The sequence below is a fragment of the Malus domestica genome, chromosome 17, assembly GCF_042453785.1.
Source record: "Malus domestica chromosome 17, GDT2T_hap1".
Classification (NCBI taxonomy): Eukaryota; Viridiplantae; Streptophyta; class Magnoliopsida; order Rosales; family Rosaceae; genus Malus; species Malus domestica.
This window is the reverse complement of record NC_091677.1, coordinates 6,411,196-6,482,156: the sequence shown is the minus strand read 5'-3', so window position 1 is coordinate 6,482,156 and position 70,961 is coordinate 6,411,196. Positions and strand designations below refer to the sequence as shown.

Sequence of the window (70,961 nt, the reverse complement as noted above, 5' to 3'; positions counted from 1 at the left end):
GATTATTCTAATAATTGACAATCTTATTGTTGAATTGAGACAAGATTTTAATATGCTATTGTAGATATTGTTTAAGGACCTTAGGGACTTATAAGTGAAAATCTAGTGATTGGATTTTACAAAGCAAATGAAGTAAGATCATGGACTCTACATTAGAATGACGGTTCGATTCCTCATTAAATGTTGTTGTGGGAGACATATGAGAATTTTTGAGTATGTGAATTATCGAAGAAAATCTAAATGTGGACTTGTGCTTTGTTAGGCGGTGATAGAACGTGATGCCTTGACTATTGTGCTAGAGTACATTGGCACGGACTCCAGGTGAGTGACTTTAATATATGTGATATTGGTAATTACCAGGTTGTCATAATTATGATCTTGTGTGGATATGAATTGGTTTTATGAATATGTTCTATTGAATTGTTATTCCAATACTTCAACATCAATTTATGTTTATGAAATGGGGTGTGGCATGTATATTGGAAATGTGGTTTGATTTGTATGATTGGCATGTTGAGATTAATGTGAGGACTAGTAATGACTGTTAACCATTATGATGGGGATTCGTTACTTTGATATGGTTTCACCTTCCGCTTCGGTGATTGGTTTTAAATTTAGTAATTGTGCCTAATCTTCCTTTGTTGAGTTTTTGTAAATTAAGTAGCATGTGCTTGTCTCATTTCTTTGAGCCGCCGTACATTATGATTGTTGGTCTTCTACGATTCCGTTGAGTGATGGTCCGAAATCGTATCCACTCGGATTCCGTTGAGAGATGGTTCGGAATCCCTTTTATTCTCCAATTCCGTTGAGTGATGTTCCAGAATCGTATCTAACTTGGGTTTCAAATAGTTATTGTTATGTATTGTACTTAGCGATTCCGTTGAGTGAGGGTCCGGAATCGTATCCACTTGGATTCCATTGAGAGATGGTCCGGAATCTCTCATATTTCACGATTCTGTTGAGTGAAGATCCGAAATCTTACTCACCTTGGAATTTATTGAATTTGAATTGAGATGGCTTCAAAAGTGTAGGTTTTGGCCAAACTGTGTCGCTTTAACTCTACTTTTCATTGTGTTGTATGAGAAGATGGTTGTGAGATGTTGTGATTGGTTTCAGACGAACCGTTAGATGTCTGGGTGACTCATTCAGGGTTTACAAAAGTTAGTATTGATTTCTTATGAATGATTTATATTCAAGATATGTAAACTGTGTTTGATGGTTGGCATTAGCATTATTCTCACATACCTGATATTATTGTCACTCTCATAAGCTTCGCAACTTATCCAGGTTATTGTTTTCCTGGTGCACCATTCCGATGGTGTAGACATTGATCGTGTAGGTGACAGGTTTGAGTAGACTCCGAGAAGTTTGTAGGTGAGGGTAGCAGTGCAATTATCAGAGACTTTGAGCGTTAGGTTACCCTTGTTTCACTCTTGTACTTTATCTTTTGGGACTTTCTTTTGAGCACCTCATACTTGTTCTTAGTAAAGAAAAGATTATGCTTCTTTTTGGGATGTACATATTTGTAAATATTTTGTGGAGAACTTAGCCACCTTCACATTATTTTGGGTTATCAGTTAAAGTATTTCATTCCATAACTTATACCGTATTCAACGAACATTATTTTCCTTGTTACGTGTCGATTTTCGACGTATGTTGGGATCGGGACGTGACAAGTAATCCAGATAAATATATCAATGTTAGATATCGTATCAGCTAAATCCTTCTAACTCAATATGCACGGTTGAGTATATAGCTCATAACCAATATCAATCATATCAAATCAAATCCTGCACACAAGTCGGAACCACCTAAAGTGGTCTGTATGACAAGACTAGGTGTAAAATAAATATGCTTTAGTGCTACGATCACGTGAAGGCTGTGCGAATAATCGCGGGTCACCTCCGAGTCGGAACCACCTAAAGTGGTATGTATGACAAGCTTGTGCACCTAACTTAGATCCAAGGTGAGCATATGGTGCGGGAGGTGAACATCACGTGAAGGACTGTGCCCTAACTCTGGGTGGGAGCAGTAACATCAGGGTGCAGGTTTATGAGCTCTCAATACATCACATCATATCTCACATAACTGAAGCAATCTCCTATCTTTACTTTATGAACTTACCTGACACTTACCTATGCGTCCGCAGCACCAATCATAAATGTATGCAACTACTAATGCATAATAAGATAGACAGATACTTTGCATGGCCTTTCAAAATGCATAATCATTTAAATTCATTTTCTGGGAAAAATCTCAAGTATATAGGTATATACGGAAAACCAAAAGCCCACTCACTGATATGTCGAAGGGTCGTAGCCCCCGAGTCTCGATTGATGACGCTCGTCTTTAGGATAGGTCTCACCTATATGCGAAATGACTGAATATACGTTATTTAAAGCACATACACAAAACTAGGAAATAACTTCTCATACATTGCTCAAATGGGGTATTTGAATATACCATCATGACCTACTCAACCTCAGGAACATCTCCATATTTTTAGAAAAAAATTTCATGACCCCACGCGCCCTCACACGCTGGCCAAGGCATGGCCAGACGCACTGCCCACGCGCAGACATGTGCCTGGCACACCAAACGGATTCCCTAATGGCGATAGGGAATATTTCGTCAAAAATCAGAATATGCTGTTAAAGTTACCTGACGGCGTCAGAATATTTTGTCAACTTTGATGGAATATTCTTCTCCTTCTTCCTTGGTTCACCGGAGTCCGGCGCCGGCCACCGCTGCGATTGCCGAAAACTGGGAAAGTTTAAAACTTCAATATCTCGCTCATATTTCCATCAAAACTTATGAAATTTGTACCAAAATGAAGCTTAGGACTAGAAGAACAAAACCTTACCACTTTCAAGCCTTGAAATCCACGGGATTTCACCAGAGAAACCTCGATATTCCGGCCAAACTTGAAACTTGTCAAACTCAACTTCCCGACGTCTAAAACACTTCATTTTTCTTCTCCGAGCTTCACGAAGGCGTTTTAAAGCTTCCTAGCAGCTTAAAATCTCTTAAAAACTTCGAAATCACGAGTACATTAACAGTAACTCAAAATTACGTTCTCGGGTTCTCGGGAAAATGAGATATTCGCGTTCTAAAAATGGTATAGATGTGTTCCTGAGCTCACAAGGAACACAAAGGTGACTTCAAAAACCTCGATCCGTGAAGAAATTGCTTGGTTTGAGGTTTGTCCGTACGTTTTGTACAAAAAATTGAGAAAAACCGAGAGGGAGGAGAGGGAGAGAGGGTCAACGGGATTGGGTGTGTGTGTGGGTGTGTGGTCTAGCTTGTCACCAACCAAAACTAGGAAAAAATTTAGTTCTAGTTGGGTCCAAAATTTTAGGAAAGAAAATAATTGGTCCACAACATAACTTAAACCACACAACACCACAAACGTTGAAGGATAAATTATACATTTCACACCATCAGAGAAAATCTTTCAGGACATTGTACCCGTTAGTTTTTTTATAAAAAAATTCTCAATTTTTTAATCTTAAATGTACCCATTCATATAATTTTTTATTTTTTTAATCTTAAATGTACCATTCTTAAATATACCAATTTGTTATATGTAAATGTACCCTTTTTAAATATAAAATGTACGCAATTTTTCAATATAAAATCCATTCAAATTTTTTTAATCCATTTTTTAAATTACATGGGTACATTCTTTTTCGTTTATTTGAGAATATGTCCATACCAAGTTTAATCGAAGAAATTTACTAATGTTATTAAGCATAATATCTTTCTTTTTTTTTTCCTGTGGTTTTGAAGAATGTACCCATGTTTTGGTACAACAATTTTTTTGTTTTGTTAATTTGATGAATGTATCTATATATATATATATATGTATATACACAATATAATAGAGAGTATAATTTATATTTTATTATTTCTAATCCCACAAATTATGGATTTTATTTAAAATCTCATTAACATAAACAAATACAAATTTCAATTTTTAGTTTTTAATTTAAAAACTATAGTAACTTACATTATTACATTAATGTCAGAGACTTCGATCAAAACTAAAAACAGACAAAATTTCAATCAAAGGATATTGATAGCTAAGGACCACATCTAAAGTGTCATAAAGAAAAATAAACAAGTTAAAAACCAAATCCACCAATTTATCCAATTGGCTATTTCCCTCAAATTTCTCCACCTTCCCACCAACGGCCCCGTGGAGAGTGGAATAGTATCATGATTATAAAGCTTTGTCCTATGTTATATTGATTACTAGCCTTCATGCACGCGGGTATAAAACATTTTTTGAATCATGGCGTGTTACGCGCGACTTACACATTTTAAATGTATTTATATGCGTAAATTGACAAAAAGAAAGTCAAATATTTGAAGTAAATGAATAGTTTTAGATCATGCTACAAGAAACCCCTCATAAATAAATTAAAATAACTAAATCCACATAATAAAATCGGTCCATATTGAATTTATATTAATAATAGAGAAAATAAAATTTAATAAACAACTGATTGAATCACATTATTGCTAGCCCATTGTGAGGCTAAGCTCACCCCTTCCCCCTTAGTGTAGATAATATCGTTTGTTCAAAAAAAAAAAAAATCATTTGACAACAAATTTAATCACATTATTATCTGCGTGCGAAAAACCTTTTTTATATCATGCATTACACGCTTCTTAAGATGTTTTGAACGTGTTTAAAAATAGAGAAAATAATATTTAATGAACAACTAATTGAATCACATGCTAGTCTATTGTGAGGTACTAATTATTAAAAAAAACTGTACAAAAAAATTAATTATTTAAAAAATATTGTTAAAATGACGAAAATACCCCAGCCACATTTGATGTATTATTTTGAATTGCTTTTGAAGTTTTTTGTTTGAGGGGTATTTTTGTCCAATTATTTTGATGCAACTTGTGACACCAAAAATACTGTTCATTTGGCCCTTGGCTTTTTATATAAAGATGTGTTGGGAATCTCTGGTTATATGTGGCATGCATCTATGTAATGCAATTATGTTTTTTTATGTTTTTGTATCATGGAATTGTGTGATATTGTGACACACCTCGACCTAAATCAAGACGTGATGGCCGTCATGTGAGGGTAACGTAACCATGTGCTCAGTGCGGAAGTGATAATGATATGAATATCTAGCTACTTTACACTAGATAAGTATATAAGTACGAGTGAAGGTTTGAAAACATAAATTCATGTAATCAGAGTATAGGTAACCTAAGTGCAGTCCAACAAACTCCTAAGTGCAGTCCAACAAACTAAGTATTAATTATACAGAAAATGAAAGAAAGTTCCTACATTATTTGAAGTCTGTCAGAACTGCCGTAGAGTCCTCATGAGCCACCAACATGAACGTCTAACTAGAATCTGGAGGGGCGTAAAACAGAAAACGTGAGTGGGCAAAAACAAAGCTTTTTAAAACCATTTCACTTTTCAAAAGTAATAACCCCTCACCATAAAACCAGTATAATTTCCCAGAAAATAGTAATACATATGTATATAGAAATCATGCTCGAGAGTAATGAAAACTAAATATATGCCATGTCAAGTATCTCTGCAATGAAATAAGTAAGCCATGTGAAATAAATCAATGAAAAATAATATGCCAACCAGAGTCACCTAACGTGACTTGTACGGCTGAGCCTATAACTTATCAACTAATTTCTGCACACGAGTCGGAACCACCTAATGTGGTCTGTACAACAGGCTAGGTGTAAATAGATACGCTCAAGTGCTATGATCACGTGAAGTCTGTGCAAAGTATCGCAAGTCACCCTACAAGTCGGAACCACCTAATGTGGTCTAAACGACAGGTTGGAACTTGCCTTGGATCCAAGGTGAGCGTGTGGTGCGGGAGGTGAACGATCACGTGAAGGCTAGGCCCTGGCCTCGGACGGAGCACTAACACTAGGGTGCAGGATAATGAGCACTAAATGTACTCACCTGAAGCTTACCTGAGCGTCTGCAACGTCATGCAATAATATGCATACCTATACTAATGCACATACTAAAATGTAATGCAATTGACATGACATTTAAAAATGTAAATCCATTTAAAACAATTTTTGGGAAAAAATGTAAAACATATATACGTATATATAGAAAATCAAAAGCCCACTCCTTGGTATGTAGCAGGGATGTAACCCCCAAGTCTCACCTAGCTGCGCTCGTCCTCCGGATATGTCTCACATATATGTGAAACAACTATTTTAACGTTAATTTTAAGCACATAACCAAAACTATGTAATAACTTCTCATACGTTGCTCAATTGGGATGTTTAAATATACCATCATGGCCTAATGAACACCACGATCATCCCCATATTTTTAGAATAATTTTCCGACGTCCCATGCTCAGGCACGTGCTTAGCATACTTACGGAATCCCTAACGGCGTTAAGGAATATTCCGTTAAATAATAGAATATTCCGTCTAAAAACTAACGGTGTTACCTAACGCCGTTAGTATATTCCGTTAAAGTTGACGGAATATTCCTTGTCTTCTCCAGTGGCTTCGCCAGAATCCGCCGCCGGCCGCCATCTGTATTGTCGGTTTCTGGAAAAACTTCAAACTTCAATATCTCACTCATTTTCAACCAAAATTCACGAATTTTATATGGATTTGAAGCTCTCAGAGAGTAGAACACAACCTTACCTATTTGAAATCCAAAATCTAACAGAAACTAGCTGGAAAAATCTTTGGAAAAACCGGCTAAACCTGGAAACCCATAATCGAGCTTATTCCGACGTCAAACCTTAACCAAAACTAGTCTAAAACACTAGGGGAGTTGCGTGGATACATTTTTGAGTCTCAAAACCAAGTGAAACTTCGGCGATCACGTAGGGGAAACAAGGCACCCCGCCAGAGCTCCTAAGTTCTCAAGTTCCTGTGAACCGTTCTTCGTTCCAAAGGTATTACTAGGATCGTGAGACCACGAGGAACACAATGATGTGAAGTTCGTGTTCGATCTGTGAAGTTTTGGAGGGGTTTGTGAGTTGGGGGTTTCGGGTGTACAAAAAGAGAGTGTTCGAGAAAGAGGTAGAGAGGAATGGTGAAGTTTAGCACATGTGTGTGTGTATATTTGGTCACAGGATTGGGCAAAAATAAGGGAAGCAAGGCCTTGATTGGGCCATGAGATTTAGGGCTAGTAAATGATCCAAGAACCACCGTAAATTTTAATTGGACCCTATAAAGTTGGAGGTTTGGTGATGGGTTCATTTCCTTAGCCCGTTTACACATTCGTTTATTCGTAACATTTTCGTTATGAACCCAACTTGGCCCTAACTCGCTTCAATGCTCTCGTGACGTCGAGTACAATTTAATTACGTCAGCGAAAAAATAATTTAAAATTATCTACGTACATCCATGTCACTAAGCCTCAAGGGCATAATCATCATTTTCACGCATTCGGGGATAAAATATATATTAATTCGGGACGAGTTGTCACATATTGTTTGCCATAGTAAAGCTAGCTAGCTAGGTGGGAAAAGAATCTGAGTTATGATTTAAATTGAACACACAGAATCTGTGAAAGGCTTCTATTTGATGCTTGCTAGCTCAGATTTATGTACAAATTAATCAGATTGCAATTGACTATTCAGCCAGTTAGAACAAGATATAAATGCATACCTTTATAGTAGAGAATCTGATTAAATTAGTTAATGTTTTGAATTTTTTTTTCTTTGGCATGAAATCCAACAATTCCAACAGTTCAGTAGCACCAAAAATAATGAGAAAATAATTTAAAATATTTCTTTTTTTAAGGGAAGACGGAGAATTTTGTTGAAAAAATTGAAAGAACGGAAAAAGAAGAACAAACATATTACAAATTCATATTCTTATTTCATTGGTTAAAATAAAGAGAGAAGACTACATATTGTCAGGACGGCTGCATAATCAAAAATTTCATTGTGCCAAACTTTAACCGTATGTATAAGGACCTAATTCTTAACAAACAAGTGAACAATTGTAAACCTTGATAAATAATGTGACAGTAATCAAAATCATTATCCTACTAAAAGATTAATATATGAATACCAAACAAGTTAGCATAAAAATAAACCAAATGACTAACTTTAATATTTTCCAACATATTTGAATGTGGGATATATATATATATATATATATATATATATATATATATATATATATCTTAAGATAAATTGAAGAAAAATACCACTAGATCAAATATTTTAGCTGGTCAAAATATAATAATTGAGTTAGGCAAATGCATGTAATTACATCAATTCCAATGATGGTTTTTATTTAATTTCCGAGAGCACTGAAAACAGTAAAACCCATTTGGTATGGAAAATTAATGCAACCTCTTACTTGAAAAAATTGAGCGAAAATGTACTCTCCTATCAACTTTTAGCAATACCAACATCGACAGTTACACATATCTACCCATTTCAAAATTGATGACACGATTGAAACAATTAAGTTGTAAGTCTTTGTCATCCAAATTTTAATTATATATTTTGTAATATATATAGTTTCAGAAATTAATTATCATCTAGGATCCCTTAATTAACTTCCCAAAACAGTGCTGAAGTAGCTTGTTCTTGTTAGCCAGTGTTTGTTATAGGCAACACTTTATTTGGTTACTTGTGTATTTCAGTTTCAAACAATTCGGCTACACTTTTAAGTGCTAGCAGACATCAGATTCAAGAAGTGGGGGCAACTAGGGTTTGTTTTCTTTCCAGATTATTATCGTGATACATATATATATATATATATATATATATATATATATAGGTAAGACCACGTCAAATAAATATGCAGAAAAAATAAGTTGCAGACGGGTCCCTTTTGAAGTAGGTTGCTTGCTTCTAATACTGTTTAGTGATGGAGGAGGTACCTGAAAACATGCATAAACAATTACAGTGCCATTGCCAGAAAATAAATGTGGCACTACTAGCTTGCAGTTGTAAACATAAAAACATCCCTGGCGTCATTTTCTTCTTCTGTGACAACGACAAATATTGCATGTATATATTGACATGTCACAAAAATTTTGCATAGAAATTCAGTAATTACTGTATAAGTTCGTTGACACCTAAAGTGTGACAGATCTTCATTTTTACTTCAGTCAGAACAATGGTAATAGTTCTTCAACATGTGTATTAAAATATGTGTCAAAACATGTATTTCTCGATCCTGATCCTATATATATATTTTTATTTACCTGAGAGTTCTACCCATGCAATGAGGTTTTTTGAATTGTTCATTATTCATGTTATAATGATCGTTTATATGATTTAGACTGAAGATTTTCTTGAAGATAAATTGAGTTGATTTGCAACTGACCCACGTATTGGATGGGAGTTGTGCCGTCCTAATTACCCAAGCGCTCAAAGTAGTGCTTAATGTGACATTCCCAATAAATTTTCCAAACAAATGAAAACCACATCACTCAAGTTTCTTTTAACTAGTCTGTATCACAATTTTACTCAGCATAGTTATAAATTCACTTGGTAACTCAGTAGTTAACATTTTCTTTAGCAAAATGAAAATTAAGTGTCACTATATCAAATCGCCATTGGGAACTACCCATTAGATTAATTAAGCTAGGTTTCAAGTAGTATAAATGAGAAAATAGTCTTTCTATTTTGCTTCAATATTAAAAGGAAACATGGAAAGCGTGAAAGATGTTGCCCAAATGACATATCTCACCCCAAAAAATTTGTCGTCTAAACTTAAGATTTAGGAAGTAAATTAATAAGTGTCTTAATCTTGGCCTAGGATTCTCTCCTCTTTTTTTTTTCTTTCTCTTCTCTTTCCTTTCTTTCTATTTGAACGGTCATGATTAAGTTATACCAACATCTTGTGTTGACACCTTTAGAGCAAGTCCACCAGAGGTGGAATAGCCCAACACCCAGTCAAAAAATTGGCCCGGCACACAACCAATTCACTCCAGCCCACAGGATTGACTGGCACCCAGCCCAAGCTGGTCTCTAGGCCAGCCCAAAATTGACAGACCTGGGGACCGGGTCATCTGATGCCATGCTGACGCCAGCGTGGTGTCAGACACTTTTTTTTTCTTTTTTCTTTTATTCGGGGTCAAGGATTCGTGTCTCGTTCCGGAGAGACATCAGGGATGGAATCGCTGAGAGAGAGAGACAAAGAGAGAGCGTTCGAACCCGGAGAGGGATTCGAATCGCTGAGAGAGATCTAGCAGCACCGAAACCCTTGGACCCGCAAAAGCGAACAAAGGGAGAGAGATCTGAGGAGAGCTCAAGCTCTCGGCTTCAATGGTAGGACCTCGCACCATGCACCGATATCGCATGCAAGGCCATGGTTGGGTTCCTTGAGCTCCAGGGATTACAAAAATAATATTTTGTGTTTGATTTGTTGAAGATTTTGAAGAGGAAGAAGAAGGCAAGCTCACGGGAGTGAGCTGGAAAAGAGAGAGGCAGAAAAAATAGATAAGAGAGAGAGAGAGAGAGAGAGAGAGAGAGAGAGAGGACCAGAGAGTGAAAGGAAGAAAGAAGAGAGAGAGAAAAAGAAAGGACCATAGAGTGAAAGGAAGAAAGAAGAAAAAATAAATTAAATGATAAAATATTAATTGTTATGAATAAAATAATATAATATTAGATTGACTGGATGCCAACATATTTTTAGGGATGAAGATGATTTGACCTATTACTGTTCACTGGGATATATTACTGTTCATTTAAGTGGATAAATGCACTGGGTGCTGGCACAAAGTCTGTAAGGGTGGACTTGCTCTTATAGAAAGAGAAAGAAAAAATAAAAAGTGCGAGCGGAGAGAGAAGGACGAAGATTTGGAGGGGACTATTGTTGTGGTGACATCAAATTATTGTTGTTGCAATGGTGGTTTGAAATCTTAAGAATTTTGGTTTAAATCAAATTGAAATGTAAGTCTTTTTTAATTAAATAGGGTTCATTGAAAATGAGTTTTTGGTTGTCAATAAAATTGTTAGTGTCTAATTATGGCATCATGATGTTGTTATTTGATCGGTGGTTCAAGATCGAAAAGAGGAGTGTGTCGTTGAATTTCGTTAGGACGTCGCTGCATTTTTCCCCCCTTTCTAATTAATGAAGGGCAATATGAACATTTCACATATATATTTGACAAAAAAAAAAAAGGAAAACTAATGAAAAGGGTTTGAAAACTTTGAGTTTTAATGATAAGGACAAAATAAAGGGTAAAGTGAATAGTATCATGATTGACTTTTTAGTGTAAAAATGTGGTTTTTCATTAAAGTGAACAGTACCAGGTGCTTTTCGTTAAAGTTCCCTTATTAAACCAATTTTTTTAAAGTGAGGTCAAATGTGCAACTATTATAAATAAAAGAAAAATCATTGCAGCTAAAACCCAAAAACACAATGCCACCGTCAAACCGGAAGGGACCACTCCATCAACTCGCTTATCAACACTATCCTGTTCCATGCCGTACTGGATATCTATCTACTTGTTCATACCGTTGAATAATTACTTGAGAAAAGAAAAAAAAAAACCAGATAAACAATGTATATACTCAAAGCTGATTGCTTCTGTATATTAAAGGGGGAAGGGGAGTTACAGACATTCTACGTCGCCGTATTTTACTTATTTTGTGGCAGTGTTGTTGTTGTTACGTTCACGCGGTTACCCAAATGCCAAGATTTGCTTCTTCTCCTCGCAGCTATGAACATGACTGTGATATGAGATAATATTATTAATAAGTGAAATTAACCAGTTAATGTTTTGCAGCTACGGAACAACAGCAGTAATTAATAAGATAATTACAAAAAAAAAAAATGTAGAGTCTTGCTCCTAGGCCTAAAATCTATATTTTCTTGTCAATTTCTTCACATTATAAACGAAAGTCACATGTTGTTGTTGGCACCATAACCATATTTAATATGATACGATGATTTAAAATAGAAGGCATTGGGCTAGCTTATTTTTTTTATTGTGTTAGGGACCATATGATGATACTGAAAAAAGTTAGGGTTCCACTATAAAATCAATTGGGAAGATCGAGAATAGTCCAACTCTATATAAGCCCTTGCATTGTTTGGTCTCTTACCAATGTAGGACTTTGGTCTCACATTCTCACATGCCCCCTCACGTGTGACTAATTTTCAAGTTTAACATGTAGACAACACAAATTGGTTGATGTGGTTGTTGAGCTTCACATGTATGTCAACCTACTATATGATACCATGAAGAAGTTAGGATTCTGCCATAAAATCAATTGGTAGTATAGGGAGTAGCCCAATTCCTTTTAAGTCTTTGCATGATTTGGTCCTACATTGATATGAAACTTTGTCCTCACGTTCACACAAATACTACCTTTTTATTTTATTTATTTAATCGGCATATGCTTTATTCAAATGCAAAATTAGTTTTTGTGTTTGTTTAGGAGAGCAAAATTTTAGTTGTTACAAATGAGGAGAGCGCAAATGAGGAAATAAAACGATTATTCATGCAATTCTAATATGTGATTGCTAAAAGAGATGGAATATTTGTACATTTTGAGTCAATAATTTTAGAAGTTGTAAATGGTTTTGGATATGAATCAAAGGTGAGATATTTTTTAAGGAAAATAAGAAAGAATGCAAGGTGAGATTAGAGAAATTAGTTCACCGAGTTGGTGAAATTTCAAATGTATCTTTGATGTTTTCCAGACGTCTTTGATCGCAATTGGAGTTTATCTAATATTTTTTCTTTCTAAAAAAAATTGGTGACACTCAATAGATATAGAAAGAGAAGAATCTGAAACATAAACCAACTCTTTTGACTAACTTTATAAATCATAGAAAAGAAAACGCAAATCCAAACTCCTAGGTAGATATTGGCCACTAATGAAGTTTCTTAAGGCTGGTTTGGTATTGCTGTGCTTTGAAAAAAAGCTGCTGTGAGAATAAGCGGCTGTGCTGTGAGAATAAGCGGCTGTGAAATAAAGCCAGTAGAGTGTTTGGTAAACTTTTTTATGAAAGTGCTTTTGAAAAAAAAAGCAGGATGATGGTGTGTCTTTTCATTAAAGAAGCACTGTAGCTCCGTGTGCTTTGAAAAAACTGGTTTTTTTTCAAAGCAGCAAATAGCAGCTTCAGCTTTTCCTTTGATTTTCAGCTTATTCTCACAGCAGCTTCCAAAATAAGCCCTTTTTTTCAGTTTACCAAACACAAAAATGACCCTCAGCTTTTTTTCACAGTGGTTTTTTTTAAAATCACCTCAATCCCAAACGGGGCCTTAGACTATGTGATTGTTAGCCGACACTATTATAAATATTAGAGAGAGTTCTAATTTCCTAAAGCTTGAAAAAATTATAAAAAAAAAGCTTTAAATTTATTAAAATCTTGATTAAATACCCATAAACTTCCATTTCCATAAATTCAATTAAAATTTTGATTAAATACATATGAATTTGTAAACTCTTTAAAAATTCTTTTAAATCTTATTTAAATCCACCTCCTTTAGTAAACAAATAAATCAATAATTCTACTCGTTAAAACTGTTTTTCAGTTAAAAACATATTAATTTTCGGTTTAAAATAAGATAAAGAGTTTCAACATTTTTTGGCAATATTAAGAACCAAATTAAGAACGATTCCTCAACCCCTCCTTTTCCTCTGCAATTTTCCTTCTGACAATTGCAGTGTTGAAAAGAGAATGAAGAATTCAAAGATGATTATTCTACTTACCAAGCAAGGCCATGGACCAAGTCTCATCCAGTTAAGGAAAAAATAAATAAAAATATTCAGCTGCCTGCATCTTCCTATTGGATTTAAAAATATCATAATATCCAGGGAAATTAAAAACAGTAGCAGCAGAAAAAGAAATTCATAAATTCATATAGTTTATCTTTTTAGAGGGAGGAGGGGACCTTTGATTGAGACAGATGAGTCTCATAAATGATAATTCTGGTGCTCTGATACCTTAATTATTGTTGATATTCAAATCCATTTCTCTGCTTTTTATCTCTGCAAAATCTTGCTCTTTCTAGAACAAAAACCTCCATTGATATTTTTCTCTTCTTCTTCCTCTTTCCTCCGTTACTCTCTGTATGTTACTTTTTCCTTTGCTTTCTCTGTTTTTCCGGGAAAGTTGAATCCTTTTCTCGCAATTCTGTTAGAAAATCGTGTCTTTGTTTGTAAAACTACAAAACCCAGAAATCTCTCGCGCAGAAAACTAGGGTTTCAGCTCTCTTTTTTTTTTTCTCAAAATTTTTCTGTCATTTTCTCGGGAAAATTCGATTGAAAGCCAGTTTTTTTTTTTTTCTGGGTTCTCTCGTAATTTTGATTTTTGGGCTTGATGTAGCTTGAAGGTTTAACGTTGAATTTTCGTGACTTTGATCAGGGTTGAGTTTTCTTTAAGGTTGGTGAAGAAGGAAAAACGATTACAAAAACCCGGAAAAACAGGGAGAGAATTCCGTGTCCGGGGAATTTTGACCGGCATATAAACTATCCGGCGAACTGAAATCCGTTGGGAATTGATAGCATTGCCAGCGAAGAATCTATCTGTGAAGAAAAAAAACAGAGGTGCGAAGACTCGCCCGTGAATTGCTGTGTCCAAACTCCAAAAAATAGAACTCTTTCGTAGGCCCATTTCGCATTTTTGTCTCACTTTTCAAGGGAAATCGAATCCCGACATTCAGTCTCTCCCCTCTTTCTAATTTCTATCCCTCTCTCTCCTCTCCTCTGTCTCTCTCTCTCTCCCTCTCTCTTTCTGTTTTTTCTCTCTTTTATAAGGCTCGTTCTGTTTTCCGGGTTGGGGTGAGAGAAACATTTTTCTCTCTCTGATTCAGGGTGAGCGAAAACCCAAATTTTCTCTCCCCCTCTCTCTCCCCCTCTCATATCTCTGTCTCTCTCTAGAATAGCAGAGGAAAGAAAAAGAAATGATATTAGACAAAGGGTCAATGCAATCAAACCTTGACTGCTTCCTCCATTCTACAACCCCGGTGATCCAACCCCAATTCCTACCCAAGGTTTGAAATTTTCTTCAGTTTCCTGTTTCTGGGTTGTTTTTGGATGAATACTTTTTCATTAATTTGCATGCTGATTTTGTTGTTTTTGAATGTTTGGTGTTGCTGATTTTGCTGCTGTCTGATTTTCTGTTTCTGGGTTGTTTTTAAATCAATGGTTTTTTATCAATTTGCATGCTGATATATATATATATTTTTTTTAATGTTTGGTGTTGCTGCTGATTGTATTGCAGTCTGAGATGAGGAACCTCAATCGGCTATGGCATCCATGGGAGAGAGAAAAGGTTGAGTATTTCACATTGAGTGATCTCTGGAATTGCTATGATGAATGGAGTGCTTATGGCGCCGGAGTTCCAATCGTCATGGACGGCGGCGAGACTCTTGTGCAGTACTATGTGCCTTACCTCTCTGCGATCCAAATTTTCACTAGCAATTCATCTGTGAACAGCTTCAGGTATAAATGTCAGATTTTACACGTAATATTTCTTGTGTTAAGGTTCAAAATTGCATTTGTAATAGCTGTGTCTGCTTGGTTTTTGGAATCTGATTGTTCCGGTGACCGAATTTGTAAAATGGTGCTTTTGATTGCCTTAAAACCGATATGGAATCAACCAAGTTTTGGTTGTGATTTGTTGTACAATTGAAATGCTAAGATTCTGATATGGGTTAGTTGGACTACATTGATTTGGTGATTCTATGCCCATCTGATCAGTTTTACTTACTGCAATTTTGTGTAATTTACAGTCTAATAATGGTATCTGTCTTTGTTAAGTTGCTGTAAATGGCAGAATCACGTGTAATTTACAATCGAATAATGGTATCTGTCTTTGTTAAGTTGCTGTAAATGGCAGAATCACATTCAAATGAATTTTTCAGGGAAGAGCCTGAGTCGGGTGACTGCGAGACTAGGGATTCGTTTAGCGATTCGTGCAGCTTTGAGAGCGAAAATGATAAGTTGTGGAGATGGGATGGATGCTCTTCAGAAGATGGCGGGTACGAGCAAGACAATCTCTTGCATGTGAATGATAGATTAGGGTACCGATATTTTGAGTACTTTGAGAGATCAACTCCCTATGGAAGAGTTCCTCTCATGGATAAGGTATCCTTTTGTAGTTCATTTTCCTCTTATGCAAACCTTACTCTGTGCCTTTCTAATTTGCTTTTTTCGATTCGATTTGAGTTCATCTGATTAAACTTGGTTGTAATCTTAAATTAATGGTTTTGTTATAGTCATGAGACTACTTTCTCCGGTTTTGGTATCTGAACTTTTGACCTTGATAAGTTAACATCCACATCTCTCTTCATGAGAATATGTTCTTGTTTAGTTGTTCTTCTCTTTTTGACTCTCTGTTTAAGAAGGAAAATATATGATTCCCTTAAAGATATGAGGTTCTAACTTTTGGACGATCGGGACAACTTATGCTTATTAGTTTATCAGGCTCCATAATATTACCGCATAATAAAAGTATGTTGGTTTGATTGACACTTTGTTCGTTATGCGCTTGCAGATCAATACATTAGCGCAACGATACCCAGGGTTGATGTCATTAAGGAGTGTTGATCTCTCACCAGCTAGTTGGATGGCTGTTTCTTGGTATATCTCTCTTTCTTTCGCGCCTTAACACGTGACACCCAAATAATTACCTAAATAGAATCAGAGTAAAGCGTGCAATCTGTCTTGAGCATGTTACTAAACTTTATTGTTTTGTTGCTTATGAAAAACACAGAATGTGCAACATTTTTGGAAAATCACTCAGATGTCAGTTATTTTTGCACGTTGTGGATAATAAATACTGCTTATAAATGACCGTAATTACACAGATGCGAATGCTTCCTTATTAGGAGAAAGCAGAATTTAATTTAACTTTCTTGATGTGATTATTTTCAGGTACCCAATTTATCACATTCCGATGGGAAGGACTATAAAGGATCTGTCCACATCCTTCCTCACATACCACACCCTTTCATCTTCATTTCAAGGTATTTATTCTCCACGTCCAGTTCACTTGGTTTTGTTTCCATGCTCAGGCCCTTTTCACCATAAATATCTAAGTTCTCCAATAGCTATGTATATGCACGATATTTACTTACACGTCCGGTATGCACTCAATGTAGACATGGACCTTGAGGACGATATTGAGAACGATGAGCAACGGAAGCGAAAGAAAGGGGAAGGCATCTCTCTCCCTCCATTTGGTTTGGCCACTTACAAGATGCAAGGGAGTGTGTGGGTCTCAGGCAACTGTGGAAGGGACCAAGAGAGGCTCATGTCGCTATTGAGCGTGGCGGATTCTTGGCTAAAGCAACTTAAGGTCCAGCACCATGACTTCAACTACTTCACAACTATTAGGCGTGGCCAGTGCCACTACCTTTAAAAGAACTCCTTCACTTGAAAATGAAAGTGATTGACAGCTAAACTCCTCTCTTGGGATAATTTGGTTTTTGTTAACCTTTTGTTTTGGAGTTTAATTAGCCGATGAAGCTGATTTAGGATTGTGGTTATTTGCTAGGGTGTTTTAGTGTTGAGCTCATGTTTGAGGTCAGTAGATGAGAGTATGTGATGAATGACTTTGACTCCTTTTGTTGGGACTTTGTATGTAGTTGAGAGATGGGTGAGGTTAGAGAAAGGCTCTTTGAATCATGAGTTTATAGTGGTTTGTGTAAATTATTATATTCTCTTGACCGTTTTATGGAACTCTGGGGAGATAAGGATAAATTGCCTTCTGATTTTGCAATTTTTTATTTTAATATTTTTCTTCCGATTTTCCAAACCCTAACATATGGTCATCAATGTTGACCACAGTTGGGTGGTCAACATACTGGAAGTGGATGTTGCTTTCGACTGTATATTCCACTCTTTATAATACTTATAACATGATTAAAATGCTGAACGAAAAGAAATTATATGACAGGAGTTCACTGCTGTTAAGGATAAGCCTATTTAAGTACACCGCTGCTAAGGAATAAGCCTATTTAAGGGATTTTGTGGATAATATCATGATATAAATTATGAAACTAGAGAAGTGGATCATTGGTTGTTCATGCATCAGCCAAAACCTCACTAATGGGAAGCTCTGTGTATTTTGACTAGTTCATCTTGTCAGTTGGAAACATGGAATTCCAAAACAAAACGACCAACCAAAACACCTTATGGCCTTGGGTTTCCTTCAGTCCTGGACTTGGTGCAATGCTATATCATTCTGTGTGCTCGCGTCAAACCGAACCACCACATGCCATAAGTTATTGCTTTTTCTAGATTGGTTGCACAAAGTTATTTTATAATATTTGGGATTAGAGTCATCATAACTCTCCCAGTAATCATGCTTTAATTGTCGCGCAATGAAATGTTGGCTGTCACCGTGTAATTGAGACATGCAAAGAATTATGGTTACGATTTTCATATTTCGGTTTTCTTCTTTCGCACTTATTTTCGTTGACTGAAAATCACTTACTTAAATTGTTATCAGGATATTTGTTTTTTGTGGAGGTTTAAGATTAACATGTAAGATATTTGACTACTATTTCAAGACTTTGTTTGGGCTTCGAGTGAAGAAAAAAAAAGGGGTTTTGTCAAAAGCAATTTTCGGTACATAGGTGTGAACTATTAGGTATGCGTTTGATGAAATTTTTATATACTAACTTCATGTACAAGTGGCTTTTAGTTTAAGTCGTTAAAAGTATTTACCCATACAAGAAATCTTCACATTTTCTTTTCTACCTTTTAATATATATATGGGTCTAGAAATGAGAATGGTGCGAGCTTACCTTATTATTATTCAAAGGGGAAGGTTTGATAAAGGAGCTTTTAAGCCCTTTTGCTGAATTGTTAGTCCGTAGCCCTGCCCTATAGAATGAATAAGGAGAGGCATGTTGATGACCGAACCACTCTTACACTACTCCTTACCACCCTCCCTCTTGTCACTTAAAGGGCGAAGTCGTTGAAGTGAGTCTAAAGGCCAAAGAGTGATCTTTGAACGCTACTATGCATCCTTACTAATTAATAGTATAGTATAAAGTGGTAGTTATTGCCTATTGGATTGAGACCAAAACATTCTAACTAGCCTACAGTGTACAAGGAATGTTGGCATGCCGGAGGTCTATCACTCTCTCTAAAAAGCGAGAAGAACTTACATGACACAGGTAAATCACCCCGATAACATCCTTGCGCAAACAAAATAAAGACGTGTAAAATTTTTGTCCATGGTGGTGTCCTTGTGCCGGCGATTTAAAAAATCATCTTTAGTTTTGATAAACCTAGTGCGCACATAATTTTATAACTAATCTACAGTAAAAATACATGAGTGTTAGTATTGACTCTATAGATTGGTTTTGAACATTCAAGATGGGGAAGAACTCACTCTAGAAGGATAAAAAATTATTCCAGGATTTGAGTGTTTTTGAATCCCATTAGTGCTCAATTACTTATCTCTTGCCCATGTCATTCATTACTGCGCTTGTAGAATGTTAGTGGTTTCTAAGACAATCCCATTGACAAATCTGTAAGCTCCTTTTTGAGTGCAACCGACTATGTGATCCACTTATGGCTTTGGTTGAACAGTGGGGAAAACCCAAATTTCCTATTTTATCTATAGAGAGAGAAACATCACGTCGTTTTGATCTCAAAAGTGCAACCATCAACCACATATTGTAACATGCGTATGAACTGATATAAATAACAAGGACTTTTGGAGTCCAACTACCCACAAACACCAAAATTGCACCACGCATGGGCATTTGCCATTGGGTTTTGTGGGTCTAGAGACATTGATCATGGATGGATTTGCTGTATTGCACTTGATATAATTCACTCAATCTGATAATCCACTTGGACATTAATAATAGCTTGCCACATGCCATGCTAAGATAATTTATTTTTCTTTCTTCTTCTTATGATTTTTCTAATAAAAAAAATTCATAAATGGTTTTGATACATTGGATGTCATCAAAATCTTAATATAGCTAAATCTAAACCATTTCCTAGCTGGCCTTATCATTTGGATAAATTTTAAGGAAAATGTTTTCATGTTAAAGTTGTCAAACTGTAAATTTAGACTATTAATTCAGTAAATTCATATCTAAATTTGTAATTTAGATTAATAAAATGACGACATAAGCATTTATATAGAAAATAAATATGACAATAAACAAATGCGAATAAGTTTCTTTGTTTTTGTAAGTATTTGAGTGCAAATTGCTATAAGTGGGATATTATCACCACTTAATTAATTTTTTTAGCTACAAATTAAAGACCTCCGATATCAAGAGTGCATGAGCTAGAAACTACAACCATTAAGTTGAGAATTTCCATCCATTTGCTGTATCAAATTTCATACATTATATGTATAATATATCTCATACCTTCCTACCAAGCCTTGTATAACTAAAACGGATATTAAAGTGATTGATTGTGTAATGGAGTCTAAGTTAACTGGGTAAATGCGTGTCTTCTAATTTTCTCCATAATTTAATATATGAGGTCACATTAAGCACGCTTTAAATTACTCAGGTTAGTAGGACATCCTAATAATTTTAGGTGAGTAGTTAATCACAACTCGTACCTTCCCGGTTCTCCATGTGGAATATAGAATTGTTATTTTTTGTTTCGTTTTTATTCTCTTGTATCGTAGTTTCACATGCGCGCTTTACCGAAAATTGTTGAGCTACTATATAATTAAATCTTGGTTTCCAAAAGATGGCTTTTGATTTTGTAATCCACAGAATAATGTCAAAGATAGTCATAGGTGAACATCTTATTCTTATATTTGGAGTGTGGACTATGTTATCCTATAAGGCCTCGTTTGGCAGCTCGGACTGTACTGACTATTTCTGTCGGATAGGATAAATAGCCACCGGATAGTACTGACTAAATTAGTCGGGCGTTTGGTGCAGTATCGGATTAATGACCGTATTATTTATACTGTGTTTGGTATTGAACCGGATAGGACAAGAGAAAAAAAATTAACAAATCTTTCTTAGCTTTTAGACTCTAATATAATGCTTTATTGATTCGTATAAAGATACAAGCAACTTTGGTACTAATTTTGAGTTAAGTTTCCTGCCTTGTGTTTTGTTAATTTGATATTATTTTTTTTTCCATTCTAATTTGGCCTCTGTGGTTGTCACGTATATATTCACACATATCTATATCCAGATAAAAATTCCAATCAACAATTCAACAACCCTAGTCCGAAATTCAACAATTCAATGCCAATCAACAATTCAACAACCCTAGTCCGAAATTATTCACACATATATATATCCAGATAAAAAGTAAAATTCACATAAAAATTAAAAAAATGGATAGAGTGATGTAAAACACAAATTTACATAATCAATTGCATAATTAGAGAGAAAATAATAAATAGATTCAATCAATTGCAAGAAAAATAGGAGGGGGAAGAATAGAGGGAGGGGCGGAATCCCAGAAGAAGAAAATTGAAAAGACGAAAATGTGATTCAAACGAAGAAGAAGACTGTGAGAAGACATACCTGGGATGAGAGCAAGATGGCGTCTGGAGAGGAAGAGAATGAAACGCTGCGTTAAGAGGTTGCGGTGGTGGTGGTGGGGGGAATCGAAATTTTGGGGAAAGAATGGGGAAGTTGAGGGAAATAGGATGATGGTCTTTCAAAAAAGGGAACTGTGGGATTTTGCTAAATTTTTGGTTCGAAGATTTTTGTCAGATCTGGTGGAAAATGGAAAAATGAAAAGAAATGGAAGGAGGGTAAAACGGAAGATTGCGTCGGGAGAGAAAGCGGAAGATTGCGTCGGGAGACAAGAGAGCCCGACTAATTATACCGTGAAAATGGATGGTATAAGCAAGCGGGTACACACCGTGTAAAAAAGGTGGGCCCGGATTATTTAATCCGGTGCTTATTTAATCCGAACTGTCACCAAACACCGTACACCGTATTATTAATACTATCCGATCCGTTATACGCTGTGCCAAACAGGGCCTAAATCACCCAATTCGGGGAGGCCTGGTAAGGCTTTTAGCCTGCAGGTTAGTGGGTTGAGCCCATCATATTTAAACCCTTGATAAATGCCTACCCGAGCCTAATGAACTGATTGGCGGCTTCTGGCTCAACCCGATTGTGCTGTATCCACTGAAACACAAAAGAATTGTCATCTCATGCATATGTGTAATAGCATCTCCAAGGGATTAGGAAAAACTTAAAGGCAAATTTGTACTTTGATGCTGATGTGGCTGTTTGCCTAGCCTGTTGCCTTGTTCGAAAACCTATTTTAGTATTTGTTTATAGTTTGCCTAGCCTGTCACCTTGTTGATTCTTATTTGATTAATTATGTTTAGTTCAGATCTGATAAACCAAGTTTGAAATCAAAGCTTCCCGCCAAAAAACTCACCGGAGATCACAACGGAATCAGTCAACAGGAAGGCTTAGCTAAAACTTCTCAACAGTCCATATTGTTTTTCAAGGATTGAATTGTATTTTTTCTCATGAGTTCTTTTACAATTGTACAGCAATATATAAGAGGATTAACCTCTTGCTTTACGCCACAACAGGTGGCTTAGGGAAAATAAATAACAGCCCCTTGAATTAAGGGAAAAAGTTGACAGGAAAAAGTTGACACCCTTGAATTAAGGAAGTTGTCTGGCTTAGGGAAAATAAATAACAGCCCTTTGAATTAAGGGAAAAGGTTGACAGGAAAAAGTTGACAGGACAACTTCCGACTTCCAATACTCCCCCTTAAGCTGGATCCAGAAGGTTTATGGATCCAAGCTTGGACAGAAGCCGTTGAAACTGATGAGAAGCCAATGGCTTGGTGAAAATGTCGGCCAGTTGGTCGAAGCTTCGTGTATACTGTGTCTGAATTACCTGCGACTGCACCTGTGCCCGAACGAAATGACAGTCAACCTCAATGTGTTTTGTTCTCTCGTGAAACACGGGGTTAGATGCTATATGCATGGCTGCCTGATTGTCACAGAATAAGGACATAGGAAGAGTTACAGGAAACCCTAAATCACACAGAAGACCCTTGAGCCAGATCAACTCACACGCAGTGGAAGCCATTGCACGGTACTCAGCTTCTGTACTGAATCTGGCGATAACAGTTTGCTTTTTACTTTTCTAGGTGACCAAGTTTCCACCGACAAATGTACAGTAGCCGGAGGTGGACTTACGATCGATTGCGTTGCCTGCCCAATCAGCATCACAATACCCTACAACTTGAGTGTTGTCATTCTTCCGCATGATGATACCACGACCCACTGAACCTTTTAAGTAACGTAAGATCTGTTTAACCAGAGTCAAATGTTCAAGAGTCGGGGAGTGCATGAATTGGCTCACAAGACTTACAGAATAGGTGATGTCGGGTCTAGTGATTGTGAGATAGATCAATTTTCCAACCAATCGCTGATAATGGGTGATATCAGTGAGTGGTGTGCCCTTCAAGCTAGGTTTTTGCTTACTGTCAAGAGGAGTGGTGGCTGGTTTAGCATCGCTCATGTTAGCATCCTTGAGCAAATCCAAGACATACTTTCTTTGGTTAAGAAACAGTCCCTTGTGTGAGGTTGCCACTTCTATACCAAGAAAGTACTTCAATATCCCAAGGTCTTTAATTGCAAATCTTTGTCTGAGAGACTGTTTGAGAGTGGAGATCTCGTCAGTATTATCACCCGTAATTATCAGATCATCAACATAAATCAGCACAACCAATGTGCCCACAGCTCCTGTGCGAACAAATAGTGAGGAATCGGCGTTGTTGCTTTTGAAACCAACACTAGTGAGAACTGAGCTCAGTTTGGCATACCAAGCTCGTGGGAACTGCTTTAGGCCATAAATGGCTTTGTGCAATCTGCACACCACATTCGGTTCATTGCTTTGTGGATGCCCTAGTGGCAATTTCATATAGACTTCTTCTTTAAGATCACCGTGCAAGAATGCGTTCTTCACGTCCATTTGGTACATGGACCATCCTTTGTTTACAGCTACAGACAATAGCACTCTTACTGTGTTCATTTTGGCCACAGGTGCAAACGTTTCTTTGTAATCCACCTCAAATGTTTGAGTGAATCCCCGAGCCACCAGTCTTGCTTTATGTCTCTCAATTGAACCATCTGACTTGAATTTAAGTTTATAAATCCATTTGCAACCCACTGCTTTCTTGCCTGTTAGAAGTTTGGTGATGCTCTATGTATTGTGTTGATCTAGAGCTTTAAGTTCTTCTTGCATTGCCTCTTTCCACACCTCTTGGCTGTTGGCCTCGTGGAAATTCTGAGGCTCCTGGTAACTGGATATAGTGCTTAGGAATGCAGCATGATCCGGTGTCATTCTCTTGTATGACACACAATTGGAGATGGGATGTGTGGGTTTGTACATGACAAAATCCTGAAGTCTTATGAGAGTTTTTCTAACACGCATTGGATTGCGTCGAGGAGCTGGAAGAGTTGTTTCACACTCGTTCGCATCATCTTGATTGTCACAATTGTCATGCAGTGTATCCTCAGAGTGAGACCCTTCATTGGGAGAAGCATCAACGTTGACATAACTGAGCTCGCATTGTTGTGGTCCCTCCAGTTCAATTCTTGGTAGTGGGAACACATCCAAGATGCCATCCCCTTGGGCTGTGATTTCACTTGACTTGCTGAAAAAATGGTTAGTTTCATGAAATCGTACATCTTTGGACATAATCAATCTCTTTAGTTGGGAATTATAACACTTATATCCCTTTTGTGTAGAGGAATAACCAAGAAAAATACATTTGGCAGCTCTAGGATCTAATTTATCTCGGTGAAGAGATTGAACATGCACAAAACAGATGCAGCCAAACACTTTAAGATGTGAGAGGTCAATTTTCCTTCCTTTCATGACCTCGAGTGGAGACTTGAATTCCAAGACTCGGCTGGGTAATCTATTGATGATATATGCAGCTGCCATAACACCTTGAGACCAAAATCTCTTTGGTACATTCATTTGTAGCATTAGTGCTCTTGTTTTTTCAAGTAGGTCACGGTTTTTGCGTTCGGATACACCATTTTGTTGAGGTGTTCCAACACAACTTGTTTGATGCATGATGCCATGAGTGCTCAAATATTGTTTCATGATATGGGACATATATTCGGTGCCATTGTTAGACCATAAGGCTTGAATTTGAGAGGAGAAATGGTTTTTAACAAGGTTATGAAAGTCCTTAAAAACTTCCATAACTTCATTCTTAGACTTTAAGAGATATAACCATGTGACTCGAGAGAAGTCATGCACAAAAATCACAAAATACTTATAGCCATCAAATGATTCACTAGTTGGTCCCCATACATCTAAATGAACTAGTTCAAAACACTTACTAGTTCTAGACAAGGAAGAGTTAAAAGGTAGTCGAGTGGATTTAGACAAGTGGTATGTTTCACATGAAATAGCATCATTTCCTAAGTTTGGAAATAGAGTTGACAAAATGAGTGAAGAAGGATGAGCTAAACGTTGATGCCACAATTGATTATCTTGAATGGGGTTGAGCTTGGCTTGAAACCCTCTCGGATTGCTTTTTGATATGTAATAGAGACCATCTAAATAAAACCCTTCACCAATCGTCTTCTTGGTGGCACAATTCTAAAAGATAACATTGTGAGGAGAAAAAATGGCTAAGCAATTCAAGGTATTTGTGATCTTTCACACATATAGAAGTTGAAATGGGAAAGAAGGAACATATAAAGCCATTGATTCAATTTCGTCTGACATTAATTTTATTTTTTCCTTTCCTAAGACCTTTACATTCTCACCATTTGCAATTGAAACTTGAGAAGGGTTTGTAAATTTTTCAAATTTTTGAGACTTAGACACATGGTTGGTCATATGATCTGTGGCACCCGAATCTACAACCCAAAAATCATGCAACATATTTATTTTAAGAGCAGTTTTAAAGGCTTTCATGATACCTTGCATGTCCTCTTGGGGTACGGGTTTCGTGTCTGCCAAGAACCCTGCAAACTTACCGAGCAATGCCGTCGAGTTCCCTTCTTCTATGCTATCAGCACGATCACTTCTAGCATCTCCTTTCTTGCTTTGAAGATACGACATAAACTCGTTCATGAGTTCAGCTGGATTCGCTGTGAAGTTCTTGAGTGGATCTGGCCCATTGGAGGTGGAGGTAGACGCATGATTCGCTCGATGTGGAGTACGGTTCATCCTTTGCACACCCTTGTTGTCCTTCATGAACTCAGGCTTTAACTCTGGGTGTAAAATCCAGCATGTGTCTTTGACGTGACCCGTATTATTACAGTGTTGACACTTCAAGTTCGGATGCTTTCCTTTGTACCTCTTTTCGTTGGTTATATATGCCCTAGCCTTAGGTACACTAGTCGTTGTACCCATGTTCATGACTTTCCTCCTTACTTCCTCTCGTTGAATCGTCCCACACACACTGGTGAAGGAAGGAAGCTCAGTGTTCATGAGTATGTGACATCGAAGGTCTTCATACGTTGAATCAAGACTGGACAAGAGTTGAAATATCTTGTCTTCTTCTGCTCTCTTTCGTAGCAGTGCTACGTCGGTTGTATGAGAACGATAGATTTCCAACTCATTCCACATGCTTTTCATGCTTCCTAGGAGTTGCACAAACGGTTTGCCATCTTGCTGCAGATCGGAGATGTCCTTCTTTAATTGGAAGACCCGTGCAACATTGTTTTGGCTGCCATACATTTCCTTGACCGCTTCCCATAGCTGGTACGAGGATTCTGAGTAGCTGAATATTTCAGCTAATTTACGTTCCATGGAATTCAAGAGCCATGACATAACCAGCTAATCCTTGCTAAGCCAGGATTCATAGTTTGGTGATGAAGCATCAGGTACTTTGATGCTTCCATTTATGAACCCTAGCTTAGACCTTCCACCTAGCGCCAAAGACACAGCTCTCGACCAAGGTAAGTAATTAAACTCATTCAACACGACTGAGCTTAATCTTTGATTTGGGTTGACGTCTACCTCATGTACGTTCATGGAGGAAGACACCAGTGAGCTTTCAGCTTCGGATATTAGCGGATTGTCTTCAGACATTTTGAGGGTTGAACACGCTCAGATAGCAGTATAGCAGACGCAGGTTAATTTTCCTGCTCTGATACCATATTGTTTTTCAAGGATTGAATTGTATTTTTTCTCATGAGTTCTTTTACAATTGTACAGCAATATATAAGAGGATTAACCTCTTGCTTTACGCCACAACAGGTGGCTTAGGGAAAATAAATAACAGCCCCTTGAATTAAGGGAAAAAGTTGACACCCTTGAATTAAGGAAGTTGTCTGGCTTAGGGAAAATAAATAACAACCCCTTGAATTAAGGGAAAAGGTTGACAGGAAAAAGTTGACAGGACAACTTCCGACTTCCAATAGTCCAATCCTTTGGCTGTTGAATGATTTTGAATTCAAATAGATTATTTGTTAATTGTATTATCTGTAAATTATCTTAAGTTTGTTTTTGAAGAGTTTGTTCTTCATTCAAACTCTACTTGTAATCTCTATATAAACATTAATACAATACGCTCAAACTATCGAGCACAATTCTTATAAGATTTACAGTCTAGTTGAAAACATATTTCGCATGCACGCACGCATCTATAATGCATGTGTCCCTATATATTGTGACATATTTGAATGCTGATGATGCTACGGTACATGTCAGTTGTTATTGATCTATTTTACCTTCATGAAAATGGCATCAGCATTGGGAATAGCATCAAACATGTCACCCCCAAATTGGTGGAATTGGATCCCCTCCTAAGCAAATGGTGGGGATCCTCATGATCACACAACACAGGCCGTTGGATTTTGATCCAACGGCTACAAACATGGGGGTCTCTCTAAAAGTAATAATAATTGTAACCGTTTGATCAAAATCTAACAGCCCGTGTTGTGTGGTCATGAGGATCTCCACCATTTGCTCAGGAGGGGATCCAATTCCCAATTGGGTCACATCAGGATACCTTGGTGCCCTAGCCACCACATCTGGTAGGTCAAAATTGATGCCTCTTATATGTGGATGTGCATTTACAATCTCAGCCACAGCTGCCCCTATACTCCCTCCAACATGAGCAATCAATCCAACTCCCTCAAACCCATCTTTATAATTGGACAATATTGCTTTCATGACAATCCTAGACGTACATGCCATACCCTCTTTGAAGTAGTTTCCCAATTCAGATATCTCACTTGAGAAATCATAGAGGCTAAACCCATTTGCCTTTTCAAACCCACTTCCACCTTCCGTTATACATTTGCTTATGCAATGCCAGGAGGCTATGTGATGGGGCTGATTGGCCATAAGCACTAGTGGGGCAAGGCTTTGCTCCTCATTGCTCAAAAGCCACATAAATGATCAAGGTTTGTGGTAGGGGATGCAATTTTAGCTGCAATTTGTGACAAGGTGATGAGTTGGCCTTGGCCTTCAGAGTTTATGATGTCTGCAATGCACATTTCAAGGCCGTGCTTTCAACCAAGTTATATGTGATAACGCAAAATATCAACTTGGCCTTGGAACATGGCTTCTCCTTCCTCTTCTTTCAGTTCTGGCATTGCCATGATCTCCCTCCCTTAATTTCTTTTCGGATCACCACCGATCGATGTACGTAAAAAGTGGTGGACGTATACACTACGTATTTATAGTGATATTGGTACCGTCATCGAGCCTATTATCTATAAACCACATTAGCCTCCATGTATCATGTAGCTAATTACCTCAGTTTTCTATGTATACAAATAGCATTGTCCTTTTGTTTATCTAGCTGAATCATGCAGATCCCCATAATTAGCTTGAATCCATGGGAAATTTGTGCTAGAGCCTAATCATGTACCTGAAAAAAAAAGAAACAATAAATTTATGTTAATGCCTAATCACGAGGAAATAAAAACTAACCGATAATAAGTATGCCTTACTTCATCTCAGGGTTCGAAAGAAAGTTAAGGTTTTATCATAAAAATAATTGGCAGTATGGGGAGTAGTCCAACTTCTTATAAGCACATGCAAGATCTATTTTTTCCTGAATAGGATTTATATTCTCAACACGCTCTCACATGAGAGAAATTTTCAAGCCTAACATGTGGACAATAAAAATTAGGTTGTGGCATTTGGAAAAGGATCCTAGGGATCCCGTGATCTCACCCATTTATCATACATCGTACAGTCAGAAATTATTTTAAAATTTAAAATTAAATATGAATAGTGCCTAACAAAAACTGATCGCACGATATACGATGAACGGGTGAGATCATGGGATCCCTAGGATCCCTAGGAAAAGGATATGGCGAGGATCCTTTTCCGTGGCATTTGGGCTTCACACATAGGCCAAGATATTCTGATAAATGAAGAAAGTTGAGGTTCCACCATAAACTAATTGGTAATATGAGAAGTAGTTTAACTCTTTATAAGCGCATCTCTTCTTTCTCCGAGTGAAATTCATACTCTCAACCATGTTTTCCTTCTTTTCAGTTCTAAGTTTTCCTTCTTTTCAGTTCCACTTGATCAAGAAAGGCTTTGTGTTATAACCAACATGAACTCGCATGCTTATAATTTATCGTTTTAGGTCAGAAATCGAAATGATAAAACTTTAGATAAATGAAACACAATGTAACCCAATTTCTGTGTATCTTTGTAAATACGTACTCAAACTTTAGTCATGTACCAAAATAATTGGTGATGAATGTTTATCTGTTTTTATTTATTTTTTATATACTTCCCTAATTCTGAATCTATCGAGTACTGGTTAACTAAATACTTTCAAAGACCTATTGAAGGGTTCGTGTAGAGACACCCTTGCCGAAGCACAGAAGTTCCTCTTCAATCAAGAAACCAAACACAATGTGACACGTGTCAACACCTGAATAAAGCTTCTAGAGTCCCACCTGAATAAAACTCCTGGAGTCCCACATCGACTGCGGACGATAACAGGAGACTAACCTTTACTATAAAAAGAGATCATTCACTTGCTATTGATAACTCACTTATCATATTGATTATGCTTCAACTTTTGCATCATGTGAACTCTACATTACTAATGAGAACTCCTCTACCCTTTTGGATGTAGCTCAACTTAAGGAGAACCACGCACATCTTGTGTTTGCTCCCCTTATCTCTTATCATTTTGCATATTATGACTAAAGCAACCTTGTGAAAGGTCACACCTTGACACTTTAAGTTGTTCTAAAGGCAACCTAGTTTTGTGCATCAACAACCTTCATTCTTCAATAGGTTTGGCCTCTTCTTTAGTCTTGTCATGTACCTAAATAACTGGTAATGAAGGTTTACCTTATTTCTTCAATAGGTTTGGCCTCTTTTTAGTCTTGTCATGTACCTAAATAACTGGTAATGAAGGTTTACCTTCTTTCTTCAATATTTTTAATTTCTTCTTTAGTCTTATAAGGTACTAAATAACTGGTAATGAAAGTTTACCTTCTTATAGGTTTGGGCTCTTTCTTAGTCTTGTCATGTACCTAAATCACTGGTAATGAAGGTTTACCTTATTTTTTTCAATAGGTTTGGCCTCTTCTTTAGTCTTGTCATGTATCTAAATAACTGGTAATGAGGTTTACTTTCTTCTTTAATAGTTTTGACCGCTTTTGAAGAAGATCAATGATAAAAAATTAACAAGAGTGTATGGAAGGTAAAAATAAGGGTTCGAATAACACTATCTGTACCTAAATAATAATTATACACTTGCAATAACAAATCATTAGACATGATTGTTGTTTGTACCATACTTAACCAATCCCGAAACTACTGAGCACCGGTCAACGTTATACCGTCAAGGATCTAGAAGAGTCTCCCTCCAACCAGGAGGCCAATCACAGTGCGACACGTGTCAACATCAGAAGCCAATCACAACATGACACATGTCAATGTCAGAACAAAGCTAGAAACTCTTCTATAAAATGAGATCATTCTCCCACAATATTTCCTAATGTCATTTGTACTAAATCATTCACTTGTACTCACTAAATGAGAGCTTAAACATATGTACTTGTGTAAACCCTTCACAATTAATGAGAACTCCTCTACTCCGTAGACGTAGCTAATCTGGGTGAACCACATACATATTGTGTTTGCTTCCCTGTCTCTATCCATTTACATACTTATCCACACTAGTGACCGAAGCAATCTAGCGAATGTCACAAACTTAACACTTTCTGTTGTACCAAAGTTCTCACTGATTTTGTGCATCAACAATTGTATTATAATTAAGTAGGATTAAATCATCAATTTGTTGAGTATCAATAAATGACAACTTAGCATTGGTTAGTTAGTGAGGCTGCCAAGTCATACTAAAGTTGTTAGGTTGTTAAGAAATTAGTTAGTTTGTTTGAAGTGTAAGAAGGAACCTTTAAGCTAGATGTATGTGTGCATAAAAGCTCTGTAATTGTGAGGATCCAATTCATTAAGTCTGAAATACAATTCATATAATTTGTCCTTTCTCTCTCTAATTCTTCATTTTCCTCCATTCCTCATTGTTCTTTGATTCTTTCTCAATGTAATTAATACAATTCACTGTCACATGATTTGTTAATATTTTATGTGTTCACTATGTATCATTATTATTTAGGCTTAGTGAACACATAAAATATTAACAAATCATGTGACAGTGAATTGTATTAATTACATTGAGAAAGAATCAAAGAACAATGAGGAATGGAGGAAAATGAAGAATTAGAGAGAGAAACAACTGAAGAGAGAAAGGGTAAACTACATGAATTGTATTTTTGACTTAATGAATTGGATCCTCACAATTACAAAGCTTTTATGCACACATACATCTAGCTTAAAGCTTCATTTGTACACTTATAACAAACTAACTTCTTAACAACCTAACAACTTTAGTATGCCATGGCAGCCTCACTAACTAACCAATGTTGAGATGTCATTTATTGATACTCAACAAATAATCCTGCTTAATTATAGTACAATCATGTCTAGTGATTTTTTATTGCAAACATGTAATGATTATTTTGGTACGGATAGTGTTATTCACACCCTTATTTTTACCTTCCATACACTCTTGTTAATTTTTTGTCACTGATCTCCTTCAAAAGCGGACAAAACTATTAAAGAAGAAAGTAAACCTCATTACCAGTTATTTAGATACACGACAAGACTAAAGAAGAGGCCAAACCTATTGAAAAAAGAAGGTAAACCTTCATTACCAATGATTTAGGTACATGACAAGACTTAGGAAGAGCCCAAACCTATAAGAAGGTAAACTTTCATTACCAGTTATTTAGGTACATGATAAGACTAAAAAGAGGCCAAACCTATTGAAGAAATAAGGTAAACTTTCATTACCAGTTGTTTAGGTGCATGACAAGACTAAAGAAGAGGCCAAACCTATTGAAGAATGAAGGTTGTTGATGCACAAAACTGGGTTGACTTTAGAACAACTTAAAGTGTCAAGGTGTGACCTTTCACAAGGTTGCTTTAGTCATAATATGTAAAATGATAAGAGATAAGGGAAGCAAATACAAGATGTGTGTAGTTCTCCCTAAGTTGACTACATCCACGAGGGTAGAGGAGTTCTCATTAGTAATGTAGAGTTCACATGATGCAAAAGTTTAAGCATAATCAATATCATAATTGAGTTATAATAATTGCTTAAGTAGAATAATGTTATCAGAGATCAGGGTTGGAAAAAAAATCCTGAACCAAACAAAAAAAAATCCCTATCACAAACCAAAATTCTTGAAATTTTCGGGATGAAATACCAAACCGATCTCGAAATTTCGGTATTAGATTCAATATGGTCTACTCAAATTTTCGGTAATCCGATGCCGAACTGAAAATAAATATTATATATATTTAGTATAAGCAGCCTGCAACATAAAATAAAATAGCAAAAGTTTGGCTTCTTTATGCTTGCAGATTGTATTGAAGTGCAAATTCCGGGTTAGAAGGAAAAGGGGCGTGACCACTTAAAAAAAAGGGCTGCAATTAGAAACATATCAAAATTTTGTTCGAACAATGCAACTGGACTCCATGTTATGCCTAGGGTAAGATCCAACATATAAAAACTATGCTTTTTGGTTTCATATTTTAATTTATAACTTGTGTTGTAGTTAGTTTTGGAAGTTATTTTGTATCTTTCTGTGTTATGGTTAATATATTTTTGTTGGCGTGAGTCCAAATTAGATTAGGAATATAATTATATTTCCTAGATTGGTTATAATTCTTTTAATATTACTTGTATTACAAGTTGTATCTTATATTTAGCTCCTCGAAGGAGAAGAATAACAGAATACAATTCAAACCCTAAACACTTTTATCTTGGTATCAGAGCAGGTTTCGGTCTGTCTCTTCCTCAAATCCTAATTCCAGGTATTGCCAGCGTGAGAATTTCTTGGTTGGTCCTACTGCAGAAAGCCGTGAGACTCCTTTGATTTACTGCCGACTGCGTCTAGAAAGTCTCGAGACAAGAGACTTCCACAGACAACCCAAACCCAGAAAACATACAAAACAAAGCCACAAAACCGTTGCCTTCAATGGATGAAAGCCATACTACGCATACCAAAGTTGCAGATTATGCGCAGGCCACGGTTCTAGAAGCTGGCTCGGTGTTTTTTGTGCTGACCACCAGCAAACCTGCTAGTGGGCTAGTCACATCGACTACCAAGGACTCCACAAGTGGGCTGACAATTGAAGCCCAACTGTCACTAGCAATCCAGCAAGTCCAGCACGTGCTGGCATTGACAGCAAGGCTGCAGCAGGCCCACTTGTCCCACCAATAGCAACAACCCGTGAGCATACTCATCCAGATAATCTGGGCCCGCAACGTTCACTTTTAAATTTGATTGCTTCCCGAGAGTAATCTGATGATCCAGGTAACATGAGCAAAGCCTTAATTGCATCTGTTAATCTTGAAATAAGTTGAATCATTGACTCTGGAGCCACTGATCATATGACTTATGATCGTACTTTATTTAACTCTACAACATCACCACCACAGGATAGTATTGTCACAGCTAATGGAGGTGTTGCCCCGGTTACAGAGGCGGGTACGATTGCACTCACTCCTACTCTCCCCTTAATTTTGAATCTATCGAGTACTGGTCAACTAAATACCTTCGAAGACCTATTGAAGGGTTCGTGCAGAGACACCCCTGCCGAAGCACAGAAGTTCCTCTTCAATCAAGAAACCAAACACAACATGACACGTGTCAACACCTGAATAAAGCTCCTAGAGTCCCACCTGAATAAAGCTCCTAGAGTCCCACATCGACTGCGAACGATAATAGAAGACTCACCTCTACTATAAAAAGAAATCATTCACCCGCAATTGATCCATGATGACGTTATTCTACTTAAGCAATTATTAGAACTTATTTGTACCATATTTAGGGCATCCGTATTTAGACCTCATATAAATACTCGGGAGACTCAAATGTAATTATGTAATAAATGAAGGGGCAACTATGTAATAAGTGAGGAGTCCTTATTCTATAAAAGGACTCTTCACTCTCCTCATTAGGGGGGTCAAGATTTAGGCCATGGGAAGAGAGAAAACATCTCAGAGAGAGCAATCACATAAAATAGGCTAGAGAGCACACTGCCTCTAGCCTTCTTGTATATTCACCATTCAGAGTGAAACAATATCAACATCAGTGTGGACGTAGCCCAAACATTGGGGTAAACCACGATACATCTTGTGTTCTTTACTTTCTTGCAGATTCACGGTCAGATTTACGTTGTTCCAGGACCTTCTGGTTTTGTGCATCAACAAAACTCACTTAGGATATTGATTATGCTTAAACTTTTGCATCATGTGAACTCTACATTACTAATGAGAACTCCTCTATCCTCGTGAATGTAGCTTAACGTAAGGAGAACCACGCACATCTTTTGTTTGCTCCCCTTACCTCGTATCATTGTACATATTATGACTAAAGCAACATTCTGAAAGGTCACACCTTGACACTTTAAGTTGCTCTAAAGCCAACCCAGTTTTGTGCATCAACAACCTTCATTCTTCAATAGGTTTGGCCTTTTCTTTAGTCTTGTCATGTACCTAAATAGCTGGTAATGAAGGTTTACCTTATTTCTTCAATAGGTTTGGCCTCTTTTTAGTCTTGTCATGTACCTAAATAACTGGTAATGAAGGTTTACCTTCTTTCTTCAATATTTTTAATTTCTTCTTTAGTCTTATCAGGTACCTAAATAATTGGTAATGAAAGTTTACCTTCTTATAGGTTTGGGCTCTTCCTTAGTCTTGTCATGTACCTAAATCACTAGTAATGAAGGTTTACCTTATTTTTTCAATAGGTTTGGCCTCTTCTTTAGTCTTGTCATGTATTGTCATGTATCTAAATAATTGGTAATGTGGTTTACTTTCTTCTTTAATAGTTTTGGCCGCTTTTGAAAAAGATCAATGACAAAAAATAAATAAGAGTTTATGGAACGTAAAAATAAGGGTGTGAATAACATTATCCGTACCTAAATAATCAGTATACATTTGCAATAAAAAAATCATTAGACATGATTGTACTATAATTAAGCAAGATTATATCATCAATTTGTTGAGTATCAATAAATGACAACTCAGCATTGGTTAGTTAGTGAGGTTGACATGGCATACTAAAGATGTTAGGTTGTTTAGAAGTTAGTTAGTTTGTTAGAAGTATAAGAAGGAAGCTTTAAGCTAGATGTACGTGTGCATATAAGCTCTGTGTGCATATAAGCTCTGTAATTGTGAGGATCCAATTCATTAAGTCTGAAATACAATTCATATAGTTTACTCTTTCTCTCTTGAGTTGTTTCTCTCTCTAATTCTTCAGTTTCCTCCATTCCTCATTGTTCTTTGATTCTTTTTCAATGTAATTAATACAATTCACAATCATATGATTTGTTAATATTTTATGTGTTCACTATGTATCATCATTATTTAGGCTTTTTAGCTAAAATGGTCTCTGAGATTTGCATAACTCCTCACTTTGGTCATTGAGATTTGAAATCAATAGAATTTGTTTCTGAGTTTGTCCATAATCAATGATTTTAGTCCTTGGGAAAAAAAATTATGTTAAATAATGATCAAAATGACAAAATTAACCTTAATTTAATAAACAATAGACCAAAATGATTTGACAAAAATTGAGGATATTGTTGTCATTTTACCCTTATTTTATTGAGATTTTTCATGGAATGACCAAAATGATTGATTGTGGACAAACTCAGGGACCAATTCTATTGATTTCAAATCTCAGGGACCATTTTAACTAAAAAGCCTATTATTTATTAATGTACCCCACGTTAGAACTAAAACTAAATATTTGCCGAAAAGAGGGAAAAAACTTGTAATACACATTTAATTTTTTCCATCAAGTTGTCAAAGAATTGTAACCAATTTGAAACTAAGAGATGGATTACTCAAAGAGAAATTTATCCATTTGAACCCTTTTCTTTCGGGTAACATGGAGAAGAAAAAGAAAACACAAAGAAACAACTAATCTAGCTATAGCAACTCCAAAGCAGTCATCCGAAAGAGTTTGAACTAAACAAGGAGGAGGTTCGGCAAGCTCTTGAAACTCCATCTCGCTATTTAAATCCAATTTGGCTGACCCGTCAGCTGCAAGATTACGCTATCTATGAATATGTTGCACATTACAACTTCAGTTCTCTATGATCAAACTTTTGCACTCCTAGACAAGACCATAGAGAGGATGATTAATAAGGCTAGGTGAACCATGAATGAGAGAGACCACCAAAGCAGAATCAGTCTCCACAATAAGATGAGAGAAATTTCTATCTTCATCCCATAAAACAAAGGCTAAGCATGGAGAACTTCCCTAACTCCTTTTTTAGCAATAAAGCCAGTGATCCAATTACCGTGCCAGTCTCTATTTAGTCCTCCACTTCCAATCACCCCATTAGAACCAAGCCTAGCACCATCCACATTTAACTTAAAAGTCCTAGACGGAGGAAGAACCTAAGCCAAGAGAACCTGCACACGGTGTGTTTACTAGAGATGCTAATATTAGCTTTGAGTCATTCAGTAGAATACTCCAAGATGCATTTCTTTGGATTAGGATGTTTAATAAAATTAGGACAAAATATAGCACAACACCTCCACTTCCATAAGAACCATAAGAACCATAAGGCTACAACAAAAACAAGATTCCAAGGTAACCCAAGCTCATGCAGATCATTGCATTTTAAATTTGCCTCCACACAACCAAGGAAGGAACCAAATTGGTTCCAATGAGGATAATGTGGAACATAAATATTTCTCCAGACCCATATAACATCATGATAGCTTGAGAAAACATGTGACATATTCTCCACTGCAGAACTACAAATCTATACATTTGAACCCTTCTTAAAATGATAGAACCATTAATCACTAACAACTAATAATTCAACCCATTAGTGCTATCATGTGTGGAGAGAGAGAATCAAACACACAGATAAATGATCATATTCACTACATAAATTACAAGTTTTTTTTTTCTTTTTGCCACTTAGTACTACGGTCTAGTGGTATTTCTTTTCACTAGTAAGTGAGAGGTCTTAGGTTCGATTCTCGCCAAAGACAAATTTGAAAGACATTATTGCTAGCCCATTGTGATGCTAAGTCCAGCTCTCTCCTTAATGTAGATAATATCATTTGTTTAAAAAAAAATACAAGCTTTTTGCACTGTTGCTAGTCTGGGTAAACTTGTTTTGGTTGTAGTTAGGCCTTGCCCTCTTTTTTGGCTCATTGTATTTATTTACTTTACTAGAGCGAAAAAAAGGGTTGGATATTGAGGATTAGGTTACAAACAAGTTGGGTCTAATGGAAGTGCTTAAACCAGCTGGAGTCACCATGATTGAGCATCATTTTATTGGCATTCCATAATAACTACAACATTTGCATCATACTGGTAATTTAGTTCACATAGGGTAGGCCTCAACAATGGATGCTATAGCTGGAATTTTGATGACTTTGTAGCGAGGGAAACCTCCTCCTTCCAATATCTTCTTCCATTCACTCTCAGTCCTCTCCCTTCCACCTGACGCATGTGCAATCATCAACAAATCAAAGACCAATCCTGTGTCATCCAAAATCCCTTCACCATTTGGCTCTAGAACTATATCAACAATAATGATCTTCCCACTTTTCTCTGGTATTACTTTTCGACAATTCTTCAAAATCTTGATGCAATCACTGTCACTCCAATCGTGCATAACCCACTGCATTAATCAAAAGTTAATTAGCTTGTCATTTCAATTTTTAACAAAGACTGCTATTATGTCTAACTAACAATGTTTCTTCACAGATAAAAAACTACTAGATCTCCATATTCGAGGTGACAAAAAAAATTGAAAAAAATTCATACCTATAAGCAAGGTTCTAAAAGGCGCTAATCGAGAGGCGAGTAGGAGCCTAGCACCTAGACATCTAAGGGGAGTGTAGGTGGTTTTTTTTTCCTTCTAATTTTAATTACATTTATTATACAACATATAAATAAATGTCTACTTATACTTAAAAAAAATACGTAATTGTATTAGGATACATTAATTGCAAAATAAAATGACATATAAATTATAAAGTATTAGAACAAATTGAAAATGTGGAGAACAAAATATAATGAGTGTTTATCTAAGTATTCAACAAATCTTTTACAATTTATTGAAAAAATAAAATATAAAGTGAAAGCCTGCTAAGTGAGACTCGTGGAGGTAGGTCTAGGCACAATTTCTTAATTTTCAATCTAAGCATTAATCGCAATGGTAGCCGTCTAGCATCTAAGTGAGGCATAAACAACGCTAAACGGAAATTTTTAAAACAATGCCCACAAGGCTACAATCATCATATACCGGCTAATGGATCATACCGTAACTTGAATGTAATAGGTGACTTACCTTCATAAAAATTGCATCAGCATTTGGAATATTGCCCTCAAACATATCACCACCTACATGTGACACACCATGGTACACCGGTGCCATGGCTACGACGGATTTGGATCCTCTCCTGAGCTAATGGAGAGGATCCTCCTGACCAAGTGTTATGGACCGTTGGATTTTTATCCAACGGCTACAAACAGGTGGGTCCTTTTAAAGTTAATATAATTATAGCCGTTGGATGAAAATCCAACGGCCCATAACACTTGGTCAGAAGGATCCTCTCCATTAGCTCAGGAAATGATCCAAATCCGGCTACGACATGCGGCAGGTCAAAATTGAAACCCTTGATATTGGGATATGCCTTGACAATCTCAGCCACTGCGCCTCCAGTCCCACCACCTACATCCACTAACGATCCTATACTATCAAACCCATGTTCATAACCTGTGAGTATTGCCTTCATCACAACCCTAGCCGTACAGGCCATTCCATCATTGAATAATTTGTTGAACTCTGGATTTTGAGACGCATAGTCCCAAATCTCAAGCCCATGGGCCATCTTAAAGGCACATGGACCTCCTCCTTTGATGCATTGGGCGAAATAATGCCAAGGAACCATTAGGCAAGGGTGATTCTCCATCATAAGCATTGGAGCTAGGCTCAGCTCAGCATCATGTAGCAACCATCTTGATGAGTGTGTCAACCCATAGAGAGGTTCCCCACCATCGGATGGGTGATGAACAGTGAATATATTTTGGCGGACAAGAAGTCTCATGATGCGTGTGAGGCATGTGATTTCTAGAGAGGGTGCTATGCATGAGGCTAATTGGGACAAAGTGATCATAGGCTTTGAGTTTGAGGCACCAGCATTAGGACTATGGGAGTGTATGATATCGGCTATGCGTAGCTCCACAACGCATTTTAAGGCCATGGAATCAGCAAAACCAAACATGTACTTCCATATATCTGCTTGGCCTCTTAGGCTTGCCTCAACTTCTGTTGCTTATTGCATTTCCATCTATAGAGTACTTTTGAAAAATGTGCTAATTACATGAGTTATATAAAGAAGGGAAACATATATTATATAATCTGATCAATAATGTTGAAACATTTTGGTAAAGTGTAATACTCAATTGGTGGAGTAGGTAGGTAGTGATTAAAGTTGAAGAAATCAACTTTTGGCAATGTGTATGTGTGTAGAATCTTCTAATGCACAAGCACTAAGCAGCACAGAAATTTACTGCTATTTGTATTTTAAACAAAACAATGAGGTCATTTACACTAAACTCATCTTCACTAAATTTAAATGTATGTGCTAAAAACAACAACATTGCTCTAATAAATATGACAAAACCTAAGTGTACAACAGATTACTGTTTAAGATTGCACATTTAGTTTGAGAGGCCCTGTGATTGGTTTTTCAAATTTTTAGGGTAGTTCTTATATTTTTCTTGTTATGTTTTAATCATAGGGGTGGTCCTTATCTTTTTCTAGCTATATTTGATTTCATTCAATAAATTGGGTAAAATATTGTTCAGTGATCACACTATTAAAAAGAGAAGAACATTATTATGGCTAACCCAGTGTGAGACCTAACTCACTCAGTTGCGAAGCTGTCAACAAGCCCAAGAGAGACTCCTAAGCCCCTTTAGTTCGACCAGAAACTGGAAAATATGGTGATTTTTTTGCCTTTGTTGTTGTGCAGCTTTCCCTGCGTGTAACATGGTTTGTTTCTATACAAAAAACAAAAATAAAAAATAAAAAATATTTATTTCGAGTAAAAGGACATCGTCTTACTACTTCATTAAAAAAAATTAAAATACTGGGGGGACCACTGGTCCCCATTAGCCACTGTCCCTTTGGGAAGAGGATCCTCTCCAGAGCGGGTTCCACTAGAGCCTTCGGATCCTCCTCCTTCCTCTTCTTTCTCTACAGATTTTGGACCTTCGAAGTTGGCATCGTGCTCCCCCAGAGTGGGTGTCGGCCGGAGTCAGCGTGGTGGCCTTTTCAGACCTAGTTATTGGGAAACTTCAAAACCACACAGTCGACGATGACTACTACGATGTTGCCAATAACTAGCTCCGAGGAGGCCACGACACCGACTTCGGGGGCCAAAAATCTGCAGAGAAAGAAGAGGAATGAGGGGGATCCGGAGGCTCCGGTGGAACCAGCTCCGGAGAGGATCTTCTCCCATCCCGTTGAGTTTTACATCTCTCCCACTTTACCAAACACTACAAATACCCCTTTTCTATTAGTGCCCCAATTCCCAGATATCACTAAAAGCCAGGCTGCAGCAACACCCCCAACCCAAGTTCGTTGGATTCCATCCGGATCCAAATGGTGGGAATCCTAGGAATTCTCACATTATATTCGTTCATCGTACATCGTGCAATAAAAAACTATTAAGAAAAGATCATGTAATATATTGTATAATATGTTTTCCTAAAAGTAGCTATTGTGAAATCCCATTAAAAGAAGGATGTGATCTCCTAGGCATTATTGTAAAGATATTTAGTTGACTTAGTTGTGTATATATATTGTACTTCTACTTTGGCAATAATACACGAAAACTATTCAGCCTATCACTTTCCATAGCCCTACAATATACTATTCATTCTTTTAATATGGTATCAGAGCCTAACCCTATTGCCTGTGTTTCCAACCTAACCCTATTGCCTGCGTTTTCAAACTTGACCCCATTCCTAAAACAATCATGTCAGAAACAAACAGTGAAACCAAAACCAAAAATTCAAACACTTTAGGTATGGACTCATCAAACCCATACTATGTTTATCATTCGGACAGTCCTAGTCATATGCTAGTTTCAGAAAAAATTGAATGGATCCAACTATCCATCTTGGAGTAAATCCATGATTCATGCTCTCACTGCCAAAAATAAATTTGGTTTTGTTGATGCCTCCATTCAGCCTCCCTAACAATAGATCAACCCAAAGAATATGCTCTCTGGAATAAGTGCAACAATATGATTTTATCATGGTTCGCTCAATCTGTGAAGGGTGATCTTTCCAAAGGAGTTGTTCATGCCAAAAGTGCCCAATAAGTGTGGGAAGATTTCATAGATCAGTTCTCATAAAAGAACACACCAACAATTTATCAAATCCAAAAGTCCATCGCATCTCTCACATAGGGCTCAATGACAGTCTCGGCTTATTTTACAAAGCTTAAAGGTCTTTGGGACAAATTAAAGACATATTGTCCACTTCTCATCTGCGACCAGACAAAGGCACATAATGAACAAATAGAAGAAGATAAGATGATGCAATTTCTTATGAGTCTCAACAACATCTACAGCAGAATTCGCAGTAATATTCTTATGATGACACCATTGCCTAAAGTTCGTCAAGCCTACTCACTCATTATTCAGGACGAAATACAACGACAAATGTCATCAGGGTTAACCGAAAATTTCTCAATTGCTGATGTTGTTCAAACTCGACCAAACCATTCTTCCAACAATTCCAAAAATCTTCACTGTGACTTCTGTGATAAAGATGGCCATACAATTAACAATTGTAGGACTCAGAAGTACCATTGCAAGTTCTGTGATAAGAGAAGTCACAGTAAAGATAGATGTAGATTTAAAAATGGAACAAATGGAGGAAATTAGGGCAACAACAAAGCCATGTCACGCGGGTCCCAAGGCAGCAGCAACCCACGTGCTATATTTCCAAATTTTCATGCTGCCCACGTAGCAGCTGGTGGTCTTCACCCTGTTGCAAACGTAGCAGCTGCCAACAATGTCCCATCGAATCTGACGCACCGACAGAGGTCCCAGCAGTCTCCACCGAACCCATTACAAGGCTTCTCAACAGAACAGCTTCAGCAATTGGCCCATGTTGTGTCCCTAATGAATTTAAATCCTCCTAATGGTAATAACAATGCGTATGCAAACACTGCAGGTCTGTCATCTTTTACTGTTGCCTACGTTAATTCTATATTTTCTCAACCTTAGATTTTGGATAGTGGGGCTACCAATCACATCACATCAGATTCTTCAAATTTTACCACAACTAAATCTTCACCAATATTCACTGTTAAATTACCCACCGGTTCTTTAGCCACAATTACTTCCACTGACACCATATCATTCAATTCAAACATTACATTAGACAATGTTTTATGTGTTCCTTCTTTTCACTTAAATCTCATGTCTGCCAGTTAAGTCACTGACTCCTAAATTGTTACGCCATTTTGTTTCCCACTTTCTGTATCTTGCATGACTTGGCTACAGGGAAGATGATTGGATCATGTAAGCAATGTGGTGGCCTTTATTACATGTCACCATTGCCGCAGACATCTGTCTCCTGTCAAGTTTCTCATTCCCCCAATTTATGGCATATGCAATTTGGACATTCTTCTTCAACCCACCTCAAATTAGTATTTAATTCATTGTATACTAATAATATTTGTACCATTTGTCCTATGGCCAAACAAACTAGACTTCCATTTCCTTTAAGTTTTATATCAACCAAGGTTCTAAAAAACACTAGGCGCTAGTCGGGCGGCGGGATCTAGGTGGGCACCTAGGCGGCCTAGGTAGATTTAGGTAAATTTCTTGTATATCTTGTAAATAAGTGCATATTGACACTTACAAAAAAATTATACTTGTATGAAATCCATGGATAAGATAATAAAAAAAAAATTATAAAATGCAAAAAGAGTATTCAAAGTCCAAAATTTAAAAACACATTAAGCATATATGCCATATAACCATAGTGAAGAGTATTGTAAGATGACAAATGTACAACAAGTTCACAATTTTAAACCACTTACACTTATATAGGATTTTTTATTTTATTTTTTTATTTCATTAAAAAAAAAACCGCCTAGCCCCGCCTAGAACCGATCTGATTTTTCCAACCGATTTGCAAGAAAACACCTCAGCTTCCACCGCCTAGCGCCTAGGCGCCGCCTAGGCCATTTTTTAGAATAGTGATATCAACTCATGCTCCATTTGATTTATTACATTGTGATAGTTGGGTCCTCACAAAGTTCCCATGCATTCATGAGCTCAATTCTTTCTCACTGTTGTTGATGATTTTACTAGGTGCACATGGGTTTTCTTAATGCAACATATATCTGAAACTCAACACCTCCTAAAATCTTTTGTTACTTTCTCATTGAATACCAACGCACATGTGTCTATACTCCACAACAAAATGGCGTTGTTGAATGTAAACATCGTCACATTCTCACCGTGGCACGAAGTTTACGTTTCCAATCTCAGGTCCCTCTTTCATTTTGGGGCGAATGTGTCATAACCGTTGTCTACCTAATTAATCGTTTACCATCTCCTTTGTTGTCCAATAAATCCCCTCTTGAGTTATTGTACAAACGTCCACCATCATTTGATCACTTAAAAGTTTTTGGCAGTTTGTGTTTTGCTACTGTTGTTCACCCTACACATAAATTAGATTCTTGTGCTAGACGTTGTGTATTTGTTGGGTATCCCACTGGTAAAAAAGGCTACAAACTATATGATCTAGAAATAAACAAATTTTTTGTTAGTTGGGATGTTAAATTTAGCGAAACCATTTTTCCCTTCCATTCACAAAACCAACCTTATCTGACCGACCATCACAATGTCTCCTTATCACTGCCCCTTCCATCCATCAGTTGCGATATCCCCATCAATCACCGTGACCATCACAGTGACCCCATTTCCCCACCTCAACCCACTAGCCCACGGTCCCCACCACTTCACCCTAATCCTATTACCATCATTTCTCCTACCCCACCCCTCACTAACACACAACCACCCTCTCTTAATTCTCCTTCCCCAAGTCAAACCCCCTATTCCACATCCCTAACACGCCAGCCTCCTTCTCACCCAACATATCTTATCCATCCGACCCCACATCAGCCCAACCTTCCCTCCCACTCTTCCCGCGTCATTCACTTAGTCCCAGGCACCCTCTAACATGGCATAAAGAATACCATGTGACAAACCAAGTCAATCAATCTCCCTTTGCGCCTCGTCCTTCCTCAGGTACTCGGTATCCCCTGAATTCCTTTCCTATTCACACCTTTCTTCTGCCCATTGTGCCTTTCTAGCTAACATTACAGGTCCCGCCGAACCCACCTCCTATGCTCAAGCTATCCTTGATCCCAAATGGCGCACTGCCATGCATGCAGAATTAACGACTTTGCAGCAAAACAATACATAGACCATGGTTCCCTTGCTTGTTGGTCATAAACCCATTGGTTGCAAATGAGTCTATAAAATGAAGTACAACTCTGATGGCATAATTGAGTGGTACAAGCCCATCTCATTGCTAAAAGCTACACTCAAACTAAGGGTATCAATTATCAGGAAACTTTTTCTCCTACTGCTAAACTCACCACTCTTCGTTGCCTTCTGGCGGTTGCTAGTGCCCATCATTGGTTCATTCATCAATTAGATGTTCAGAACACTTTCCTTCATAGTGATTTACATGAGGTTGTTTTCATGGAACATCCTCTTGGTTTTCGCCAACATGGGGAGAACATTGTATGTCGGCTAAACAAATCTCTATGGGGGCGTTTGTTTGCACTTGTTAGCCTTCACTGGACTAGACTAGATTAAAGATTAGTCCAGTACCATGTTTGTTACTCCCACGGATTAGCTTTAATGGTATTAGCTCGGATACGCCTCAACTAAGGGCCTCGCTAGCAGGTCTTAGTGAGACCCCTGCAAAACCATGGGACTGCTAAGACGCATCTGTTCTTACACGTCGCTTCCTTTCTCTGCCCCTTGCTATATCTCTTTACACTGATAACCCAGACTCGGATTGATGTCGGCGCATCCACTCCTCTTTGCCAAGGTGACAGAACGCTTCTTGGGTGGTGAATCAATTTAAAAAGGGAAAGTTTATTTGATTATTGCAATTGGCTGGGGGTTGGGGTCGACGGCGATGACCCGAAGGTTGGGTTCAAAGACCTTGAAGGTTGGGTTCGAAGGCTGAATTGGAAAACGCCTACTTGAAGGCTGTGGTCGACCACGACTGCCCGTAGGTGACAAAGATGAATTTGTGGTGTTGTCAGTTGGATTTATGGACTTGTGGTTGTGGCGCCGTCGTCGTTCCATTCTGTGGCGCAATTCAATTTATGGGCTTAGATTTCAAAGCCTCAGATGCCGATGGACAAAAGGATTGATTGCAATACAATTGCACCCCCCTTCCCCCTTTTTTTGTTGAATTTGGGAGAAATTTATTATTATGTTTTAATTTTGAGAAATTGTTTGGTTTTGGTTTGAATTGGGTGTTGGCATAGAAAAGTGGATTTAGTTAATTTCAATTTTTCTTCTATAATTTGAGATTTGATTGTAGGTTCAGGTTGGTTAGTTTATGATGTCATAGTATCGAATTCTTTTCTTGTGATAATTCAAATAAGGTTTATTCTTCTTAGTCCGACACTGCATCAAATGCTTCATTAAGTTAGTCCAACTTAGTCTATTCTAAGCCAGTTTAGTCCTTGAAGCTAGTCCAGTCCGAGATAGTCCGGTGCAACAAATGCACCCTATATGGACTCAAACAGGCTTCCAGAAACTAGTTTTCCACTTTTTCAGTCACCATTCAGAAAGTTGGTTATCAACAATCAAAAGCTGATTATTCTCTTTTTACAAAGGCCCAAGGTATCTCATTCATTGCAGTCCTCATCTATGTAGACGACATACTTCTTACAGGAAATGATCTTAAAGAGATGGAACGACTCGAAACATTCATTCTCACACACTTCCGCATCAAAGATCTTGGTGATTTAAAATATTTTTTGGGCATTGAGTTTTCTCATTCTAAGAAAGGCATATTTATGTCTCATAGGAAATATGCACTAGATGTTTTGCAGGATTATGGTCTTACAGGGACACACCCAGACAAGTTTCCAATGGAACAAAATTTGAAACTCACTCCCACCAACGGAGCATTATTAGATGATCCCACCAGGTACAGAAGACGAGTCGGACGATTGATTTATCTTACTGTCACCAAGCCTAACATAGTATTTTCAGTTCGCACATTGAGTCAATTCATGCACGAGCCTCGCAAACCTCATTGGGATGCAACTTTACGAATTCTCAAGTACATTAAACGTAGTCCTAGTCAAGGTTTTTTATTTCCTGTCTCCAACAATCTTGAATTAAAGGCTTTTTGTGATTCCGATTGGGGCGGTTGTCGTGTCACAAGAAGGTCAATTACTGGGTATTGTGTCTTTCTTGGAAATTCCCTCATCTCATGGAAATCCAAGAAACAAGATAATGTCTCTCTATCATCTGTAGAAGCCGAACACTGAGCTATGGCCAACACATGTTTAGAGTTAACATGGTTACGTTATATATTGCAAGATTTAAAGGTTCCACAAAAAGGTCCCACACCATTATTTTGAGACAATCAAGCTGCTCTATATATTGCAGCTAATCCTATTTTTCATGAGTGAACGAAACATATTGAAATTGATTGTCACATCGTTTGAGAAAAATTGCAAGCTGGAATGATTAGTCGTTCACATGTACCTACACGTTTCCAGTTAGTAGATTTATTCACAAAGGCTTTAGGGAAAAATCAATGAATGAAATTGCGCGACAAGTTGGAACTTCATGATATTCACTCTCCAACTTGAGGAGGAGTATTAAGAAAAGTTTGTGTAATATATTGTATAATATGTTTTCCTAAAAGTAGCTGTTGTGAAATCCCATTAAAAGAGGGATGTGATCTCCTAGGCATTATTGTAAAGATATTTAGTTGACTTCGTTGTGTATATATATTGTATTGTACTTCTACTTTGGCAATAATACACGAAAACTATTCAGCTTATCATTTTCCATAGTCCTGCAATATACTATTCATTCTTTTAATAAAAACCACAATTGCCGATATCCACCAGCTAATTCTATTCATTCACAGCCAAAATTCCACAACCTTTATTTAGCAACCTAATCGATTACTACTAAAATTACTGAAAATGGGACTCAGAAATTTCCAAATGCGATGTCTGAAACCCACATTCACTTGCGTACATATTTTTATTATATACACTAGGTTGGAGTGCAAAAGACATTTTCAAAGTGCTAAATACACTACTTTTAATCAAACTATTAAACTTTTCCTTAATTATGATTTTTCGTCAAGTTACTAATCTCTTCCTTTTTTTTGGTGGTTTTCTTCGAGTTATCAAAAGTAATGCCACCAAGCTGTAATAACATTAAATTTTAACTCTAATAAACTTTTCTTAGTCATGGAGGTATTATGTATATTAATTATTAATGAACCATGCGAAAATTGAATGCATTTCACCATATTTTTCTCGACATTAGTTTGTCAGAGAAATCGATCAATTATTGGATTTACACAGGATGATCAAATATGATAAATATCTCCTTTATGTAAATGGTAAAAGACTCTCGAACTTACTGAGTATAATCGGAACGAACAACTGAACCAAACAATTAATTTCTAAATACTCACATTCAAGAAAGAAAACAACGAAAGGAAAATAGAATGATTACCAAATCAGATAGTTGAAATTATCAGCATTAAGTGAATTACGCAAACAAATGATCAGTATAATGAAAATCTAAAAGAAATAACAAAATTCATCATTTAATCTAAGAGGGAAAAAAAAGAGAGAGGGAGAGAGAGAATAGAAGAATTGCAAACCTCATGATTTTGGAGAGAAAGAAACTTAAAAAAGAGAGATAGAGTAAGCATGACAAATGATATAGGGATATTTGCGGGGAAAGGGATCCGGAATATATTTGTGAGGAAAGGGATGTTTCCGGATCCCTTCGTCCTAATCTGCCAAATCAAGAAATTTGTGTCATTGAAAATTGATCAAACGGCTGAAGTTATTATAACTTTTAAAGTGAGCCCCTGTTTGTAGCCGTTAGATCAAATTTCAATAACACGAATTCCCTAATTTGGTAGATCAGGAGAAAGGGATGCTGAGATGATCCCTTTCTATTTGTGGGGAGTCCTCCCCTTCCTTCCCCACCTCTTGATTCCTCCTGCCTTTTTCCCTTCTTTCTTTTATTTTATTATTATCTATTTATTTATAAATTCTATCTATTATTATTAAACTTACCCCTTATTCTTAAAATTATTAAAATATCCTTAACTTTAGTGTTTCTTAACTTTCTCTTTCTAATTTCAATTTTTGTTCAGCTTGCTTCATGTGTTCGTATTAACGAGTAACATACATGTTCCGACTACAAAGTCAACACAAATACACACATACCACTAGAGTAGTTTGGTAATTTTCCACATTGAGAATTTAAAATATGATACTTCATGAACGGGTTGTTACAACAAAAGTCAACATTTACCCTTCCATTGACATTTTGGTCATTTCACATTTTACGAAAATTAAACATATTAAAATTAAGGACATGTTGCAACATTAAGAGTCTTAGAATTTTCTTTTTCCATTATACAGTTACTTAATGGAATGATACTATAAGAAATGGTGCTTAAATTCTCCTTCAAATATTCCAAGTAGTCCTCCTCCTCCTTCAAATATTCCAAGTAGTCATCATTCGAATATTCCGGATAGTTCACAAAAAAGTGAGGCCACTGAGTTTGATGAAATATTGGCTAATCTTCATGTAGACCCTAGATATAGACTTCGAATGCTTAATTATCCACCTTCTTATCGCAAAGCAATTCATAAACACTATCTTCAAAATGATCTTTGTCAACCTAAAGACCACATCATGCTAAGAAAAGCTAGCAACAATCGATGTTTTACCACCGGTTAGTTTGATAATTTTAAGTGTTTGGATTATAGTATAATAAAAGTTGCTACATTTGGTTGTTATTGCTATCTTTTCAAATGTGCTTTTGATAAAGCGGGTAGTACTGGAAGTGATGTCTTCACTAAGAAAAGGTTTACAAATTGGAAGAAATGACCTGAAAATTTTCTAGTTCATGAGGGAGGTGTTGGAAGTCTTCATAATAAATCTTTACAACAAGCTAGAGATTTGAGGACACAAAAGCAACACATTAAAACATTTGTGATTAAGCAAATCAATGAAGCTCGCATTAATTATGACACTTTATTAAGTGGAGCACTTGATTGCACAAGATGGTTGTTGCTACAAGGTATGCTTTTTTATGGGCACGATGAATCGTTGAAATCAAGCAATAGAGGTAATAATGTGAAGCTTCAGTGGAGAGTTTTTCTGCTATGAAAATTGTGAAAACACCATTGCGTAACAAAATGGGAGATCAATGGATGAGTGATAGCTTGATTGTTTACATTAAGAGAAATGTATTTGCTTTTATTGATAATGAGTCTATTATGCAATATTTTCATGACATGAAACCTTACGAGCAACAATTGTAATTTGTTTGTATTGATAAATTAGGGAAAACATTACTATATAAAAGGATTTAGTTGTTGCCATTGTTTTTAACCTTTTTTAAGTTCGCCCCTCCCTCCGACAATGCCTGGTTTCGCCACTGAACCCACTCCCCTTCCCCCCCCCCCCTTAATCTAGATACTATCGTTAGGTAAAAAATAAATAAAAAATAAAAAATAAATAAAAGAGGTTTGTCCTCAACTCTTTTTTAAAGATATCATTCATTCTCAATTTTCTTTTCTTTTTTATACTAACTATAATTATATATATTTTTTAGGCTATATGATAGTTGGTTTTCGTATAATATTAAAAATTGATACAAACATCAAACAAAACATTTTAGATAAAACTCAATAGGTCCTCAATCTAAAGAGACTTTAGCATAACATAAAAGGCCAACTTAGCCAAACTAATTGTCATTGTACTAGTGGACTTAAGGGCAAGACAGGTCCGAAAATAAGCAAAAGAATGCATCCAAGTCTTGAAATCATCCAAATCCAAATCCATAAAGCCCCTCCAAATTCTTATTATATTTAGACTTCTAGAAAAATGCGTGTTCCATCTAAACATTGTTATAACACAAAAGCCTCTAGAAATTTTATGCATTATTAGGTTTTAGCTGTCTTGAGTATTTTTGTCTCTCTTACTATGCTTGGTTTATTTTAGAGGTGTGCAAAACTTTGATTCGTATATGCACTTTGCACACTAGATGTGGGGCAAATAAAGTTTGAAAAATAACGTAGTTATTACTCGGCTTGAAGCAGTCATTCATCTCCCATCATAACAATAACCCGTGTATTACAATTTCTCGAACAAATAATTGTAGGTACTCAAATTGTTGCAATCTTGGTTACATCATCATTATTCATTTCTGTCTAGCAACCATTCAAAAGCATTGCCGCACAAGCATGAGGTTGTTTTCAGTTGTTTTCAGTTGTTTTCAATTGTATCAATCGCACCTAATGCCTTTAAGATTACCTGTACTTTTCATCTGCAGATGAAACCATAAGAAAGATCTTACCCTGTTTTATGGACATCAATTATATATAACGCAAACGTTTTAATTCATCGGAAATTTTTGGGAGTTCAGGTGATTTTTCAAAGGGATTTTGTACTACCTCTAAAGCTAGCTACTGGTACAATAGATTGTAAGCTGGTAAATCATGTATTCTTTGAGTATCTTCTAAAGACAACTCTCTTTCCAACTGTGTCCTTGTTGCTTGTAGAACCTCCTGAAGGATTGAAAGCAGAAACGAAGGGTTAGTGATTGGAGAGCTGATCAGAAGAAACAAGCCAACGTGACCTAAGTTTAACTAGAAGCTGTGATGCAGTGAACGTTCAACTCTAATAGTTAAGAGTGTGAAATTATCAAGTTGTGTCTTCAAAGATAAGATAAGAAACAAGTGAACAAATGTAAACCATCCTTAACTTACGAACACATTTTAAAATAAATAGATGAGTTGTGCGCGTTTTGGGATAGTGGAAGGATATCTTGTTAAGAAGTTATTACAAACGAGGAGAATATGTGGAATTTAAGGCATGATTTCTAGGACTTGGAACATTAGGAAATTGTGTGCGTGTGCTTGTGTCAATGTGCATGTTTGCGTACGTGCATGTGTAGAGCGAGAGAGTTACATTAAACTGCATGTAGGACGCATGCATTGCGAGCCACTGAGCATCAACCATTTCGAAAGCTATACAGTACAGTACATCAAAGGCGGCTTCATCTTCTGCAAGCAAATCATAATTCATGAGGGTCGTCAGTAACCTGTGTTGTTTTTTAGCTGTTCTCTAACTCTTTAAGACGTTCGATCTGTAACCAAACAGAAGACATTTGAGCATAACCTTGTCTGAGATGTACATTTACCTCCTAATAGTTTCACGAAATTTATTCCTGGAAGACACCTTGGTTTTTCTGCAAAGTAGATGAGGAGACGAGGAAGATTCAAGAAAAATTAGCTTTCCTTTTGTAAATTTTTGTGTGAAACAGATGGTAGAGATATTGAAACTATCGCTTCAAGAAAGAAGCTGATTTCAATTTAATGTGAGAGTTAAACATGATAGGAAAAGCTATACATGGTACTTCTTTACAAACCTGAGCAAAGATCCAGCATTTTGATCAACATAAATGATATATTTATGCCAGCAACAGCAAATGGGTATTCCCAAGTTGCTCGATTCCCGTCTCGCTTGAACAATAACCTACGGAAAGATGCCTTCATTTTGAATTTATATGATTAGTAAGCTAAAGACACAGAAAAAGAAGATATGATTATTTGCAGCAGCTACACAACAGTCAAGAAGGCATACTGGATAAATCCTGGCGAAAAAAAGCAAGTTCTCGAGGGAGATAAAACCGCAGCCCCTGAAGAGAGCATTTCACTATAAGAGAATAAACTGTGGAATTGCAATAGTACAGTCTAGTAAGATGAAGTCATTCAAATTCACACTGTCATACAAACTTTGTGTCAATTGGACAAAATGGTACCTGAAGTCAGTAGAGGGGTTACAACCTTGCCAACCCATCTCTTTCCATTGCTCGGAGATCAGACCTCGCAGAGCAACATCTGGAAAGGCAGCATGCCACAATGCTTTCAAGGCTTCCTGAGGTTAAATGGAATAACAGTCTTATTCATTCAATGATATAGAACCAAATAGCTAATGAAAAGGGGTTTAGGCTTCCTGAAGCATACTGGTAACAAGACAAGATTTAAATCCTGTACTTCAATTGAAGTTTCCGCATGAAAAAACTAAATTGCAATCAAATGGTGCAGTCATGATAGGAAGTTGTTTCTCTAGCAGACACAAATCACAGATAATGAAATAAACAATGAACGATCATCAAAATCTATCGTAACTTATTTTAACCAAATTAAACCAAGACAAATGGACCAGAGTAATAATAAGAAAATGTTTAGAACCAGCATGAAGAATATACTTGATGATCAGGGCGATTCTCGTCAAAAGGTACTTGTAGTCGTGCTTGAAGCCTCAAAAGTCTCTGTTCCTGTACATAGAAGTTGAGAATTATAACTATACAAGTTTTTAGGAGTTGGCAGGAGAACACCACAACTGTATACCTGAAGAGGACTCAAAGAGTAGTCATCTGGCTTCTCATTACGTTTGTTACTTGAGCGGGTAAATAATCCTGTCCATGATCGTGGTCCAACCATAGCATTAACTACAACGACTAAAAACTCGTTAGTGAGATAAGAAATTTTGAACAGAGTGTAATAGGATCATAGGTGCACATTTTATTATAAACTTTTGGTAGTTTAACAAGAACATGATCAGTGTAGCACTGGTCCCGGTGTATACAAGGGATATTACAATTCGAGAGAGATTTGCTTCAAGCCGTCAAAATGCATCCGATATAACAGATGAAATGTGTGCACGAACTAAAGGTGTTCTGTTCCTCATTTCCTAGTAAATGCCGTCACCATAGTTATTGAGAGAAAAATACATGAGACACAACGTTCCTCTGTTGGGAGCCAAAAGATGAATTGAATGGAAGAGAAATACTCTACTCACTAAAACATTGAGCTAACTGCGGTTTGACATGAGTTGAATTGTGTGGCCATTCCAACTCTTCATCGCACTTTTTCCGTCTCCTATAATTCTCATCCTCATCAACCTACATTTGGTGGCATTTCAATACTTATAAGTTGTTGCGGATAACACACGATAGCATAGAAAAGGTTTCAAATTATGGACCGATCCATTTACCTCTAGTCTAATTCCATAACATCAAACATTTAGAAGCTAACATAGAATGCAGAGCACACAGACGAAAAGCAAATTCTAACTCCTTACAAAAGTGTGGCAAACACAACACAAAAATAAGAGCCTTCAACTGATACAAACACTTTCTGAGGAAAAGTAAAACAAGGTAGCAGATAGACAATCTAGCATCAAATTGCAAAAAAATGAATTCAGATTACCAGCAAGTCTATCATGAATCATTAGAAGGCTCTAAGTAAATATCAATGAGAAAAATTCAAGTAACATGAATCTTCGGTACACAAACAGAATACAAGAGAGATGGGACTAATTAAGAGCTTACTTTGCGAAGGGAAGAGCAAGAAGGAAAGCATTGTATACGCTTCCTTAATCTCATGAGGAGGCCAAAATCCAGAGAGAGGAAGAGAAAGAGAGCATCTTTCACCCTCCTTAACCGAAAGCAAAAAGGCGAAAAACAAAAAGGATTGGGAAAAGAAATTTGTGGCAAAGGCAAAATGATTGCACCCAACAACTCATGTTCAGTATTCTCCTATAATTCAACCTCGCCTCTTTTTTTTTGTTTTGAGAAAACCTCGACAGTACAAATGAGAACCTTATTGATATCGAAAAAAATTACACCTAATCAGGACGATATAAATCAAATCTCTCATAATAAAAAAGAAAAAAGAAAAAAAATACATAAACAAGAAAAGAGATATAAACCTTACCCCAATAATTCAACCTCACAATTATTCAACTTTTCCTTCTTTTTTTTTTTCTACCCCAAATCACTATGGAAAGACACAGAAAGTCAAGGAATGAAATAATGGCATAATTGCATGGTGCCCCAAAAGCTATGAAGATGGGAACTTTTTACAGGGAAAAGATTAATTGCACATTTAAAGGGCTTCCTTTTTCATAATTTATGATCAAATATTGAAACTTTTCTGAACTTTTCTGAATAGGTGAGGTGGGTACCCAAGCACTCATAGTATTGACATACAAGACAAATATTGCATTGCAACATACAATACAGAGAGAGAGAGAGAGAGAGAGAGAGAGAGAGAGAGAGAGAGTACCTGCTATGGCATCTGAGGAGACATGTTGGCGGTGGAGGTTCTGTTGAAGATGATGGTGTCACGGCGGGGCCCACTGGAAGAAAGTGGTGGTCGTGGTCGTGGGAGCATGAATGATACAGAAGGAAGAGGAGGAGGAGGAGGAAGAAGAATGACATTATCCCTTTTTTGTTTTTTTAGAATCAACAGTTTTGCATTTTCAAAAAAAAGCATTGTTTTGTTTTGGGAAGTTTTGTCTCAATCTGTCAGTGGCACTCAAACCAGTCAATTTCCTGCATACCAGCCTAGATATTAGCTCTTCCTCCGGTGCTTCTCTTTTGGCCTTGGCGGGTTTGTTCTGTTCCTTGTGGCCTCGCACGAGCCAAAATACGTTACTTTGAGAAGGGTTTATATGTACCAACCAACATTATTCCGCTCAGATAAATAAATATGACGGTACGAACTATATATATACATAGGAGGCTTTTAAGGGGACAAAATTAGTTGTGGAGTCTTATCACATCGAACTTCAACCATTTGAATCGTCTATTTTTCAAATTGGACCTCATAAATCATTCTTCAAAATATTAGCCAAATTGAAAATATTTGAGACATTTAATTGAGTTCAAACAAATTGACAAACACTTTGTTCTACAAGAAACGTTCTACAAGAAACAATGAAATTTCATCATGATGATTAAATAGGCAAATGGTTTCAGATTAAATTGAATTTTTGCAAAGATGATCTATATGATTCTAGACTTACAAAATAGACAGTTTGGATCGTTGAAGTTCAACGTGAAGTAAGGCCTACAACTAGTCCCCATTTTTACCCAAAAAATAGAGATCCCTTCTGATAAAGGGCTTGTATGTACATATATGTATTGAGTTTGATATCTAGTAATGGTGTAATTTTGGCCCTTGGTTTCTTTTTGACCTTTATGGTGCGTAATTCTAAGTTTTCAAATAACTCTTCAAATGAACAGGTCCATATAGGTTGTAAATCTCACATTAAATATTTATGATGAACTTGGGATGACTCAAGGATTCTAATGACGATTAATTGAACGATTCATATACGGGTAAGTTTAACCAATTTCAATTATTTGAGGTTTGTTCAAAAATAAATAAAAATAAAAACTGTAACATAGTATGGTGTGGTAAAAGAAATTCAAACCCAAATTTGAGGTTTGGCCACTCCAAATTACTAACAAACTGCATAAATAGTGACTATAAAAAGGCCATCACTGGAGTTATTTTCATAAGTGTCCTCGTATGCTTAACAAATTTTAACTTGTTACATACAAAATCGAGAACACTAAAGGCTCTTTGTAACTCAGATAATTTGAACCCACTAAACAAAGAAAATCCAAGTCTTTTGTGATTTCATAATATTCAACATCAGTAAACAAAACTCTGATTACACAAAATCTCTACCTAGCAAAGAAACTGGAGGTCCAAAAAGGAAGGAAACTTTGACTAGATTAGTTGACATTGAAAAACACTGAATGACAAGTGAACTAAGGAACAGGATAGGACTTGTTATTGCACATACACTTGTAAGCCATTGGACATGTCTCAGACTCAGCGACTGACGCGCAAACAAAGCTCACCATCACTAGTCTGCATGGTCTGCAAGATCCACAAGCATGGGAGCAATCTGGCAAGCTCGACCCTGCCACTTGGAGTGTATCTGGCCCCCTAACTCTTTTATAATTAATTGACTCTTTATCCACTAATCCTTCTCTAATTGTACTCTTCAGATGGCGCCCATGATGACCTGCATGAGAAGATTAATGTTTAATCAGAAAAAATGTAAAAAAAGAATTAACCACAGTTTACAACAAAAAGGTTTAATTGAGAGTAATCTTACGTGAATGAGGCCGAGCTATGCGCCTTGCGGACATGGTTTGTGGAAGTAAAAGAAGAAGAACAAGAAATGTAGCTACACAAATTGAACCCTTCATAGATTATGTAATTTTGCTTCTTTTTTCTTCTTTCGTTTCGGAAAATCGTAGGGATTTGCAAGCTAGAGAGGCTTTTGGGAGATTGAGAGAATGGTAAGAAGAAAAGGGTCGAAGGAGATGAATATATAGAGGGCATTAAGGATTGGAGAAATGAGAAAATTAAGAAGAAAGTATTGAAGCATATCACAGGAGAAAAGTGGTACGAAAAGAAAAGGTCACATGAAAGATACAAGATTGCATGCTTACAGTAGCAGATAGTCACAGGACTCATCAAGCTTTGCCTTTTGTGGTTCGATGGAAGAATGGTGATATGGCTAATTGCTCAAGAATTTACGAAATTAAAATGGTGCTTTTTTTTTACGTGAACTACTCTGACTCGGACTTTGGAAACGCATACATAGCCATAAATGCAAGCTTTATTAATTAATGTATTATTGTAAAAATGAAAATTGAAGGCTTAAGATTGATAATAAATTTTGCACTGTGGATCTGTTGTGACTGCCATTAATAACATTTCCTCCGCTTGCTGGATAGGTAGCTGCTATATTTGTTGGACTTGATAAGCTACTCTATTGTTCTTCATGGACCGTCTCAAGTAAAGCCCCTTTGTTTGGTGGTGGCTTGTACGCCATATCCTTGTATATATATTTCGTCTCAATATGTGGATTGACCTGTACAAATCTCGCCAAACAGGAGAAAGAGTAGTTAAATTTCAAAGACATGGGCCAATAGTTCAACACTGATATGTCCTTAACTTAATTGCATACTAGCCCAGTAGGTTTTTTATTTTGTCACAAAAAACATTGGCATATTTGGATAGGGAATTATTATTAGCACTCCAAAAATCTTATTTGAAACTCCAAACTTTCTATAATTAGAAAGAAAAATACACTTGTGAGGAGTGTAGAATGAGACTTTTGGAGTGCTAATTAACAGTGTGAATGAGATATATATATATATATATAGGGAATTGTTATTAACATTCCAAAAATCTCATTTGGCATTCCAAAATTTCTATAATTAGAAGAAGAAAAAAATACACTTGTAAAGAGTGTAGAATGAGGTTTTTAGAATACTAATAATATAGGATTTGGATCCCATCAAGATCCAAATTGTAGGGATCATCACATCCTAATCATTTATCGTACATCATGCGGTTATAAATCATTTGAATTTTTTTATTTAAAATTAAACACAAATAGTACCTAACGAAAACTGGTCGCATGATGTATAATAAACGGTTAAGATATGAGGATCCCTAGAATCCCACAAAGAGGATTCTCATCTATATATTCTTAAATGGTGGCTCACAAACAATAGGTGTGTGCCACGTGTAATTCTGTGGTAGTACAAATACTACTAAAAGTTCCTGGTGGTTGTTGTGAGTTTTGACTTGCTGTTTCAAACGTTACAATTGGCTTTGCTATGGAGAGGGTGGTGGCGCCAGCCAAAAACGAAAAAATGAGGAGCAGTCAACGGTTACTTTTATTTTATTGATTCAAACCATAAGAAAACGTGTAAAATCAACGATAAAATTCTTACTGATTCTTGTATATAAGACCAAGTGAACTGCAAGAGCAACCTAAAATCTTCTCCGGCTCAACAATTAATCTCATCATTAGCGTCCACAGTTAAGCACATATACAGAGCCATGGACGGCCTAGTCCGCAGCGCCACCGCCAGCATGAGCCGGCGGTTTGATGTTTATAATTATGAGCCGTTGGATCAACTGAAGAGAACTGCAAGCAGGCATGGTGCTGGAAGGAGGAGATCGATGTCGTTTAAGCGTAAGAAGGTGGCACATGTTCCTTTGAGAAATAATGAGGATCGAGCCAGGCAAAAGCGCCAGATATTCCTAAACTCCTACAAGTTTGAATCACCTGATAAATCGCAGCGCTCAAGATGTATGAAGGTAAACATGGTGGCTCGTAAGGTTAAGACTGTTGTGGTGAAGTTCGTGTCGTCATTCTTTCGAATTGGAGCTTACCGATCTTGTAACTGTCGTCAGGCCATCCGCGCCTCCTCTCCAAATCCGCGGAGAAATTAAATCTTTTCTTTCTTTTTTCATGGTATGAAATTGGGGTAATTAGGAATCTCGACTACTAGAGTAAGTATTCTTACATCTGGAAGTTATAAATCCAGAGTACCACCGGCTTCATTGTAGGAAGTGTTTCTTAAGTGAATGTTACTCATATATTAATTACGTGTTAATTATCAGAGATGGTTGAAAATTCATTGGCAATTGGTTATTTCGAAGAGTAGGGAGATTATTTTTGACAAATAATAGCGTTAATGAATTAAATTGTTAAATGTTAATGGAGAAGGAAATTGGTGGATATCAGACCCGCACCAAGGTACATAGATATTAAGGAAAACTAATGAAAATAGCTTGAAAAATTTGAGTTTTAACGAAAATGACAAAATAAAGGGTAAAGTGAATAGTATGAAGATTGACTTTTTTGGGTAAAAATGTAATTTTTCGTTAAAGTGAATAGTACCGGATATTTTTCGTTAAACTTTCTTAGATATATATTATTGTTGTCATATCCCAAAATTTATAATCCTTCTGTAAAAGCTTACATGCACCCTAACTGAAATTTAGTTTTGCTTACAGACTTGATTAGAACTTCGGTAGTACTTTTGCACAGCACAATTTTTTTTTTTTTTCCTTTAATATCAGGCCGCTGCTTTCTACCCTTTTTTTCTCTCTTTTTTAAACTATACCGTAATCTACCTAAAAGCCACCTGTCCCATTTCTAACCAAAATGTTGGCAGCTAATCCCGGACAGGTGGTGGAAACTACTAATTAAACTGGAGTATGGTAGGGGGTAGAGGGAATTTCGGTGGAACAGTGAAATGCGTATAGATTAAAAAGAATACCAAAGGCAAAAGCATCTTGCTGGGCCGACATTGACACTAAGAGACGAAAGTTAGAGGAGCAAATGGGATTAGATACCACAATAACCCTAGCTGTAAACGATGGATACTAGGCGCCCTTAAGTGAAATTTTAAGTGGGCAGCTGTACTTCACTAAAAACATAATAAATGTTTAGTTCTAATAACCACAAATGCTAATAAGCACATAACACGCCACTTAGTACTGTGGTCTATTGGTATCCCTCTTAACTTGTAAGTGAGATGTCTTAGGTTTGATTATCACCAAAAGCGAATTTGAATCACATTATTGCTAACTCATTGTGAGGCTTAACCACTCTCCCGCCCTTTATTGTAGATAATATCGTTTGTTAAAAAAAAAAAAACATAACACATCAAACATTAAAAAGAAATCATCTACTATTTTCTAATTGAAGAAAAATAACAAGTCACAGTTATAATAAATTGTTTTCCGCCAATGCTGTAAATCACTATTTGGATTATAGAAAAATCATTTGGTTTATGTATGTTATAATAAATTGTTTTCCACCAATGTAGTAAATCGCTATTTGGATTATAGGAAAATCATTTGGTTTATGTATTTAATTTTGATTAATTGTAACTAACAATGAAGTTATCCAGTTCAAATAACATTTGCATTCGTTACAACAAAAGGGAGTAAATTTAGCGGATTATTTTGAGCCTAAAATAGAAAATTGGTAGGTGAAACCCACAAAACCCGTTTTGACGCACAATTACAATACAAGGCCAGCAGGAGTCAAATGTTTGACGATGCCCACACATACATAACGATGTCCTTAACCAATCGAAATCACCATATATATCCCTACGAAAATCCCACCTCCTCTTCCTCACATTGACGTCCACCTTCGGTCTCCAGCCATCATCCACCCGACCATCATTCAATCGAAGACGAAGAAAGATCAAGTACCTCTCTTTTTTCTTCGATCTCCAAACTTACCTAGGTTGTACGTCCAATCTATGCATGCAAATGCGTGCACATTAAGTAATTGAAGGGTTAAGTAGGTAATACGTACTTGATTCAATTGCTATCGCAACCTAGGTAGTCGTACCATCGAAATTTATCATATATTATGCACCCCGGCCCCAATCACCCTCCGCCATACGTGATGCTCCAAGATCAAGGCCATCCAGGTCCCCATGGCCGCAATCCTCCTCGCTTTAATGGCCAATATCGTCCCAATGGGCACCGCAAAAGCAGTTGTCTGAGATGCTACTGTTGTTGTTATTGTTGCATCTTCATAACCCTAGTGGTGATCATTGCAGCCGTGGTCATCAGCCTAATAATTATCAATCCCAGTGTGCCCAAATACGGTATTAATGACTTCTCTGTCAAGGCATTCAACGTCACCCCTGATTTCAACCTCCACGCGCAATTTATGGTCACGGTAAAAGCTGTGAATCCCAACAAAAAAATCTCCATTATATATGAGAAGGGCAGCACCGTGCAGCTCAAGTATTCCGGGATGAAGCTTTGTACCGGGGTGGTCCCACATTTTCGTCAACCGACGAGCAATACCACCATGATCAACGTGGATTTGAACGGAGACTTGAAAGGGAGTGACTTTCAGGGATCCATAGGGGAGTCACTTATGAAGAAAATCAAGAGTGGCAGGGTCCCTTTGACTGTTTCAGTTAGGGTACCGGTCAATGTAGGGCTTGGGAATTACAATATGTTGCTGAATCCAATCGGGATTTACGTCGATGCCTCCATGGTTGTCAACAATTTGTCCCAGCCAGATAAGAAAGTACAGATTTCAGACACTAAATATGACTTTAATTTTGGATTTAAGTTCAAAAAATGATAATCCACATAAATGTCATAACCTTGATTTCAGAAAAAATGTACAAGGTAAAGCATTAGGCAAGTTATTTACTAGCTCGCTAGCTGCTTAATTTCTGCCGAGGGAAGATCGATTATATGGTTAGTTAATGTGTGGTTCTTGCACACAACAAAATTTCCCTCCTTTTTCTTTCAAATGTAGATAAATTGCATATCAATTAAGAAAATTTCATGTTTAAAGAGTTTGTGTAAAAAGAGACTTTGGATGTGGTCCCTAGCTTTAACCGAAATCTTGTTGGTTTTCAGTTTTTTATTGAAGCCCTTGATATTAATGTAATAGTGTATTTCTAAGTAGGCTATTATATTTTTTAAATAAAAAATTGAAATTTGTAATTGACTATATTAATTAAGGAGATTTTAAATTAAACTCATAAGGGTAATTTGTGGGATTAAAAATATTAAAGGTATTATGCTCTCCAATGTATTGTATCTATATATAAACATGAGTACATTCATCAAAATTAACCAAAAAAATATTGTACCAAAACATGGGTACATTTTTCAAAACCCATAAAAAAAAAGATATTAGGTTTAATAACATTATTAATTTTCTGCGATTAAACTTGATATGGATAGTAGTGGATACATTCTCAAATCAACGAAATAAAATGTACCTATATAAGTTAAAAAAAATGGTTTAGAAAAAAATTTAATTGATTTTATATAAAACATGGGTACGTTTTATATTTAAAAAAATGATACATTTTACATATAAAAAATTAATATATTTAAAAATGGTACATTTAAGATTAAAAAAATTGTATGAAAAGGTGCATTTAAGATTAAAATATTTTTATAACGAAACTCACTTTATCAAACTTATTCTAATTTATTTTTTTATTTGGAAATGTTTTGAATTGAAAATTAATCTAAACTACATATGAACGAAACTCACTTTATCAATCAAAAGAGGGTGCCAATACATTTTTGTCTTTTATCATAACAAAAAAGTTGAGAACATTAACATAATTTCACAAAGCAAAATTATGGCATCACCTGTAGGTAATTTTATCATCTCTAATTTATAAAAAAAAATAAAAATAAAAAATAAAAAAAAACCCTCTCACAATCTCTCTCCCACTCCCACGTCCTCTCTCACTTCTTCCTCTCTCCTTCAATTGTAAAAATAGAAGTAGAAATTTCACACACTTTTTGTGTGGGCATATACCAGTTGGGAGTTTAATAGAGGTGTGGGTATTAAAACTCTATACCAGTTACTAATCTTTTTTCAAATTACTAATTTTTATTTTAAAAAATTATGTAACTTACATGTAAATTCATTAATACATTAAGGATAGGAGATTTCGACCAAATATTAAAACTAATAAGGTTTTAGTCAATAGACACTAGTAAATAAGGATTAGATACTAATTTTTCCATGTGCAAATACGTTTTTTGGACGTACGTGCATGGTTTATCGGTGCTTTTGTTCAAGAACCACCTTGACCAAATTTTAATTTGCTCTCTGTGGGTGCATGCATTGGTATAGATAAGTGTTACAGCACTAATGTAGGAAGGCTCATGGGGTCAGAAACATGTAATTAATTAACAGATCATGAATAGTTTTGTACATATTTTTTCCCTTCAAATCGAGAGGAAATTGATCATGAAAACAGGGATTGGATCAATCGGATTGTAAACCATATACAATAACCTATTTGTGTCAAATTTGAATATGCGGGTTCGATCCCCACCAAGTTCCTTCTCACTTAACATCTAATCCACGTTGTTCTACTTAAAAACACTCGTTATGATGAACGTCATATTTGACCTCTCCCTAGCTATTGGGATTCATCAATAATTTTCAACACACACGTAAGGGTCATCATTTGGTTGTAGGGCTGCAGACGGTCGGCTGGAACTCGATGGGTGAAAGCCCGGCCCAAACCATTAACGATCCTACAAATATGTGAGATATATATATATATATATATATATATATATATATTTTTTTTTTTCCCAAAAGAAATGTGTATATAAGTATTGTCCTTATTGTCAGATATGTTTATGTTATCAAATAGTAAACAATACATTCCGATGCTATTTAATAAGGGATATGCTATCCACACACCTCATTTTACTTCTCACACACCTTTTGATAATTTATATTCATTGATCTTCTTCAATTCATCCGATCCGACGACCGAAAATTAAAAATGTGTGTGAGAAGTAAAATGGGGTATGTGGATATCACATCCCTTTAATAATATGATTTAGTAATTTTTTTTTTCACTTGTAAGTGAGAGGTCTTAGGTTCAATTGTCATCAAAGTCGAATTTGAACCACATTATTACTAGCATATTGTGAGGCTAGCCCACCCCCTCTTCTTAGTATAGATAATATCGTTTGTTAAAAAAATACATTCAGACAACACGATGTTTAAAAACAACATAACTAAAGACATTTTTGGATCAACTTGTGGAGCTTATTTTTCTTTCTTTTTGCTGGGATTGGTTTAGTTGTTTGTTCATGTTTGGGAGATCCTTGTGTAGTCGGGTCAGTCCACCTTACCGCTTGTAAGTGCAAGGTTACATTTCTTGTTTGTCGGAAAACGTTTCAATGAATGAGATATAAAATACACATCTTGGTTGGAACATGTAGATTTAATTATTTTTCTTACATCTTTATGAGCTGGACCCAACTAGTTAAATGGAAAAAAAGTACATCGGATACCAAATTTATATTTTCTCCTTTGGAGCAAAACTCATATGCAACTTTTTCTGAAAATGTAAAATAAGATGTAAATATGACTTTTACATCTCAAATGTACTATAAAAATAAAATAAAAACTGGGGAAGTGGACCTTTGCAAACATTACTGTTACGTACATGCTACAACAAAGTTGGTTAGACTTGATACTACACAAGAAATCAGCAAATCAAATTCACAGAACAGAAGGAAAACTCAATCTATTTGCAAGCAAACGAGATCAAAATAACGTAAACCATGACTGCTACCGATACTATATCAACTACGTTGAAGGATATGAGAAATGAAGAGAAAAGAAAGAAGAAAAGAGGAATGGAATCCATTCCAATGTGCGGAGTGCACTAATGATTATCAAAAAAAGAAACACTACAAAAAGAATGTTGTGAGAGTAAGCAAGCCACCTTTTTAGTTATCTTATATATTGAGCATCATTATCCATCATTGGAGCTTTGCCTTTATCCACCACGCCATGCTTTGCTCCCCCAACTCAACACTGCAGGTCTGCACCTTATTGCATGCCATCTCTCATCATGTATGCAGTATGCCCCTGTGGCATCAGTTGGTCACCAGCTCAACATTTACTCATAAATTACTAGTTTTAGAGAGAGAGAGAGAGAGAGAGAGAGAGAGAGAGAGAGAGAGAGAGGTGGGTTTGATTACCTATTCCTGGAAAACAACCAACCACGCAGCCATTTTGTGCTTTTGTTTAGGTGAAGCAGCTTCTGCGTTTACATATTATTTTTCTTTTATCACTTTTATCCGACAAGGAGGAGAATGAGCAGATGGGGTCCAATGTCAATGCGTGTGTGTTAAGGTTGTGCCCAAAATACAATAATGTTCAACTTATACAAATTACAAGGGTCAGTGCACAAACTACCCCAACCATACCAATTTTTTGGCTCAATAATGTTATGAGTAATACCTCTTTCTATTGTACATTTTATTCGCGGTTAAAAGATTTCTCTTGTTCTTTCAAAAAACGAAAAAAACAAAAACTCACACTTGGAACATTTTATTTTTATGTTTTTTATGTTTTTTCAACGATATTTTAATGTATTAGAGAGTCATTAAGTGTCTTTTTTGGAACATCCGATAAAATTAGAACGATACACATAGTTAAGTTAAGCCACACAATAGGCCAAAAGCACAACTTCTACATCTTTTTTAAATTTTCATGTGAGTCAAACCTGAGAATTTTTAATAAACACCTACCATTTAAAGAGCACAATTTCATTACACAATATTTTCATCTTTATCTGAAATTTGGAATCTTAATGGCTATATAAACTTTCTGCTATCGAAGTTTCTGTAACCAATTTTCGTCCAATTCGTTTTTTTTTTCTTTTCAGCCCGTGTTTATATAGCTTTTGTGTTTCTGTGATTTTGCCACTTTCTAATTGATTCATGACCACGTTGTTCTGGTTTCTTGGAGCCAGCTGACTTCATTCAAGATGAATTTTCAGAGATTGTTGTGATTTGGTTTGATCAACAATTTCTTTGTTTTAAAAAGAAAACAAGGAAATATACCTAGATAAGTTTTTTTTTTTTTTTTAAATAGGACCTTTTCTGCTAAAAAGAACAAATTTACAATTAAAATTAAAATCTTTTTTACTATTATTATGTTTGGAAGTGCTTTTAAAATAGTTGAAAAGTAAAAATGTTTTTGGTACCAAATTTTAGCAAAAATGCAAGTAAATCTTAGAAAATCTCTTAAAGTGCTTCTTGCAAGAATAATAATTGTTGTAGGAAGCACTTTCAAACAAGTCTATAACATGTTTTATTGTCTATTTAGTGTGCATATCAATAAAATAAATCAAAACTATAATCCATAGTAAGTCATTGATCAAGAAGCTTCAATTGGGGTTTTTTTTACTTCTCATTTTGTGACCTCTTGGAGTCATCAAATGTCATCATTATCCAATCTTTTTTCCTAGGTTGTCTCTTCAGTGATCAACAATGAGCCTTTTTCCTTTTCAACACACAATTATCAAGAGGGAAGCGTTATTAGCACTCAAAAAATCTCATTCTGCAATCATCACAAATGTACTTTTCTTTCTAAATATAGAAAGTTTGAAGTATAGAATGAGAATTTTGGAGTGTCAATAACAATTTCCTTATCAAAATTATATTAAAAAGGGGACTTTTGCAAAAAAAATTTAGCCCCATGTCCAGTTGCCTAGTCTCTATTAACGAGGATTTCCGTAGTGGCCTCACAAGTGTCCCGAAAGACTTGCAGTGGGAGCAGTTTCTCAAGGAGACCAACAACTGTCTCGTGCCTCCACTCTCTCTCTCTCTCTCTCTCTCTCTCTCTCTCTCTCTATAAACCTTCTCAAACCCACTCCTAAAGTGATCAACCCAACTGTCATGGTGGTTACTAGTTCTTCAACTTCTCTCCTTCACATTTTCTCTCTTTCCCATTATTCCTCCAAGCTTTAGCTGCAAATGAAGATGGTTTTCATTGCTACCATTTTGTTCTTTCACCTTCAAAACAGCCCAAAATTTGTTCTGCGATTGTAGAAATGTTTGACATCTTATTCGGGTGGCGAAAGGCTTCGAAGTGGTAATTTACTACAAAACTTGCACTTTTGAAGCTGTTTTATGTTTTTTGTTGGAACTGTATCATGGTTTCGTCTTCTATAAACCAAACTCATTGTTTTGTTTTGTGTCTGCTTGTTTTTTCGGTTACAGCAAGAGCCTGATCAAAGAGGTACAGTGCCGGCTCAAGTTGCTAAAAACCAAGAGGCAAACAATTGTGAGGCAACTACGCCAAGATGTTGCGGAGCTGATCAAACATGGTCACGAAGACAAGGCCTTCAACAGGGTATGAATGTAACAGTTGAAACCCCGTGACATCTTCTCTGTTTTTCTCATTTAATTCGTCATGAATATTTTAGTTAATTATTTCATAGTACAATATAGTTGGTTGAACTAATCTGGCAGCTGAGTTTGTTACCATTTTTATGATTCTGAATTCCGTGATTCCCCCAGAAGCACTTTTGGTTAAGAAAGTTGTTAGTTAAAACATAAAAGTACAACCACCAGAAAATATGCGTTTGTTGGAATTTCTTGATAGTATTGTGCTGCCAACAATTCTGTGTTTTCTGGGATTCTTTTACTTTTCTTTCTCGTTGATTTCATTTCTCTAATTTTGGGTGACAAAAGTGGTGCGGTTAAATTAAAGTGCTACCAAGAAAAACTTATGCCAAATTACTATGAACACTTTAGATGTGCTTGTGTTACAAGTTACTATTAACAGGTTGGGCCATTTTATTACCCAAAGTTGGAGAATTTCTGCTGCCTGGAAAATTAATATCACATTCCTCACCTTTTCAGGTTGAGCAGATAATCAAAGACGAATCCGTAGAGGCACTGTATGAATTGTTGGACAATTTCTGTGAATTCATCCTCATCCACTTTCCTTACATCCGCAGACGCAAGTATGCCTTGATCTGAATTTTTCCTATTTTGTTCCTAAGTTTTTGTGTTTTCCTCCACTTGATCTCAAGTAATTGTGTTTGTGCTGCAATTTGGTGGTTTTTCAGGGACTGCCCAAATGACATAAATGAGGCGGTCTCAAGTCTTATATATGCTTCTGCAAGATGTGGGGATCTGCCTGAGCTTAGGAGGATCAGGAAGCTATTCGGAGAACGTTACGGGCAGAAATTCAAAATGAGTGCTCTTGAACTACTCCCTGGGAATCTGGTGAACCGTGAGGTACAATGTCAAGTTTAACGATTTTGCAACAAATTTTTTAAAGGGTGTTTCTGTTGATCTCATAAGGGTGTGAACTAACAAAATCCAAAACTATAGGTAATAGAGAAACTCTCCGAAAAGTTGGTAACAGATGATATGAAGCATATATTGGTCAGTGAAATAGCAAGAAATTACTGCATCAAACCAGAGGTTTTAGCTATTGAGTACTATTCAGAATGGCAACAAAAGGTAATTACAAATTACACACTTCAATAAATATACATGTATAGAGCATTTATGCCATTATATAGCTTTTATCATACTTAAATTTCGAATTTGAGTCCCTTGTTCAATGCACATTAGGTGAAGGAAATCAGTGGACATCAAGCACTGGATGCATATGTCCAGATTTGTTATGAACAAACCGAAACATCTGAAAGGAAAATTTTAAATGTTGAGGAAATCGAAAGAGAACCCGTAGATGCTGATTCTATTGTATCTAGAACTTCTGCTAGTTCTTCATTAGCTACGCCACTGATTGAAGGGAATTTTTCTGAAGTTGGTTCTCCAAATATATCTACCCCGGGCACTGAAGAAAGTCGGGGCAGTACTTCTGGCAGCACAAGTCATGCTACAACAAGAGATGAAGATATTGTGATTTACCTTGATGACATAGAAGAGGTTCAGTTTTCTACAACAAGAGATGCAGACTCCCAGGACCAAAGACTCTTCAAATTCAAAGCTATAGCACCGAAGAAAGAGACTCCCGTAAGCAGTTGTGATCTCAGCTATGTGGATTGTTATGAGACGTGGAGTGAGAATTCCGAGTCAAAAAGCCCTAGGAGATCAAGTTGGAAGGGAAGTGGGAAAAGACTGAGGAAGAGATCGGTTTCTCAGGAAAATCAATGGTTGAAGGATAATGAATGTCAAAGTTACTATGGCAGAAAGCATCTGAAAAATCAAAGTAGGTGTGGAACTGATACAAGGATATTAAGCTGTGGCTGCGCCCTGGGAAATCCATGTTATTTTTCCTTCCGAAACGACGAAAATATTGATTGTGAAGTTCAACCGTGGAAGCTAAAGAGAGGGATTACAACTAGGGTTGGATTTCCAACTCATGGACATGAACAATTGAACAGGGGAGTCGAATGGAGTGCAGTGCCTCGAGAGCGAATGAGGAGGAAGAACTATGGCAATGAAGCTATGCTGTACAATGTTTTCACATATCCGGATCATCAGCATCCCAATATGCAAAACAAGGTGATCAAAGGAAGAGTGGAGGAATCGCATTTTCGATGCAGGCGTGCCTCATATAGTCCTACATCTCCAAATGTGACTAATTCTTGGAGTGCAAGAAAGGAAACGGTGCCTCCTTATTTCAGAACCGTGACAATGCCGCCTGAAAGAGCCAAGGACAATCACAAAGACGACTTCCAACGATCATATTCCGACGCCTTCCAGTATCCTACTCACGTCCACCCCAAGCTGCCTGACTATGATGACATAGCAGCTAAATTCATGGCACTAAAGAAAGAGCGTCTGAAAAATAAGCCTCATTGCAGCAACCAGAAAATTTAGCTTAGAACAAGGCAGTTTTCACTATATAGGATCCCTAGCTTTGTAATCTTTCAATTCAATTACACATTTCAAGTCTCTGAGGATTTCTTCTTTAGAATTTCCATGTAATAGAAAGTAGAATTTTTTTTTTCTCTTGTTAGACAACGTTTAGAACAACTTGTTCTTATGGTTAATCTTCATTTTTGTTATGAGCAATATTACTACTCTAAGTTTTGGGACGCAGTTACTCATTTGATATTGATTTATGTGTGAGCTGGGCCTTCAAACCCCAATTGGTCAGTGTCGCACTATCCTCCTCCGTCATTTTCCTCCATTTGTTTTGGTTCAGTGGCCAATTCTTAATAAAGTTTTGGTATTTCACTAGTCCCATAATTTCTACATACAATTCAGACGAAACGGTGCTTAAAAATTGGGGAATTGGGGTTTTATGTGGTTTTTCCTTTTAACAAGGCGATGTTCTATTCTAAAATACTCTATTTTACATCAAATGAAATTTGAACCTTGGTGCTAAAGGAACGACACTTTATCGTCACAAATAGGCAGAATGTAAGGAGACTAAAGAACGAAACGCAATAAAATAAGAGACTACAAAATTTAACAATGCTATAATTAACACATACACGAAAAGTAGTTCACAGCTTACGAAAATTTATAATAACTCTGAAGTGTTGATTACTCCGTCACTTAGAGCCTTATTAGATCCAATCACATAATTGTCAAAGAAAAGGCTCAAAGCAGCGAAGTATCCAGAGTATTGAATATCAACATAAAAAACAGACAAAATAGGAGACAACAAAATTTAACAATTCAAAGAGTGTTACAATTAACACAAACACACACACACAACAAAACACTTCACAACTTGCAAATTTTTACAATATTGTAGCCAGAGAAAATTGAAAAGCCGTTGACGTGGATTTAAAGGCTTTAAATGACAAAATATTCAATACACCAGAGCATTGTAGCCTCACTGTACAACTTTTTTTAACAAACGATATTATTTACACTAAAATGGTAGAGAAATAGGCTAAATCTTATAACGAACTAGTAATAATGTGGTTCAAAATTCACTTTTAACGAGAATCAAACTTAAGATCTTTTCACTTGTATTAACCATCAAGACAAAAGCAACGGGTACTTCTAAACCCACCTACATGATATACTCATAGGCCTCGTTTGGTGGGTCATATAAGAAACCAAATAGGACTAATAATACAGACCTAGTCGTTTGATATCCTCTCGTATTAAATAGTCACCGGATTAATTTAGTTTATTTAGTAGGGTATACACCTGCATAATAAGTCCTTCCAAAAGGAGTGGATTATTAGTTCAATTCCCTTCCCTCTCTCTCGCACTTCGTTCTCCACGACAT

General features: G+C 36.5%; 6 protein-coding genes, 2 long non-coding RNA genes and 2 pseudogenes across 26 annotated transcripts in view; 5 read left to right on the top strand and 5 right to left on the bottom strand.

Annotated features, from left to right (window-relative positions):
* LOC103432109 (uncharacterized) overlaps positions 1–1,598 on the top strand; it is a 2,167-nt gene extending 569 nt beyond the window's left edge. Inside the window, exons 2-3 of the long non-coding RNA XR_528971.4 lie at positions 263–321; positions 1,325–1,598. This is a non-coding gene — a long non-coding RNA (uncharacterized lncRNA). The remainder of the gene's footprint in view (positions 1–262; positions 322–1,324) is intronic.
* Positions 1,599–13,821: 12,223 nt separating this feature from the next.
* LOC103404728 (uncharacterized) lies at positions 13,822–17,685 on the top strand. Its single transcript, XM_008343682.4, has 6 exons — positions 13,822–14,953; positions 15,184–15,404; positions 15,827–16,049; positions 16,459–16,544; positions 16,839–16,930; positions 17,066–17,685. The coding sequence occupies exons 1-6, from the start codon at positions 14,864–14,866 to the stop codon at positions 17,323–17,325; spliced, it is 972 nt and encodes a 323-aa protein (XP_008341904.2). The 5' UTR covers positions 13,822–14,863; the 3' UTR covers positions 17,326–17,685.
* Positions 17,686–24,432: 6,747 nt separating this feature from the next.
* LOC139193839 (uncharacterized) lies at positions 24,433–27,235 on the bottom strand. Its single transcript, XM_070817568.1, has 2 exons — positions 25,843–27,235; positions 24,433–25,516 (listed from the first exon to the last, which is right to left on the bottom strand). The coding sequence occupies exons 1-2, from the start codon at positions 26,696–26,698 to the stop codon at positions 25,488–25,490; spliced, it is 885 nt and encodes a 294-aa protein (XP_070673669.1). The 5' UTR covers positions 26,699–27,235; the 3' UTR covers positions 24,433–25,487.
* Positions 27,236–27,447: 212 nt separating this feature from the next.
* LOC114822792 ((R,S)-reticuline 7-O-methyltransferase-like) lies at positions 27,448–28,737 on the bottom strand (annotated as a pseudogene).
* A 4,041-nt stretch (positions 28,738–32,778) lies between these two features.
* On the top strand, positions 32,779–34,574 carry LOC139193529 (uncharacterized). The gene is made up of 3 exons (XR_011577729.1): positions 32,779–32,928; positions 33,218–33,756; positions 33,882–34,574. It is a non-coding gene; the product is annotated as an uncharacterized lncRNA (long non-coding RNA).
* Positions 34,575–37,629: 3,055 nt separating this feature from the next.
* LOC103404724 (xanthohumol 4-O-methyltransferase-like) lies at positions 37,630–39,773 on the bottom strand (annotated as a pseudogene).
* Positions 39,774–50,834: 11,061 nt separating this feature from the next.
* Positions 50,835–55,193, bottom strand: LOC103404725 (uncharacterized). 19 transcript variants are annotated; one of them, XM_070816831.1, is made up of 11 exons: positions 54,172–54,375; positions 53,640–53,742; positions 53,189–53,298; positions 53,047–53,115; positions 52,597–52,712; positions 52,419–52,505; positions 52,204–52,310; positions 51,976–52,023; positions 51,744–51,838; positions 51,227–51,340; positions 50,835–51,099 (listed from the first exon to the last, which is right to left on the bottom strand). In XM_070816831.1, exons 1-10 carry the CDS (start codon positions 54,223–54,225, stop codon positions 51,239–51,241), a joined length of 891 nt encoding a protein of 296 aa, XP_070672932.1. In that variant the 5' UTR covers positions 54,226–54,375; the 3' UTR covers positions 50,835–51,099; positions 51,227–51,238. The 19 variants fall into 19 exon arrangements, 17 of the variants coding, with proteins under 17 accessions (XP_070672932.1, XP_070672934.1, XP_070672938.1 ...); XM_070816833.1 differs by having other exon boundaries at positions 52,204–52,324; positions 52,419–52,473; positions 53,189–53,289; positions 54,172–54,372; XM_070816837.1 differs by lacking the exons at positions 50,835–51,099; positions 54,172–54,375 and adding exons at positions 53,439–53,531; positions 54,908–55,045 and having other exon boundaries at positions 51,149–51,340.
* A 1,045-nt stretch (positions 55,194–56,238) lies between these two features.
* On the bottom strand, positions 56,239–56,933 carry LOC103404726 (protein EPIDERMAL PATTERNING FACTOR 1). The gene is made up of 2 exons (XM_008343680.4): positions 56,757–56,933; positions 56,239–56,663 (listed from the first exon to the last, which is right to left on the bottom strand). Exons 1-2 carry the CDS (start codon positions 56,848–56,850, stop codon positions 56,404–56,406), a joined length of 354 nt encoding a protein of 117 aa, XP_008341902.1. The 5' UTR covers positions 56,851–56,933; the 3' UTR covers positions 56,239–56,403.
* Positions 56,934–60,875: 3,942 nt separating this feature from the next.
* On the top strand, positions 60,876–61,571 carry LOC108169913 (NDR1/HIN1-like protein 6). Its single transcript, XM_017324159.3, has one exon. The coding sequence runs from the start codon at positions 60,876–60,878 to the stop codon at positions 61,569–61,571; it is 696 nt and encodes a 231-aa protein (XP_017179648.3).
* Positions 61,572–66,685: 5,114 nt separating this feature from the next.
* LOC103404727 (uncharacterized) lies at positions 66,686–69,819 on the top strand. The gene is made up of 6 exons (XM_008343681.4): positions 66,686–66,878; positions 67,007–67,139; positions 67,652–67,755; positions 67,861–68,032; positions 68,129–68,260; positions 68,375–69,819. The coding sequence occupies exons 1-6, from the start codon at positions 66,838–66,840 to the stop codon at positions 69,587–69,589; spliced, it is 1,797 nt and encodes a 598-aa protein (XP_008341903.3). The 5' UTR covers positions 66,686–66,837; the 3' UTR covers positions 69,590–69,819.
* Positions 69,820–70,961: the final 1,142 nt, after the last annotated feature.

Excerpts from the sequence above, each read along its gene's own strand:
- LOC103404728 (XM_008343682.4), top strand. The coding sequence starts at position 14,864 with ATGATATTAGACAAAGGGTCAATGCAATCAAACCTTGACTGCTTCCTC. Across the intron at positions 16,050-16,458 it reads GAGTTCCTCTCATGGATAAG|ATCAATACATTAGCGCAACG; the intron begins GTATCCTTTTGT and ends ATGCGCTTGCAG. Across the intron at positions 16,545-16,838 it reads AGTTGGATGGCTGTTTCTTG|GTACCCAATTTATCACATTC; the intron begins GTATATCTCTCT and ends GATTATTTTCAG.
- LOC139193839 (XM_070817568.1), bottom strand. The coding sequence starts at position 26,698 with ATGTCATGGCTCTTGAATTCCATGGAACGTAAATTAGCTGAAATATTC. Across the intron at positions 25,517-25,842 it reads ACCCCAAGAGGACATGCAAG|AATTGTGCCACCAAGAAGAC; the intron begins GTATCATGAAAG and ends GTTATCTTTTAG.
- LOC103404725 (XM_070816831.1), bottom strand. The coding sequence starts at position 54,225 with ATGAGATTAAGGAAGCGTATACAATGCTTTCCTTCTTGCTCTTCCCTT. Across the intron at positions 53,743-54,171 it reads CTTGCTCTTCCCTTCGCAAA|GTTGATGAGGATGAGAATTA; the intron begins GTAAGCTCTTAA and ends CACCAAATGTAG. Across the intron at positions 52,024-52,203 it reads AATGCTGGATCTTTGCTCAG|AAAAACCAAGGTGTCTTCCA; the intron begins GTTTGTAAAGAA and ends TCTACTTTGCAG.
- LOC103404726 (XM_008343680.4), bottom strand. The coding sequence starts at position 56,850 with ATGAAGGGTTCAATTTGTGTAGCTACATTTCTTGTTCTTCTTCTTTTA. Across the intron at positions 56,664-56,756 it reads CATAGCTCGGCCTCATTCAC|GTCATCATGGGCGCCATCTG; the intron begins GTAAGATTACTC and ends CTTCTCATGCAG.
- LOC108169913 (XM_017324159.3), top strand. The coding sequence starts at position 60,876 with ATGCTCCAAGATCAAGGCCATCCAGGTCCCCATGGCCGCAATCCTCCT.
- LOC103404727 (XM_008343681.4), top strand. The coding sequence starts at position 66,838 with ATGTTTGACATCTTATTCGGGTGGCGAAAGGCTTCGAAGTG. Across the intron at positions 67,756-67,860 it reads CCTTACATCCGCAGACGCAA|GGACTGCCCAAATGACATAA; the intron begins GTATGCCTTGAT and ends GTGGTTTTTCAG. Across the intron at positions 68,261-68,374 it reads ATTCAGAATGGCAACAAAAG|GTGAAGGAAATCAGTGGACA; the intron begins GTAATTACAAAT and ends AATGCACATTAG.